The 70,578-nt window shown below is 40.0% G+C and overlaps 2 protein-coding genes across 6 annotated transcripts; one reads left to right on the top strand and one right to left on the bottom strand.

The window, feature by feature from the left end:
• Positions 1 to 1,666: 1,666 nt before the first annotated feature.
• On the bottom strand, positions 1,667 to 4,553 carry LOC139597913 (thymosin beta-12-like). Of its 2 annotated transcripts, none has more exons than XM_071443739.1 (3): positions 4,398 to 4,553; positions 3,408 to 3,515; positions 1,667 to 2,007 (listed from the first exon to the last, which is right to left on the bottom strand). In XM_071443739.1, exons 1-3 carry the CDS (start codon positions 4,516 to 4,518, stop codon positions 1,970 to 1,972), a joined length of 267 nt encoding a protein of 88 aa, XP_071299840.1. In that variant the 5' UTR covers positions 4,519 to 4,553; the 3' UTR covers positions 1,667 to 1,969. The 2 variants fall into 2 exon arrangements, with proteins under 2 accessions (XP_071299840.1, XP_071299841.1); XM_071443740.1 differs by lacking the exon at positions 4,398 to 4,553 and adding an exon at positions 4,141 to 4,391.
• Positions 4,554 to 14,643: 10,090 nt separating this feature from the next.
• Positions 14,644 to 59,033, top strand: FAM13B (family with sequence similarity 13 member B). 4 transcript variants are annotated; one of them, XM_071443267.1, is made up of 25 exons: positions 14,645 to 14,859; positions 25,107 to 25,273; positions 26,232 to 26,422; positions 26,875 to 27,087; positions 29,138 to 29,315; positions 29,943 to 30,087; positions 32,080 to 32,237; positions 38,009 to 38,050; positions 38,996 to 39,151; positions 40,976 to 41,111; positions 41,304 to 41,327; positions 43,565 to 43,632; positions 44,189 to 44,243; positions 44,626 to 44,773; positions 47,236 to 47,301; positions 48,349 to 48,559; positions 50,082 to 50,211; positions 50,667 to 50,748; positions 51,012 to 51,241; positions 51,571 to 51,654; positions 52,466 to 52,561; positions 54,778 to 54,861; positions 54,955 to 55,127; positions 55,547 to 55,648; positions 56,696 to 59,033. In XM_071443267.1, exons 3-25 carry the CDS (start codon positions 26,266 to 26,268, stop codon positions 56,817 to 56,819), a joined length of 2,862 nt encoding a protein of 953 aa, XP_071299368.1. In that variant the 5' UTR covers positions 14,645 to 14,859; positions 25,107 to 25,273; positions 26,232 to 26,265; the 3' UTR covers positions 56,820 to 59,033. The 4 variants fall into 4 exon arrangements, with proteins under 4 accessions (XP_071299370.1, XP_071299368.1, XP_071299367.1 ...); XM_071443266.1 differs by having other exon boundaries at positions 14,645 to 14,927; XM_071443269.1 differs by lacking the exon at positions 52,466 to 52,561 and having other exon boundaries at positions 14,644 to 14,927.
• The last annotated feature ends 11,545 nt before the right edge of the window (positions 59,034 to 70,578 follow it).

Here is a 70,578-nt window from a genome sequence, read left to right as displayed (position 1 = left end):
GGCTGTGTTTGTGCTGCAGTTATCACAAAGTTGACTGGATCTTTGCAAGTTAGAGAGATAAAAAAGCTCTGGAAAGGGTGGTGCAGCCCTTTTCTTCATTTGGAATGTTAATTTGAATATGTCTTCAGCCCAGCCATCAATTTGGCATGGAATTTGTAAGTGGGTACTGGTCTCTGGAACCTCTAATCTACTGCTGGGCAAGACTGAAGCAGGCCAGTGGCTTCCCCTCATGCCTGCTGCCAGGCTGGGGGGTTCAAAGCTCCTGGCACCCACAGTTTGTCCCTCAGGGTTCCCATGAAACACCTGGAGTGCCACAAGGGATGGGGGTGAAGTCTCCAGGCTGCAGCGAGGGCACTCAGGGGGGTTCCTGTGGATTGGTGCCATCTGGGGCTCTGGGATTCTGCAGGGTACAGGGCATGGAGAGGGGCTGTGCTCCAGCCAAGGGACCTGTGAGTGCTGGGGTGAGGATACAGGGCATGGAGAGGGGCTGTGCTCCAGCCAAGGGCCCTGAGAGTGCCTGGGGTGAGGATACAGGGCATGGAGAGGGGCTGTGCTCCAGCCAAGGGACCTGTGAGTGCTGGGGTGAGGATACAGGGCATGGAGAGGGGCTGTGCTCCAGCCAAGGGCCCTGTGAATGCCTGGGATAAGGATACAGGGCATGGAGAGGGGCTGTGCTCCTGCCAAGGGCCCGGTGAGTGCCTGGGGTGAGGATACAGGGCATGGAGAGGGGCTGTGCTCCTGCCAAGGGCCCTGAGAGTGCCTGGGGTGAGGATACAGGGCATGGAGAGGGGCTGTGCTCCTGCCAAGGGCCCTGAGAGTGCCTGGGGTGAGGATACAGGGCATGGAGAGGGGCTGGGCTCCAGCCAAGGGCCCTGAGAGTGCCTGGGATAAGGATACAGGGCATGGAGAGGGGCTGTGCTCCTGCCAAGGGCCCTGTGAGGATACAGGGCATGGAGAGGGGCTGTGCTCTAGCCAAGGGCCCTGTGAGGATACAGGGCATGGAGAGGGGCTGGGCTCCACCCAAGGGATCTGTGAGGATACAGGGCATGGAGAGGGGCTGTGCTCCAGCCAAGGGCCCTGAGAGTGCCTGGGGTGAGGATACAGGGCATGGAGAGGGGCTGTGCTCCAGCCAAGGGCCCTGAGAGTGCCTGGGGTGAGGATACAGGGCATGGAGAGGGGCTGTGCTCCAGCCAAGGGCCCTGAGAGTGCCTGGGGTGAGGATACAGGGCATGGAGAGGGGCTGTGCTCCAGCCAAGGGCCCTGAGAGTGCCTGGGGTGAGGATACAGGGCATGGAGAGGGGCTGTGCTCCAGCCAAGGGCCCTGAGAGTGCCTGGGGTGAGGATACAGGGCATGGAGAGGGGCTGTGCTCCTGCCAAGGGCCCTGTGAGTGCACAGGGCATGGAGAGGGGCTGTGCTCCTGCCAAGGGCCCTGTGAGGATTCAGGGCATGGAGAAGGGCTGTGCTCCAGCCAAGGGCCCTGTGAGTGCTGTGATAAGGATACAGGGCATGGAGAGGGGCTGTGCTCCAGCCAAGGGCCCTGAGATTTCTGGGGTGACCCTTCCCAACCTGCCCAAAGCCCCAAGCTGCTGAGGAAATGCAAACAAAGGGGGAAGGATGTTGGTAAGAGTTGCAGTGTAAACTTGATTTCTGCAAGGCTCAAAGACATTTGGTCAGAAGAAACTGTTTATTGTGAGGTTTAGGAAAACAATTTCTATGCAAATTGCTCTTTTTTTTTGCCAAGTAATGGGGTTGATACAGAACTTGGAATTAAAATTTTAAGAATACAAATACATAGTATCTTCTTCAACAAACATAAAACAAACTTCTCCAGGGAACATTAAATGAAAAAATGTTTCCTAAAATAAATGGGCAACAAATATGGGGTGGGAGGGACCAAATAAAACAACAACCCAACTCAGAAGCCAAAACCCCACTGAAGAAGCAGCAGTCACATCTTCAATTTTGTGCTCAGGCTGTACTTTCACTTTGCTTTTCCTGTTCAATAGCTGGCAGAAAAACAGGAAACAAAAACACCATCAGTAAACTTTACTGTTTATGAGCAATAAACTCTGCCTTCCTATAGAGACAGACTGAGGGAGTTTGGGGGTGTACAGTCTGAAGAAAAGAAGGCTCTGGGGAGACTTTAGAATCCCTTCTAGCACTAGAAGGAGCTGCAAAAGTGCTGGAGGGGGACTTTGGACAAGGGGCTGGGGTGACAGAAAAGCAGGGAATGGCTTCACACTGACAGAGGGCAGGGTTAGATTAGATGTGAGAAAGAAATTCTTCCCTGTGAGAGTGTTGAGGCCCTGGCTGCCCCATCCCTGTTCTAGGCCAGGTTGGAGGGCTTGGAGTGACCTCATCTAGTGGGAGATGTCCTTGCCCATGGCATGGGATTGAAAGAAGATGATCTTTAAAGTCCTTTTAACCCAAATCATTCTGTGATTCAATGATAATGGTTCTGCAGGATACCAATTTCTATGGTCATACTCAAAGCCAGAGAATTAAATCCATAATTGGTTGTTTTGACCACCCTGGAAATGACAACTCCTTCCCATACCTAGAAGGGAGCAGTTCATGGTGTGCAAAGCTCCTCTTGTATTTACAGCTTTAGCTTTGGCAAGGATAATAAACCAGGGGGAAAACCAGGGGAAAAACCAGGGGGAAAACCAGGTATTTAATGTTGAGCCTGTGCGTGTGCATTGCTGTGAGCACACACATCCACAGTGATTAGCAATTCTCTTCTGAAGGAAACTGCTCACAAAACCTGCTCCAAAAGCTCTTTTCATGTCTGAAGCTGCACATGAATGCCAGCCTCATCTGGCTGCCTGTGCACAGCGGGTATGGGAGAGGAGAGAACATGAGAACAGCTCAGGGGTGCTTTCCTGAGGGAGATTGCCTGCCAGATGAGGATGATGATGGGTTTGCTCGCTGCCTTATTCCCAGAGAAGGTGCCTGCAGGTCTCCTGCCCAGGGCTGACAGCAGGTACCAGTGGGAGGCAGCAGCTCATCTGCCTGATAACATTAAATGCAGAGCCCAGCAGCCTCTGGGGATGCTGCCTGGCCTGCCAGGGACGGGCAAAGGGTCCCCTGAGCCTCCAGGGGGATTGGTAACAAGGTAATTACAAACAGACTGATCCTGTTACCAGCACCCACTGGGAACACTGCTCTTGCTTTTAGCAGAAGCAAGAGCAATCCCATCAGAAAGGGTTTTCCAGACAAAATGCACTGCTAGTTATAATTACTGATATCCTTGGAAGCCCAGCATAGAGTCTTAGTATTATCCCCACTTAAAGTCAGGGATGAGTTTGAGCCTGTAATCCTGTGATTAGTATTCATTTTGCATATGAACTGCAATATGGATTATGTCCTTGCTACTCGTACTTCAAATAGCCTCATAAGCACTTACTTTCTTTAGTGGGCAGTGGATTTTTCTCTCTGGTTTCTGTCTTCTTCAGCTTGGTCTTGTCAAATGTTTCAATTTCTGCAAAATCTGGTTTGTCGGACATGATGGGTCCTGACAAAGAAAGGGAAAACACACCCATGGCTTCATTAGCTAGTGCTGTGATACCAGCCATCTGCAAAGCATTTTCTCCTCAAGAGAAAAAATATTAAAATACCATAAAAATGTTTATTCAAAAACCTCCACAAACCTAACACTCAATCTGGGACCTTTCCCTGAGGCTTGGCTCTTTCAGAGCAAAAGAAGAAACACAGAAATAGAATTTTCCCTAGATTTCTCAGATGCAATTTCTAAAAATCACGTTTTGCACATGGCAACAAGAATAATCAGTAATAAAAGAGACAATTATTAATTGCCAGTAATCCACAGTGCCCCCTGACATAAACCTGTATTTTAGAAATGCTGCTCACTGAAAATCTACAATAAACCCCAATCCAACAGGAACAAAGAGCTTCAATTATGATTTTCTTTTAATTAATAGGATTTGTCTTTCATTCTGAGCCCCCTGTACTGCGTACATCCATCCCCTGGGCTGCTGTGGACACTTGAACATAACAATAGAGGACCGGTTCCCCCAGCCCTTTGTTTGCTCTTGCTCCATATCCCAGTCACAGCTCAATGGCTTTGATTATACTCTATTATAATAAAGAGAATTCCACAAAGCACACCAGCATTTCACCTGTCAAAACTTCCCTAATCCAATTCCTCTTTTTATGAAGAAATTGAAGTTAAAATCCAGCCTGGGCATTATTCCCCTTATTTCAGTGGAGTTTCCCATCAAGGCAAGGCTTGGCCCGGAGATGGCTGATATAATTATATTTTTTCCTTCCTGCAGAAAATCAGATTTCATCTGCACTGAGACAACAGAGTAAATATTCACAAGGAAAAAAATTAAAAAAAAAAAAAAGAAAAGCTACTAAAACCACATGGCATTACCGTCTGGCTGCTCTCTCTTCAGCTGCTTGGTGGCCGTCTGAGGCAGTGTGAGTTGAAAAAGGTCAGGGTAATCCCTCCTCTCCTCTCCTCTCCTCTCCCTCCTCCCCCCTCCCAAACCCATCGCTATTAATATTGATTAGTTTAGTGCTGGGATTGCTCAGCGTTCAGGGAAAGGACAGATTGCTCCTGTAGAAAGTGCACGAGGGAGGGAAATGGGAAAACTGACATGGAAAATTGCCAAATTACATCTTGATTTTTCTTTTATTCTGTTCTCTTCATTTACCATGACAATCATATTGAAGTTTCCCTTCCCACCATTTCCCAGTGCTGAGGTTTGGGGTGAGGTTGAGGTTTGGGGGTTGCTGCTGCCAGATTGGTTTTTCAGGGGGGATTGTAGGTGCCTTCAGCAACACTCCTGGGGATCATCCCCCCCTGCCCAGGCTGGCAGAAGCACAAGCCTGGGGCTCTGAGGGTTCTCAGCACAGCCTTGGTGTGATTGCCATGACCAAGGGCCAAGTCTGAGATTAGCACAGCCCAGGCACCACAGTGACACCCAGGAATGTGTCCTAAAGGGATGTACAGTGAATTTCTGCTTGTGCCTGTTTTGGTGGCTGTTAATTCACTTGCTGGTGCCTCCCTCAGCCCACAGCTCTGGAAGCAGGGAGAGAAGGGCTGTGTACATCCTCCTGGATACTGGTGTGGTTTCCTCTTGTGTACCTTTTAGTGTCTCCACCTGAAATTCCTGTCTAGACTCCATGGCAGTCACAAGGGAGGCAATGAAGTTAGGATAAAATTGATTGTGCCCTAGGAGTAGCTGGTTTTCTCTACTGACTGTAGGGCAGCTTGAGCAGTGAGCTCAGAGGGACAGAGATGTCTCAGCTGACTGGGAGCCCTTGGAAGGTCTGTGGATCTTTCTGTTGGCACCACAGGCTTAAGTGGAGTGGGTTTGAGTCTGGCACGTGTGCATGGAGAAAATGGGTTTAATGTGCTTAAATGTGTCTTAAGGATCTCTTCTTACAATGTTTGTTTAAACTAAAACAATGAACAGGTTTGTGGTTGGACTTGATGTTAAAGGTTTTTCCCAGCCCAAGGGATTTGTGCAGGCTGGCTTGGTTATCTCTGCATCTGCACTGACCACACCAAATCACTCTGTGTGTGCACCACATTTAATGTCAGGACTCAGTTCCTTTGCTTCCATCCCACGTATCCAAGCAGTTGTCACAAACAGAAAGCTGTGTTCCTGACTGAAACCCCCAGGGAAGAAGCAGGAAGGCAGCCACTGGGTGAATATTTGGTGTAAGCTGTAGCTGAGATTTGGCACTGAAGAGTCTTTGTGTGTCTGTTTAAAGAGAGAGAGCACTAACCTCTTGTTTGGCTGAACACAAGATTTAGATCAGAAAAGAGTTTAAAACATAATCTGATTCATGAATGCAGGCAGCTAATGATTTTCAGCTTTTAATTAATATTTAATATTTGTCCATTTTTAAAAATAACCATTATAATTCTGATTATGAAGAGAGACTAAAAAGACAAAACCTCTTAAACTTCAATAGTAGCCCAAGTTCTCTCAGTGGTAGAGAGCAAACAAAGTGTTCAGAACAGCAAAGCAGAAGAACCTCACTTTTGGTTTTCTGTGTCCAGTCAGACTCTGCCCCCAGGATCCACAGCAGAGCTCAGGCTCTTCTAAACATGCTAAGACAGGGTGAGCATGCTTGTTTTCACCACCACTACCACTTTAATTGCCCAATATATTGTCCAACCTAATACTTAAACGGTTTGGGATACATTGTTTGGGTTTTTAGGCTAAAGATGACCAAGTTTTCAATTGATACTGGGTTGTGTTTGTGAGGAAGGTGCAACAGTGTTGAGAGAAATAACATAATGATGAGAACTTACAAGTTCTCACTCTGCTGAAATCAGGAGATACTCATCTCATAACAAACATCTTGACCATTGCATAAAGTGCCTGTCAAGTTTCTTCAGCTTGTAAATTCAGTGCTGTGGTCAAACACAGCTCGTGTGGGATTCAAACCTCATGTTTATATATTCAGTGCAGCACACACAGCTGGATGCAGTTTACATATGGAAAATTTGGAACTTGGCCTGAGGGCATTGCATACTTTGAGGTAGAGATGGGTAGGTAATATCATACTCAGATGCCTTTTCCTTTCACTAGTAATGGAAATATTTTTGGTATATGAGCAGCAAAGCTGTTCTTTGTCAGGTTTTTAATTGCAGGATTTCAGAGTCACTGTCTTCAGTAAGGGGAACATGGCATTTACCTGGCCTTGGGAAGGCTGTGGTTGCAATGAAAACCTCAACTTTCTTCGTGTTGCTCAGAGGCAGAAGAATGAAGTGTATTGAAATGTGAAAAACCAGGAAACCAGTGGAGCATGCAGACTGTAGAATCTTTACAGATGCTCTATACATAAAGCATATAAAGCTACACTACTATAGCTGCGCCTGAAAAGCTGCCTCATACAATGGAAACTCTATTTTATTTCAATTTGTTGCCAAAAGATGAAGGGCTGAGTCAAATCTGCCAGGAGTGACACTTCTGATACCAGTGAGTCACCTGCCATTGACAGCATTAAACCATGCCTGGCAGCACAAGGCACAGAGTCTGTCAGACACCCACAGAGCAGCAGGAAAAACAAACACTTGCTCCCAGGATTCGGTAATAGGTGAGAGGAAACATTTAGAGAGAGCTCAAGTGAAAAGTCTGAAAAGTGAACCTGGTAGGTTTGGATGCTGCTGCCACTTGCCCTTTTCCCTTGGCTGCTGTCACTTGGAAGCAGCATGCCCAGCCCATTCATATACACATATATATATATATATATATATATATATATGTATATACACACACATATATGGGCTGTAGCCTTCAGTGGGCTGGGGGATGCTGTGCTCATGTTTGGCACAAGAGGTGCTCTGGAAGTGCCAAGTTTCATAGAGATGAGGTGGGCAACTGCCAGAAGAAGGGGTTTCTTTCTCTTTAGTGGGAACCAAATGGTCTCAATTTCCACGGGGAGCTGAGGGGGGACAAAGCACCCTAAGGCGAGCAGGCGGGTGGAGGAACAGACGCTCGAGCAGATCAGTGTCTGTAGCTGAGCCAATAAGCTGACACAACTGATTTTATAATCACATTAGTGCTGTCTCGAAATAACACGCCCACTCAAATATAACAGTGATTTCATTTTCAAAATGCTGTGGTATTTTTGGTGCTAAAGGTAGGGGATCAATTTGTCAAGGCTGAAAGCTGGGCTGGAATCTGCACAGACCCTAATTCCTGTAGGTCCCTGTGAGCACTGAGCACCTTCCCGGCAGGTAGCAGGATTGGGTGTATTATGAGCTGTCCTTAGAAGGTTTCCCGTCCTCAGGGGAACAGGAAAAAAAAAAAAAGACTACAGCTTCACTGAAAGGGTTTTCTTAGTTCTCTTTGTGCCTTTTGTTCCGTCTTGCTGCCAAAAAAAATATCCCTGTTTGGGAACGGAGACAGGTTCCCAGGCTAAGAGACAATGAATCCTGGGGGTGTAAGGAAGGCACTGATCCCTCTTTGGCAGGCTCTCTGCTGTAATGCTGCACTGCCACTCAGTAAATACTCCACACTTGTCTTACACTGGACATTTTAGCATTACCTAAGGTGTTTCATTTTCCTTACCAAGACCATTGAACCTTGAGGGTAGGTGCATGCAGAAGATGAGGGGTGAGGAGAGGCAGTTGTAGATAGTCCTTCTCCTTGGGCTATTTTTACCAACCCCATGTTTTCCAAATAGCTCAGGAGTTCAGACAAGTCTATACCAGAAGCCTTGTTGCAGCACAGAGCAAAAGGAGAAAACATAAGCTAGTGGGAGTAGAAATTTCCTCTCTCTCTCTTTTCTTTTTTTTTTTTTTTTTTTAATCTTATAAAACTTGATATGGGGGTGAATTTTTTAAAGTTTAACCAGATGGAGATTCTTGCAACAGAGCTTTCTCAATAACTGACCCAAAAGCATGTCTTCCAGCACAAAGCACTTGGCTCTGGCCTGGCCCCTTCTAGCAAAATGTGTTGACCCTTGCATGAATTATTAAAGGGAAAATTAGAATTAATACAGAATGTCCATGCACAGGCTTCTCTCCCCAAAGCTGGGGTGGGGAACAAAGCATGTGATGTGTTAGTCACATTAGGTAGTGCTACAGAGCACATGACAGTTTGTGATGAATACTGGTCTAGAGAGACAAGTTTAGCATGATTTTGAGTCTTTAACAGTCTTTTTTTTTCTTCCATCCTTTCTGTCTCTGGACAGAAGCATGTCCTGCAAGCAGCAGTTTAGGGAAGAATTAAGACAGGGAAATCTTGGATGAGCATTGGGAGTGTGCTCAAACATGGCTTTTCTCAGTGTAGTTGGCAGCTCTGAAATGAAACAATCCACTCTTGAGATTCTCCCTGTCTTTGCTTCAGAGAGGAAAAACATTACCATTCAAATTGTGGCACCCACTGTGCAGCAAATAGATAACCAACATAATCCAGGAGAAGACAGATCAAAGATCATAAAATCCAGAGATCTACTAACTTTATGTTAACTTTAGATTTTCTTTTGTCCAGAGGAAAAAGGACAATAGGTGGGTCTGTTGTTACAATCCATGCTGTGCTGGGGTAGCTACAGAGGTGAGGAATTCTTCATTCCACTGGGCTGTGGATGTAATTTTGAGGGGCACCTCAGTAGAACTTCTCTTTGTGTTGCCAAATCATTCCCCTCTCAATAGCCTGGGATCCCTGGTAGTTTGAGTGGTTTTATGTTTGGGGAGAAGATAAACTCTGAAATTTTTCAGCGGCTTAAGGAAACAAGGCTGCTGAAGCAGAGGAACAGAAAAGGCAGCCAAGTTATCTTTTCTAGCTGATTACTCTGAGCAATTTACAGAATAAAAACTTGTATTTCTCCATTATCATTTCCAAAAATAATTTTCCAATTTTGTAAGCTTGTTATACAGTATAAGTCAAACACATAGGTATTACATGTTGTGTACAAGGTCAACAACTATGTTAGAAAATGGTAAGGAGTTCCACATCTGTTAACTTCTACATTTTCCATGAAAGCTGCAAGTATTTTACATTAAACACTGTGTTTCTCTTTTAAAATGTGAAAAAGAGAATAAAGAAAGATGATACTGTTTACCTCTCCTGGCATCTGAAGCGAACATCTCTTTCTTCAGAACCTGAGTGAACTAGAACGTTTTTAATGAGTACTTTCATGAATTTTTTTCTTGCAAACAAATGTGAAGTGCCAAAATCAGTTGGATTAAAGCTCTGTCTTCATCCCAGGGTTAACCTGAGTTCTGTCAAAGTAACTCCTCTGGAGTTAGTGTACCTTGAGTATGAGTGACCACACCATGAAATAACATGGGAGCAGCAGAGAGTGATTGTGTTGGCAGCTGACAAATTGTGGTAACGGGAACTGCAGCCTTTGCTCAACCCAAGGTAACCACAGCAGCCTGAGCACATATTCCACGTGAGTGCAAAGAATGGGAATTCAACACTGATGGGGACACACAAGCTTTAATTTGAGTTAACTTTATCCTTGGGGCATGAGTGTGTGTGTCCACAGCCCAAGCTGGTGAATGTAGGGAAAAGCAAACAGGAAGTAAAAAATGCAAGCGTGCAGTACCGCAATTTTCGCTTGCCTGGTGCATACATTGAGTGATTTTCCCCTTTGGATGAATACTAGCTTGCACAAAATTCAAATAACTCAGCTGTCTACAGATGGGGGGTGGGGAGGAGTGTGGGAAGGGGAACAGACGGAAGGAAATGGAACTGAGAAGACTGAATTAACCTTTCGATGTCTTGAATTTCAAGGAGGGAAGAACTATCTCTTGTTAAGTCTGCAACCATGCAATTAAAATATGAACAAGCCTTAAAAGACACATTTGACCCATATTCCTAGATTTCTACTTTAAAGACAGATCTTCTAAAACCGAGATTCAGATCCAAAAAGTGTTCAGAGGCAGGGAAAAAATCTCATGCTGTAAATGTTTATTTTAATCACAGAAGTCTAGTAGAAAAATGAGTAAAAATGTCTGACATTTACGCAGAACATGTGCCTTTGATACTGAATTCAGCTTTTAAAAAATCCTTACATATGTGTCTAGTAATGGCTGACAGTCTGAAATGATGAATGGTTTTCTCTCGGCTGGAGTTTGTGTTTCTATAAAACAGATCCTTTAACCTGTTTGCTTGAGCATTGTGAAGCCTCATTTTTTAATACAGGGCAAAGACTTAAAAATGATCTTTGCTTCTTAGGTGCCCTTTTGGACACCATGAGTTAGAACAACTGTATACTTGCTGATATGAGAGTTTCCATGGAGAGTTATGGATGTTCAGCAAGGCCAAGTGTCATGTGCTGGGCATCCTGAAACAAAATGTTTGTTAGAAAATGCTATAATGCTGGAAAAGAACAAAGTAAAGACTCAGCTTGGGGACATGTCTCTGTTTTTGGATGAAATACACAGGAAAGGAAAGCTCTTTGTAGAGCATCCAGCTGGAAAGGGTTTGCTAATTTTCCCTTGGTGTTGAAAGGACTCACATTTGTCAATATTTTTTGCAAGGTATCAATGGGATCCACTAAGGGCAAAAAATTGAGCACTTCCAAGTTCAGAATAATGTATCAAATAATTTGTAGGTGAAGAACTAAACCCAATGCAAACACCTTGCTGGCATACAGATAATCTCCAGGAAAAACTGTTTGTCATATAATACACAGGTATTACAACACAACATCTTGTTTTGCTACGTGTCAGATTCCCATTTCCTCCTTGTAAGATAATAACCCAATAGGAAGGTAAGGCATTGCATGGCAGGTTATCAACCTTCTAAGGATTCTATGGCTCTGCAAAGCTGCTTTCAGTTCTGGAGTATTTTGGCTCAGTTTGTACTAAGCCTTGTACAACCCTGAGCACAGTGATAAGGATATTTTTCTTTCAGTTTCTTCAATTTCTGACGAGGTGTAATGCAGGGCTCTTGCGGGAAGTAGACTTAATTGGAAGCTAAATTCTTCAGAGAATATTTATTCTAAAGCCATACTAGGTCATGATGGGAATGGGGATACATGAAGGAAACATGGCTCTAGTTCTGTGACACATACAGGCAATAATGATTTGTGCTTATGAATGGCTTTTCCTGAAAAGAGAGGAATTACACCAGTAATTATTTCAGATCTACTGAGTTACTTTGTAAGCACTTAGCAATCAGTCTCTGCAAGGATTTGTAAGAAAACACACTGAGCTGCAGAAATGGCTCCCCATTCACGGTGTGGCTCTGGACATGGATTTACTCATGAGACAGGGATGCCATGGCACGCTGGCTCTCAAGTCCTAGGGGCCAGATGCTGGCCAGTCACATCTGCCAAGCTCCTGTAATGGTGCAGCAGCTGGGCAATGGCTCCTTTGCTCCTCAGCAGCCTCACACTGGGGCTGTGTCACTGTACAGGGCAGAGCAGTGTCACACCTCCTGACTTGGGGTGACAGTGCACTGTCACATGGTGGGACTGCAGCCCTGCCCTGCAATCCCTGCTCTGAATGTGCCCTGGGTTTGGAGTGGGAAATGAGGCTGTGGGAGTTCCATGCCTGCACAGCACCAGAGAGGGAGGAATATGAAATGCTGCCTTCACACTTCAGGGGTGCTTGAGACAGTGTAAAATGCAGTGGGAACAGCTAATGGACATTGCTCTACGCGTGATCTGAGAGGCAGAAGCTTTCAACAATTGAATTTTGAGCATGTAACCATGTAGCGACTCATTAAGTTGTTGCCTCTCTTCTCTCTCTATTTACTATCTTAGAAAATGTGGCTAAAACACCAGACAGAGACTAAGATGGTGAAAAGTCTCAAGGGAAATTCTTACAAAGAACAGATTAGCTCACTGCATTTGTTCAGCTCAGAGATGAAGAGACAGAGGGGGGCTCTCACCACACCCTGCAGCTTCCCTTAAAGGCAGGGGGAGATGCTGATCCTCTCTTTGATGACCTGTCATAGAACCTGAGGAAATGGAATGAAGTTGGGTCAGGGAAAATTCAGGCTGGACATAAGGAAAAGGTTTTCACTGAGAGGGTGGTTGGCCACTGGAAAAGACTCCTCAGGGAATTGGTCACAGTGCCAAGTCTGCCAGAGTTCAAGGAGCATCTGGACAATGCTCTTGGTCACATGGTTTAGCTTCAGACAGTCCTGTGAAGAGCAGAGAGTTGGACTCTATCCTTATGGGCCCCTTCCAACTTGAGTTATTCTATGACCCTCTGATTCCTGGGTTGTCCTCAACCTTTCAAGTAGACAGCAAGAACACAAAGTGAGCAGAAAAGCCTAAAATGGCAGCCTGGGACTGCATATGTCTGCCCCCTGCAAAGAGGCTTGGAAGCCTTTGAAAGGAGGTAGGATAAGCTGGCATGAAATGGCGTATTCAGAGCCAGTTCAGAGGAGAGAAACCACTGCCTTGGACTGAAAAGCAGCAAACAGGTGCTGTGCAGTGCCTGCCTACCTGCCTGCCTCTGCTGCCTGTCTCCTCTCACCGCATGTGCTTTCTGTGTCAGGTTTCTTGCAGTTTTATTGCTGTCAGCCGGCCAATGGATCTGCTGAAGAGCCAGCTGGAGTCCGCTCTCCCCCATGTTTCATCAACAAAATTGCCAGCTTGTTCTGATTCAGTATCTTTATTGTTGTTGATGAGGCTAAATGAATCAGAAAGAACACGGCTATGTATACAAAATACAAATTCAGAAACCTCATCCTGATGCGAGGAAATTTTATTAGTGCTTCAAGTGGAGAAGTCTGCTGTGGAAACAGACAGAGAGAACACACAGACCATTTCCCCCGATCCTACACGTTTTATTGGGTTTGTGTGGTACCTCCTAATGACACCAAATCTTCCAGCAGGAAAACAGAGTTTTAGATCTGATTAGAGCCAGGTTAATTTACTGTGGGGTTGTGACTCTCCCTTCTCTGGATTCTAAATGCAAAACCTTTTAATGAGTCTTATAAATGTATCTCTAGATAAAATTCAGAATCCATGCTGGAAAACCTGAAAAAAGAATCCTCCCAGCTATTGAAAATACAGAGGTTTCAATTAATCCCATCCTGCCTGTATAATTTTTTTCCCCCTTTCATATACTCTTTGTCAGTTTTTCACGGGAGAAAAAAAAAAAAGCTTTTCCTGAGAGAATTGTTACTAACTAAATCTAAGTTTCCTTAAATGCCTTATTAAACCCACCACCTATGGCTGCTGGCACTGCATGACAGAAAAAGCTGTTGTAGTTTCAGCGTGGCATGTGGGAACCACAGACTGCCAGGCACTGGTTTTAACACTTCGGGTGTAAGCTTGCATCTCCTCTCTAACTTATGCTAACTCACTTTAAGGGTGCTAAATTTTGTGTTTCAAAATGCATTAGCTCTTTGTCAAAGGGCACTTCATTACTTCTGGCACGCTTGCATTTGGGAAACGTTTGGCAGTGATTGCTCTTGATGCTTCAGTTCAGAAGATTTACAGGAAATATTTTAATATGGTTATCAGAAAAGCAAAAGTGGAATATCAGAATCAATTATGCCAAAAAAGACTTCTGAGGTCGTTAAGTCCAACCTATGTCAACCAGGCCATGGCACTGAGTGCCTTATCCAGGTTTGTCTTAAACAGCTCCAGGATGTGATGGTGACACCACCACCTCCCTGGGCAGCCTGTTCCAATGTCTGATCACCCTTTCCGTGAAGAAATTTCTCCTCATGTCCAACCAAAGCCAGCAGGGTACGAGCCTGCATGGTGCCACTGCTGGCCATGGTCACTCTCTGGGCACCTTAGGATGAGAGGACAGTCTTAAACTGCACCAGAGGAGGTTTAGGTTGGACGGGAGGAGGAATTTCTTCACGGAAGGGGTGATCAGACATTGGAAGGGGCAGTCCAGGGAGGTGTTTAAGGAAACACCGGACGGGGCACTCAGTGCCGAGTGTGGTGGACGCGGTGATGCTCGGTCCAAGGTTGGGCTCCATGAGCTTAGAGGTCTTCCCCAAGCCGTTTGACTCTGTGACTCGGAGCCCGCACAGGCCGATGCGGGCGGGTGGCTGAGTTACCGTGACAGAACATGATGAAAACGTTAATTTTGGGGCGACCCCCGCTCGCCACCCGGGCCGGGCCGCCTGCGGCCACCGCCGCCTCAGGGCGCGGGTCCCGCCCGCCCTCAGTGCCCGCCCCGCCCCGCGGCACGTGACCCCCGGGGGGAGGCGGGCGGGGGGCGCGCGCTCTGCACCTGTCAGTCAGCGCGTCACTTCCGCCCGTCGCCGCCGCTGCCGTCGGGGACCCCCGCTCGCGGCTCGGAGCTCGGAGCGGCTGTGAGGGCACGGACGGCGTCGGCTCCGGCAGCGCGGCGGCCGCGGCACACGGCGCGGGCAGCGGCCGGCGGAGGAGGGCTGCGAGGAGAGCGGAGCGGCGAGGAGAGGCCCGCGCCGGCCCCCGGGGTAGGAAGAGGCGGAGGAACCTGCCGGTGGTGCTGAGGACGGCGGGGAGGGCGAGTCACCCGGCAACGGTGAGGGGCGCGGGGCGCATGCGCGGGGGTCCCCGCTCGGGCCGCTCGGTGTCACGTCAGGCTTCAGGAACCTTCTGGCACCGGCCCGAGCGGGGCGCGGGAACTTCCTCCTGCCCAGCCGCTGCAGCCGCGAGCTGTCAAGGGGCGGGAGCGTCCCCCAGGCTGGTGTCGGTGGGACCGTGCCGGCAGCGCTGACAGCCCGGCTCCTGCAGGAGTTGTGTGCCCAGGCTGCTCCCTCCTGGCACGGAGCGGCCGGGTGGCCCTGGCAGGGCGCGCTGACAGCCCCGGCCTCGCTCCCTGACAGCCCCGGCCTCGCTCCCTGACAGCCCGGTGGGTCCCCGAAGTTGGCACAAGGGCGGTCACTGAATCGCCTGGGTCACGAAGGCCGCGCTGGGTCGTGGGCTGAACGCGCCAGGCTGTGACCAAACGTATCTTCCGAGGGGTTTGCTGCTGTGGGTTTCCATTGTTCATGGAAGCTCCTTAGGGATTTGAATATTTCAGTGGAAATGTTTCTTGCTGTCGAAAAGTTGCTTTAATATGAGATGGCCCAGTGTCAGGGTGCTTCTTCAAGGTTTGGAAAAAAACAACAAAACCCGACAACAAAAAACCTCCCATCACATACTGCAATGCCAGCTTTTCATGCACAGCTCTCTTATTCTCAAGTTCCTTGGTCTGGCTGCATTTTAAGAAATTTGTACAAAATTTCTTACTGCTGCCAGGCTCAAGATGGGGAAAAGAGGTAACAGATGAAGAAAGTAAATACCACATTATAACTCTTGCCTGTTAAAAAAAAAGAAAGTGAATATATAAAAAACTACACAGTTGTTTATTTTTTTTTTTTGGCATGTGTTCCTGAATGTCCTCAGGGATGGAATTGTTAGTTTGTGAATTTAGAACAAATTGTTGAACTGGATTAGCGTTTAGGTTTGAAGTTTTAAACTGTCTTCCATACAGTTTAATCTGCAGTATAAAAAGAATAGAAAGCTGATTTGTTGGCCTATAGTATAAGCAGTTTAGCTATTTCGTTGGTTTTCTTTCTTTTTTTTACTGCTCATAACTAGTAAATTGCTGTATGTGGTCTTTGTTGCATAGACTTGAAGATGTTTAAGATCTCTTTTTAATCTTCTTTGTCTGTATTTTATACATTGTTTGGCTCCATAGGGATTCTTTCCTTGTCTCGACCATGTAACAATAAGAAATTAAATACCTCAATGTTTTGAAAGCATCAAACTGGAAATTTACAGTATTGTTTTAGAAAAATCAATCAAGTAGAGTGTCCCATGGTTACATTTAAGGAAGCTGACTCGGAGAGGCTCCTGGTAGCTTTTAATGCTTGCAGATTTTGACATGAACAACATGTCAAAATGTCCGAGTTTGGCAAATGATAGTTTTTATCTGCTCTGTGTTAGTTTGGGCACTTCGTTCTTGTGTTGCTTGGAACACTGGGGGATCTCCTTGCGCTCATTAAAAGACTTAATTTAACATTTGTCATGTGTGGCTCATACCCTGAGAGCCTGTGCAAGCAGTGAAGCATTGCTTTCTAATGGATATCATGGCATGTTTGCAAAAGCAGGTGAGGCTGGAGAAATATTCAGTGCGTTTGGAACAGACATCAGAAAGTTTTGAGTCCCTGCTTGCTGCGTGGGAAGGCTTTATGGGCTAGGATTTTTTCCTTTTCTAATACTCAGCCTTTTGATTTCTGCTCAAATGCTACAGCTGAGCAGTGATGTCCCTTTTCAGGGGGAAAGTAAGAAAAACCTGCCAAGTCTGAGGTGATTTTTCTTTTCGTTTGGATTTTTTATATTTTTGTGTGGTGGTTCTCTCTTTTCCCCATCCCCCACAAAAGAAGCTGTAGCTACATGGAAGAGGAAGTGATGTTGGTACAAGTTGTCCTTTAATTCTGTGCATAGCAGCAGGTTAACCTTACTGCCATATTAGCACACAAAAATCTAGTGGCCATTTAGGGGGGAGTGAATTAACTAGTGCAGGGCAATTCATCATTTCCATCTGTAAGGATGAAGGATGGCAAACTTTTTCAAGTCTTTTCCTTGCATTGCAGGCCTAGTTGTATATTTTTTGATCATTTCAGGTGTGAGGACTGTTATTTAAGAATGGAAAAGTAACATTTTACTCAAAACATATGAGGAGATACAGAACTGAAGGCATATTAAATCTTCTGTGAAGGGCTACAGAAGAGGGAGATTGTTACTTGTCATGCAGTTTGTAAAGTGATGGCTCTATCAGTTCTTCAGCAGAGGGGCTCTATGTCTCTTGTCAAAATTGGATTCAGGCAGAGAATACAAGAATTTTACATTGCTCCCTGGGAAGTTAGTATAATTGAGCAATTCAGTCTTGATGACTATTATTTTCTGTAAGGTGAGAGGTTTTACCTGCAAACATTTTGTTTGAGAATGACTAGCTGTCTGAAGGCTTGGTAAATTCAGATTTATCTTCACGGTTTGTACTGGCTTGATAGCCAGCTCTTGAGATTTGTGGGAGTTCTGTTGGTTCAAGTGATTTCTGTGGGTTATTGCACCCTAAAACATAATATATTGGTTACTGCATCTTCTACCAGGCTTTTTTTCTCTAGAGCTGGTTTGTTTTGAAGTCTTAAAAACATAGTTTAGAAGGTCAAAACCTGTTATGTTTGCAACATATGGGTGGAGTCATTCACTACAAGAAATGGGTAATATTTTGCAGGCCCATATTTTGATTAGTGAAAATAGTTCTATTGTGATATTAACAGTTCTACTCTTGTGGTCTTTCCCCTGTGAATGTGTGAAATCCTGTATGTTTGTCTTAAGAAAAAAAGAAAAATGTGCCATTTGAGCCTAAAATACAGATAGGGCTTTATGTTTGTGTTCAAACAGCTTGCAACAAAGACTCTGGTTGCAGAGGCTTTTTCCTATAGAGAGGTTTAAATGGTTTTTATTTTCTTTGCTGTTTGGACATTTCTAAGGACATTTGGGTGGGGCATCTGCTGGATCTGAGCCCTGGATCTGGTGGGAACCCTGCACTGATTGTCCAGGTTCCAGTGCCGCTGGCAGCTCTCCTCATGTGCCTCTTCTGTTCACTGTTCCCTGCAGTGTGTTAGGATTAAAATTTGTGCTCAGCTGTGTAGGATAATAATACATGGGCAAAACTGAAAAGGTGAGAGCTGGAATCTTATCAATGTGGTTCTTTCTTCCTTTATACCCTTTTTTTAAGTGTGTATGTTTGAAAGGTTTTCTCTCCTTTCTGCTGAACTTTACATTTAATGAAATCTTTTGTTGTCTTGGTACTCTAGAAATATAATCAGGTTAGTTAATTTTAGTCTGCAGTGTAACTCTTAACCTTGTGATTTCTTCAAATTTAGTCATAATCAAGTTTTGATGGGAGACCTCAGTACCAGACCCTCTTTTTTTTTTTTTCTTCTTCCTTCTTTCCTTCCCCATCTCTTGAAATCCAGAGAATCATTGCTGCAGCATTGAACTCTTCATTGAAATGTCTTTCCCCTGCACTGGGGTGCTGAGCCTGTCCTTTATTTTGGTGGCACGTGCTCAAGATTCTGACAGAGGCAGCGTTTGGGTAGCGAAGGGGCTGTGAACCATTTTGTGATCTGCTGAGTTCCAGTTTGTATTTCTGCTGACCTGTTTGGGAGGGGAGGAACAAACTGATGATAAATGTATGTAATAGGATAACTTATGTATAATGAATTAAGTGCATTATATATTTATAGTTTGCTTTTTTGGTGTCTCTGAGGTAGCTTGGCTTCTGTTCCAAAGTCTTTTTTAACAGCAGTGACAATTGTTCAACTGCTTTGGTTTTATAACGTGAAGCTCGCAAGTTGCATGGTTTTGCTGATAATTTCTTCCTGTCTGTTACTTTACTGTACTTTTATAATGCCATTGCACCGAGGTTCTGCATTATCTGATGCAGGGGCAGTGAGATTTGTGTGGCTGTGGAGTAGAGCTTTGCATTGGGGGGTGGCGAGTAGGATGAATATAATTAGCTGTTACACAAGATACAAAAGCCTTTTTATTTATTAACTACTGTTGTTAAGAGTGTGATGGGATCTGTGTGAGCAGGAAGTTTCTTTAGAATTCTGCACATGTGCATTGGCAGCAGCAGATGAGAGCAAATCTGGCAGTGTGTGGTGGTGGGTGTGAGGCACTGAGCAAACATCTACTTTTTCTGCTATCGCTGATGGTTTTATTTTCTTGCTACAATGTAGTTGGAGGATTATAAGTTGCTGTAATGCTGTTGAAAAGCCTTTGGATTTTATCTAGTAAGTGAATATAAAACATTATTTTTGCTTATCAAAACCAGCTAACATTTTGATGACCTCTCAGCTTGTTCTTTAAAAGTGTAGAATATTTTTGGGATGTTGCTTCAATCAGTCACTGTATTTGAGGTTTTTCTAATAGATAGGATCTGTCTCTCGTGAAGGTCCGTGAGCGATGAGCATTTTCAGAATATGCTCAGCTTCTGTCAACTGAAATTGTAGACCAAACTCTAATGATTGGAAAATAACTACTAATCAGTATTATAGTTTCTTGGCTTGTAAATAAATAAAAAAAACCCCACAAATTCCAAAATTATATTAGTTTTAGTTATATCTCTTCCAGAGGAGTTTTCATGAGGTGTTTTGTTCCTTTCTTGCCGACATAAAGGCTTAATTTAAATTGTTCTAATTTGTAAATTAGAAGGCTTGCTGCCACATTCCCAGGGAACAAAAATTGCATTAGAATTGCATTCCACTAAATCTTCTGTTGTATTTTTTGTGCTTCTACTTGCTGTGTCAGTAGAACCAGTATTTTGTCCGTTGAGTGCTTTTGGAGACTATCTCAGAAGTGCTGGTGGCAAACGATGGAGAATTTCTGCTTAGCAGCATTGAGGTTTAATGTGTGTGTGAATGCACATGTGAAGGCATCCACAGGCAAACTGCTCATTAATTGAAGAGCTGCTGTTCATGCTTCTGCTGACTCCTTTTTGATTGTGTGCAAAACTGCAGTGGGCTGGTTTCCTTCTGATTGCTCCTTAACCAGAAAGCAAACAGGGCAGTGAAGAGTTGGGAACCATAATGAGAAACAAAGGAAGCAGGAAAGTCACATCTGCTTGAGAAGAGATTTATTCTAACATGGATTCCTTCAAGACTACAAGTTAAATTTTGTAGTTATACCTAATTTCAAAACAGTATGCCTTAATGGGGATGGGGATTGTGTTCTTAAGACCAGCTTATTAAATTGAAAATAATAACTGAGCCAAATTTGCCAGTCTAGACTTGTGACTAAAATACTTCTTGATAGCTGATTTCGCTGAGCCAGAAAGAGGAAATCTTGCTTTAAGAGTCTATTTTAAGCTAATCTTGCTGGTTTTAAAACTTTTATTTTAAATAATTATTGTTTTGACTTTTCAAATGTATTAATGAGTACTTAAATGGGATTATTCTTTTTACATAGAGGATGTTCTGTGTCTGTTCAAGCACTGGCACATCTCTGCATGCATTTTACTGTTCTCTTGAGACAAATTTGTCCTTTTCTGTGTCTTGGGTTTGTGGTAGAGTTAGTGGGATTAATTTCCGTTTGTCTTTTGTATAAATTTACTGCAAGCCATGTCCCCTCCCCAGCCTGGCCATCTTTTCAATTTTGACTGGACTGTTTCAAACAAGCAAAATGCTCTGGTTTTACTTGTTAGCTGAGCAAAAGCTGAAAATCAGACGAGGAAAAAGCTCTTTTGTCCAAAAGCACTTCATCCATTGGGAATGCTCACAGTAATTTGAGTATATACAAATGGCATGAAAATCAGTCCATGCTAATTGTTACAAAATTCAGTTTCCTTTTAACTCAGCAGAACTTCAGAGTGAGATGGAGAGTGCTGCTTGCCGTTTTTGGAGACAGAGGGAAGCGTAGCTCAGCAGTGGCTCCGCAGTGAGCTGGGACTCGGGAGGCTCCCAGGGAAGGCTCCGTGCTCCTGCCCTCGCCTGGCAGCTGCCTCTGGGTGATGTCATGGGGACACGATTGCATGAGGAGAGCTCCTGGGATTCCAGCTTGGAATCTGGGGCTTCAGTTTTGGCCATCGTTTAGAAATTCTTCTTAGAAAATCTGTTTAGAATTTGATCATTTCCAACTTAGCCAAAAAATCAATTATTTATTTGGATTTAACAGTTATGTTTGCTGTAGGCATCCAGGGGGACATCACAGGTTTTGTCTAGCTGTAAGTCATATAAGTAAACATAATACATTATTTTTCTTCATCAAATATAGAGGAAGAAACCAAAAACTTTGAGACTCTAATGTTTTTGTGGAATTTTCTTTGTAAATCATTGTTGCAGCCAAGGAGCATTGATCTCTTTGCACTGGAGGATGTGTGTGTGATCTGTTAGGACCTGGTTTGCAGGCATGTGATGGTTCACAGGGTCACAGCTCTGTGGGCTGAAAAAGCCAAAAACTTGAGGTGTGTTTCCTGAGAAGCTGGGACAGGCCATTTTGTTGCTTTTTTCCCTATCTAAAAATCTTAATTTTTACTTTTATGTATTAAAAAAAAAATATTCACTGGTGATGTTTGCTAATGCCACGAAATAATATATTAAACCAGAGCAAAACAGCAGTCAGTGTTAGCTTTGGGTTTGTTTCAGAGACTTATGACTTTCCTGCTACATAAAATGAGCAAATAAAGGAATTGCTTAAATAGTTGAGACTTGTGGCAGACATTGGACACGCAGAATTAATGTTTTCATTCCTATGGCACAGTTTCAGTTTGCAGCCTTTCTTTGTTTATTTTTGCTTGTTGCTTCATTCCTTTGTTTTAAAGAAAGGTGCTGGATCCCTAAGGACTTTAATTTAAAATGATGCCCATACAATATTTGTACTTCAGTCATTAATGTAAAGCTGAACTCAATGTAAGTCTAAATTTCCGTGTGTATTCCTCAAATATTAACAGTTAGCCATGTATTCTGTGGGGTTTTTAGTGGCATTTCATGTGTGGGTGTAAATTCTTCTCCAGTTGCCAAGATAAGTGAATGCTATTATGATGGCAAAATGAAGCTCATGGTGCTGTTTTCCCAGCAGACTCGATGAAGAACTTGCCTTAATTAAAAAAAGCAACCCAAAATTTTTTCAATAACGCCAGAGAGCACTGAAATCCACAATACAAAACAAAACTCTGTTTTACCCTCATTTAAGATGCTTGGGCTCAACATGTTGCAAAGGACATAGTAAGTTGTTTTCAGTCTCTTGTAAAATTGTGGTGTAATATGTGGTTATAATAAGATGTATTTTTACTTTCCTGCATTTATGTTTTGTAGAACATGATTGTAGCTTAAGGATGTTTTTAAATGTTTGTAGTAACAAGGAGGGGAAGTAGATTGAAAAAAATGCAAGCAGAATGTTTATAATTAAACTCAAGCTAGGTAGTTTGCTTTTGTGTGGGTTTTTTTTTTAGTTGCTGGTTTTTTGTCTTTTTTTTGATACAACTTGTGAAGCATTTAGGTTCTGGAATTACGAGGGAGAAGCATGTGCTCAAAAGGATCAGGATAATATGGGCAAAAGAAGAAGGAGTTGACTCAATGGGTTAGCTCCTGTTTCCTCAGTTGTTTGACTGGGGCAAAAAAAAAATATTAAACAACTCCACAGCATTGCTTAGAATTTGTAAAAGACTCTGGAAATAATCCTGAAGGTTCCATGTCCTGTCCTAGTTCTCATGTGTGTCTGCAGTGACGTGCTGCACTTCCTGAGTCATGGGAGGGCAAGCAGGAAAGCTTCTGATCCATAGAAAAAGGGGAGATAAAATGCTTAATTATTAACAGTTTTTTACAATGTTGGAAATAGCAGGAAGTAAAACTTGCTGAAATAACTTGAATAACTTTCAGAGTTTCTAGCTCTTTCTAGATTTGGTACATGTCAGATTAATTGTATCACAGCCTGTGGAGATACCAAAGCCTGAACTAAAAGGGAAAAGACTGAAATGCTCTGAAAATAGATTGTTGTGTATAATGATATATTGAAATCTGTGTGTCTGAGAAGGTGAAAATGAGGCTTTCACTAATTTTTCTAGGTGATAATAAGCCATATAAAGCTTTCTTCAAAGTGTAAACCTGGCTTGTAAATCCGGTTTTGCTCTAACAATGAGACAGCCAGGCTGTTTCAGCTTCATTCTTCCCTTGCCAAGCCAGTTAAAATAGAAGTTTCTATTATTTTTCTTTTTTTCATGCCTCTTGAATGAAATTAATATTCAGACAGCCTGTTCATCTGCTGCACCTGGCAAAAGTGGCTGAGCTTTCATGTCACTGAACTGAGCACGAAGTTGCCTCTGCTGAGAAGGCTGGGCTGCAAGATTGTTCATTTGGTGCAGAATTATAAAGAAGTGGTTACTTCTGATTTGGTCATTTTATGAGGTGATGTTTGTTTTGAAGGTTTGCTTGTTGGTTGTAGTAAGTCAGCCTGAAGCATTGGGCAGGTCCATCAAAGGTTGTCTCCCAGCTGCCCTTAACCCCACAGCTGCCAGTGTGAGGCTTTCTGTTCATTGTGGGCAAGCTGACTTTGGTAGAGCTTGAGAAAATAGACTGTGTGCAACTTCATACTTTAAATTTTGCTTGATATGTTTGGATTGATTGAAATCTACTTACATGCAAAGATTATGTTGACTTTCACTTAAAATACCAGAACAATAAGAAAAATGGCTGTTCAAGTCCTCCATAAATTCGAAGGGGGTCATGAATTGCAACTGCTTCATGGTTGGAATCTGGTAGGAGAATTTGCAGTAACAGATTTGAATATGATATGGTGAAAAAAAAAAAAGTATTGACTAGAATATAACCCTTCATTTTCTGTTGTCAGCTCACCTGGAGTCCTGATCTCAGACCAGGATTCACTTGTGTGAGGCTTAAGAGATTTACAGCCTGTGTGTAATACAAGACAATTTAAACACTTCTAAGCCTGAAATATTTTTTCCTCTAGGCCTCAATGCAAGAAAATGCTGAGGAGGTGGAAGCAATCTTATGTAGAGATTATGACCAACTCCCTTAGCACATGGATGCAGTTTGGGGAGGGTTGAGAGCAGCAAAACTGCTCTATTCAAACTACTGAGAGTACTCTGGGCTCCTGTTGTGATAGGTAATGAATGGTCTGGCATTTTGGTACTGAAAGCTGAGGGCTTGGTTGTCAGGAATTTGCAAGTGAAGATAAAGTTTATTTGTCCTGATGTGGAACAGAAGCAGGAGCTGTGGGAGAACAAAGGGAGGGAAGGTACTTGTCTCCAGGCTGTCATATCAATCTCCAGTTATGAAACAAAAGGTTTCAGTGAATTTTTTTAAGCTGGGGAAAGCCTGTTTGTTATCTGGTTTTGGTGATGAGTGTTGTGGTTATGTGCATGTCACAAGCTTGTTTTGCCCAATCACAGTCACTTGAGTTTATTTAGAGCAGGCAGGGGGGAGATCAAGGGGCTGGTTTGAATCTTTGACTGATTCTGGGCATTACATTGGCTGCACTGTGCCATAAATTTTTAATACCACAGAAAATCAGAAAGATTTACTGTGGTTTGTAGGTATTTTGAGAGCTGACAACATGAAAAATGTCCAGATAATCTAGATTCTAAATAAAAGGTGGCAAAAATGTGGGTGGTTGTATGGAACTGACATGGGGGAAGTTGCTTCCTGTATCCAGAGCTGATGATCACTTGGACTTTGAACTGGCAGTTAGGACACGTAGTAACTTCCTAGAAAGGATGGTCAGTACCATCAAAAACTGGTTGACTGTAAAGGTTCCTCAGTTAGGACTTTGGTTTTGCTCTTGCTGTTTAAAGATGTTGTATTAGACCAGTGCCTGAGATCCTTCTAAAAATTTCATAGCCAGTAAATATTTTAGCATGGTAGGTACTTTAAAACACTCTGTGTAACCTACTTAACTCTCCTTGATTCTTTGGAAGAGGATTGAATGAGTCTGCAAATTATTTCATAATTGTTAAGACTTAGATGTCCAGTGCTAGGTTTCACTTCAGATTTGGTTAACTCATAAATGAAAAGAGGGTTTGCTGTTTTAGGGGCTCTCTCATAAGCTGTGCTAATGTGGTCTTTATGCTTTCTTGTTCAGAACAAGAAACTGATGATTTGACAAGAATTCCTCTAACGTGATGTTTGGATTCCTGACTGAGTTTAAAACTGTTGAAAACTTTATGATCTAATAATATTTTCCTTCTTTTCAGATTAACTGCTGAAGTACTGATCGAGTTCTGCTATTCTTCAATGAGGAACTACAGGCTGATCTTTTGCCATAATCTTAAACAACCATAAATGACAGAAGAATGCTTGGTCAGTGAGGGCAGCTGGCGCAGAAAGCGTTTTTCAAACTCGGCTGTTTAAGTACTCTGAGGTGGGTTCCTTAACTTATTTTGCTGGGGAAAAAAGAAAAGAAAAGCAAGTGTGAATTTCAGAATGTCTAATCTATTAGAATTTACCTCTTGGTAAACAGAGAATTTTAGTTTGGTTGCAGTGCTTTGACTAACAGCATATACTTGTTCTGTGTGCCAGCTTCTGTCAAAGTGACTGCTGGCATTTAAACAAGTATGTTTTCTTTTCTTTTTATTAGTTATTTTGAAAGGACAGTTTTTTCTTTCCTAGAAGAAATATTTTGGTTTTGACAGGATTACAGCCTGACTGACTTATACTGCCCTTTGTTACTGATCTAGATCCTTTATCAAGCAAAGACTTGCAAGTGAAGCTCGAGCTCCGGCATGATAGAATGGTATCCCTGAGCATCTAGAAACTAGCTTTAGGTGTTTTCTGTTCAGTAAAAAACATAATTTGATTCAGGTGTTGAAAGCTTTATTATATAGACCAGAAAAGGCCAAGTATATTTTAAAATTATTACAGCTCAGTTGAGTATCACAAAATACTTAATCATTTCATATAATTGAAACTTAGGGTTTTGGTTTGAATCCACTGGTTTCATTTCCTGTTGAGAGGCTTTTGTATTGAGTTCTGAAAGCTTGGCTACTAAATACTGTCAGAAAAAGTACTGAGGAATCTACCAAAATACCTTAGAACTTAATTAGAAATGTGGTAACTAGAATTTTCTGCATTTTCCTTGCTGCTATATATGTTCTTCTCAGTCCTCTGTTGAGGGTTGGACAGAACACCTCAGTGGTAGTCATTTATTGATTTGGCTGTGTTTGGAGTCATTACAGAGCTGTCCATTAAACCAGTGAATGGATGGAGACAGACTAGAGAGTATTTGCATTAGGTAATTAAAACACTTTGTGTTACAGATTAATGCTTTCAAAAACATACATTGAAGTGGGCCTTTTGGTTTTAATTTCTCCTATTGACAGAAAAGACAGCTTTGATTTTTGGCTGCAAAAAGATATGAGGAAGAGCTCCTCCCCTTCCTTGAGTAACTGCAACTCTGTTCTTGCTAACAAAATATTTGGAATTCCACTTGATGAGCTGCAGCAAGAAGGGCAACCAGACAATGAGGTTCCATTCATAGTCCGCCATGTCGTGGACTATATTGAGGAACATGGTATGTATCACCTTGCTGTACTTAAAATAATGTAATGCACTGTGATTGTTACAGAATGGATTGTGTGGGGGGTTTGAAGAGTACTTGTTTCTGAAGTTAATTATTCAGCTGGATGTGATTTTGTTGTATTGGGTTACTTCCTTTCTTTGCTCCTTCTGTTAGGTGTATCCATGTTTTCTAGCCAGCAGTAATGTAGTCAGCTCTGCAGGGCACCTCATAGGAAATGCTGTGGTTTAGGTACTGCTAACATTTCCCATGTTGTTTTATTGTTACTGGGCACATGAATGTATGTGTTGGGAAGAGAACTGCTGGAACTCATGCAAAACTGTTGTCCAGAAAATGTTTCAGTCAGTATGGGAATTGTGCATAGCTGATTATCAATATTTTTTCTGATATATTTGTCCTTACCTGAGCTAAAAGTTTATTTCTGCAAATATTTTTTTCTGACTCAGGGGGTCTGGAACAAGAAGGACTTTTCCAAGTCAATGGGAATGCTGAGACAGTGGAGTGGCTCCGGCAGCGATACGATAACGGAGAAGATGTGGACCTGGTTAAAGAAGCAGATGTACCCTCAGCTATTAGCCTTCTTAGATTTTTTCTTCAAGAACTTCCAGAGCCAGTTATTCCAGGCAGTTTGCACATACATTTGATGCAACTTTCTCAAGGTGATAACTCTTTTTGATTCAGTGTTTTTATTTGATGATTTTAAGAGTAAAACTGAGTTGAGATTTGTAGTGGCACTAAGGTGTCTTTGGTGCTCTGTGTAATAGTAATAGTGATTATACTGCTGTGCACTTGGGTTGCAATGTTATCTCTCAGGACTGGAAATGGGACTGAAGTATATTTACTTGGTGTGACAGCAGAATCCCCTTCTATGACTGTAAAACCTAGTGTGAAAATTGGTTTTTTCCTCTCATCTTTGGATAGGATCACTGTGGATAGGTTTACATTGGATTGTTTCTAGCATGCAAGTCCCCATTTAGTTCCCTTTTGTTAAATATATAAACTTCACTTAAACTTACAGCTTAATGTCTTTACTGACTTTTTTTAAAGTGTAAAAGTTATTTCAGAAAAATTTAAAGTTATCTGTAACAAGGAAATCAAACCACATAAACCCTGAAACAGTGCTTTCAGATGCTAAAATGAGACTTTTGATTTTCTGACTGGGTTTTGCCTGTCTGATAGACATCTCAATCAGTTTTCAGAATTACATCATCAGCTACATTTGAGGCAGAGGAATTGCTTAAAGACCTGCAGAAGGTGGTAGTAATTGTTGAGCCATGTGTTAGTTCTGCAGTTAGGTCAGGCTTAGTCCTCAGGATGCCTTCATTACACAGCAGGGTGTGGTCTGTGTGCATCGTTAGGAGCTCACTGCAGGCAGGTGGTTCCTCAAAGAGGTGATTTGGCTAATTGGGGTGTGAATGTGGCCATCCCAGAGCACGTGGCCCTGTGCCCCTGCTTTAGTGCCACAGGAGTTCAGTGAGGGGTAAGAACGTTCTGCCTTTGGGTCTCTGGTTGTTTACAACTTAGGTTTCAGGAGGGATTGGTTAGACAAAACATGGAGATGTGCATGTTCAGAGTGGACTGATTATCACCTTGCTGTGGTCCCTTTCTTAGAAAAGTCTACATTGTTAAAGTACTTTTCAAAGCCTTTTTTTTTCCTGTTCTGTTTCCAAAGTGTAATTTCTAGAGTAAGAACTGTCAATGAAGTGTTCATTTTAATGTGTTATGTGTTTGGACAGCCATTTTCTGTGCTTGGTTGCCTGTATTCAGCTGCTCTAGGTGTTGACTGTGTCTGAGCAAATGAAATCCTGCAGATCCTGCTTGGTGCTCCTGTACATGCTCAACAGGGAATTTACACACTCCTTGATTTGATATTAAGAACGAGGATGTCTCTGCCCTGTCATCTAGAGGGGCAGAGATGGTTCATCATCTTCAAACGTGCTTTTCCCTCTCTAACTGATCTTAGAAGAGTTTTCAAGTGTCTGAGAAAGAAAGAGAGGCCTCTTTGTATCAATTTTTCTCCCATTTTGCTTTCCTGAAGTTTCTTTTCCTATAGATGAAATTTCTCAGTTAGGTATAAACAGCTGTAAATCTTGGAACCTTGCTGCCTGTGAGGCTGATGAGGTAACAAATAAGATTTATGGGGACATATTTTGATGAAGAGTATAGTTAAATGGGGTGAGAATGAGGAGATTTTATGGTGACCCTTTCTCAGATCTGAAATTGAATCAGCAGGCTTCAAGCTAAACACATGTGAAGATGATTACATTGAGATAGCTTGGATTTATCAGTTCAGTATTAGAAAAGCAGGTAGAGTGGTGAGAATGGGATGCTTGTAAAGGAAGAGGTGTCAAAGCAGCTTGTTGCCAGAAGAATTTAAGTCGATGGCAGTTAACTCACTGTTGGAGCTGGTGCTGCCTCTAGAGCTCTTCTGTGGAGCAGTTGTTATGTAACAACGGTGAGACAAAAATACACAGAGCTTGCCCTCTGAAATCAGGAATTTGAGTGGGCATTAATTGGGGAAAACGTGCAGAAGAGAATGTGGTGGATAATAATGAACAAATACAAGAAAGTTTTCGCATTTTAGGTTGTGGTTTGATCAAATCAGTTGTCTTTTCAGAAGTAAGTAATTGTCAGAGGCAAAAAGCTGATCACTATCAAATAGGAAAAGATACCTTCTTTGTGACTAAAATATTTTTATTACTTTTTCAGATTATAATAATGAAGATGAATTTGGAAGAAAGTTGAGGTTCCTCTTGCAGCAGCTTCCACCTGTTAATTACAGTTTGTTAAAGTTTCTGTGTAAATTTTTAGCTAACGTAGCATCACATCATGAAGAAATTTGGTCAGCAAGTTCTTTAGCTGCAGTCTTTGGCCCGGATGTTTTTCAGTAAGTTAATTATAAATGTTAATTCACTGTTTCTGTGGGAATTTGAGTGTCTCTCTGTAATTCAGAGTCATTCCTGGTCCCTGAGCAACAGTAACAAAGTGCACAATATGTTTCAGGCAGGATCCTTTTCCGTTCCCACCCACTCTCTCACCCCAGTTTGGTTTTACAATTTTTGCTAAGATTTAAACAGCAGCTTGTCTCTGAGCTGTGGCATGAGAAACCACTGTTTTGATGGTTGCATTATTGTATTTATTCTGAGGTTCAAATATTTGAGTGATAATATGTAAGGCTACTATTTGTAGCACAAATATACAGTTCTGGGAAAAGGCTGGTAAAGTACCAGCTTATACTGCTGTTTCCTCTCCACAGGAAAATATTTGACTTTTAAATACTCCTCATGAAAATTTAGTTGACTGAAGAGTTGCTAATTCATGATTTTTAAATATAAAATAGTATAAAGCTTTATAAGGCAGTAGTGTGAAGGCATGCCTAAAGTTCTGTGTGTTCACAATGGGTAGGGGGTAATGGTGTGAAGTATAGCACTTAGTCATAGAAGACATTCAGGGGTGTTCTTTGGGGAAATGTTGCATTTAGATTTTTAAACTAAAACAGTGTTGAAATCTTCAGCATTTACACAGATGTGGAGGATCTGAAAGAGCAGGAACTAGTTAGCAGAATAATGGCAGGACTTCTGGAGAACTACTATGAGTTTTTTGAAAATGAAGAGGAAGATTTTTCATCTACTAATGATTTAAGCTCAATAACTGAGCAGGTAAGAATATTTTGAATGGCTATATGTTACCACTTAACTGTCTGTTATACACATTTATGTTTATGAAAGATTTATTGAAGTACATTTTTTTTAGTATGACTTAGAAGTCTGTTGCCAACTGACAAAACCAGGCATTTTCTTAGTGCTTATGAAATTCTTGATGTTATAGTAAGTGTAGCTGTACTATATTGAAAAATACATAGGAACTAAACCAACAGTGATATCCTGCCCAACACAGACACTGTTATAAACAGCTTTCTAATTACCAATTTAGGAATAAATAACTGGTTTTTGATCAAATGAAGAACAACTCTGTTGTTGGTCTTGATCCCAAGTGTTTCTAGGTGTGTCTTACTGGAACATGCAGGGTCTCACACTCCACTTGATGATCTTATCAGTGGGGCTTTCTTGTGCCAAAGTTTTTGAATGGTGTTTCTGATTCTAAGAGTTGAAAATGATGGATTTTCTGTAAAGAGGAAAAGGGGGAAAAATAAACAGTTGCTGAGGTAGGTAACAAAGAGTACTGAATTTTACAGGCTGTCTCACAAACCCCTCCTCTAGCAAGACAGGTAAGGCAAGTCCTGGGGCACTTGGCTGCTTCCTGTCCCCTGCAGTAGGTGCTGATCTGGTGTGCCAGGCTGGGCAGCAGGTTCTGGAGTGAGCAGTGTGTGCTGTGAGAGCTCCTGGAGCAAACACTGCAAAGCTCCCTGCAGGAACCTGGCACTGAGAGCTGCCCAGCCCTGCTGCATGCAGGGAGCTGCTGAGCAAAGCTGGAGGAGTCACTGGGCTGGGATCACTGCTCTGTAAACCAGAGGTGCTCTGTGCTCTCGTGCTTTGCAATTACTGCCTTGGCTGTGCCTCGTTACATGTTTCAGCAAAAAGCACAAAATCTGTTTAGTGTGTGGTTTTGTTTGTTTTTTCCCTTAGCTGGAGGGCTGGTGGGGTGTCCCTTTAATTTCGTGGTGTCTCCACCAGATGTCAACAGTGCACTTCTGTCAGGCCAGAGCGGTGGGACAGAAGGGCCGCGGTCCCTGCAGGGCACAGCAGCTGCCCCAGTGTGTGGGTGGCCCTGCCTTTGCTTCACTGGGAAAATCAGGGATAAATGCATTTGTTGCCTGGAATGTGGTGCCATGTAACACGCTACGCCCCTTTGAAAAACTAACAAATATCTTCTCTCTGTCTTCTGTGTAATTTTAAACTTCTGAAGTTTCAATTTTTCTTAATTTAGTGTTTTTGTTTTACACTGGTGACAGATACTATAAAGCACATTTTCTTGAGGCTGCTGCTTTAATTTTTGAGTTTCCAAGATTGGGAGATCAGTAATCAGTCACAGAGGCAGTTTGGGAGTCAAACAGAATCACTTTTTTCTCTTTACCTTTTCATGTTTTAGACATAGTTGCTTTTTAAAAAATAAAGTTTGCTGTCCTGAGTTACCACTTGGCTATATTGTTTTGCTTTTTAAATTGGCTATATTTTGCTGCTTTAGTAAAAACATCTGTGTTTGGAAACAAAGAAACAAAAATAGACGAGAGCACAGAAACTTTGTAAGTGTTCATTCAGAGCTTTGAAGTTTGGGTTCATAGACTTCTGTATTGCCTTCCCTAGGAAGGTTTGAAAATGCTCTGATACATGAATAAGGCTACCTGTGGAATAGAGGAGAATTACCAGTTTTAGACATAGGAGAAGAAAGGTTGTGTAGTTCATTATTTCAGTGTGGTTGGGATTTTATTGTTTCTTCATTCTGCTTGTGTTCATTTTTGGCATCAGAGGTGCTTCGTGCTTTTCAGTTTTTGTCCAGTGCTCAAGAGCAGCATTTTAATGGTGTAGAATTTACAGTTTTACATAAAAGCAAGTCTAGTATGCCTGTTTTTTCCTAAAATTGAAAGTTATTTCCTTCTTCATGTTGCTTTCATACCTTTCATGCTCTTTTAATTCCCTGGACCTCTTGAAAGGAACTTTTCAAGACCTTAACTTTGATTAAATGTTTTTTAGATCAATGATCTCTTGGAAGAAGAGGAAGATGTAAAGCTTGAGCAGTCAGAAGAACTTCCAGAAGACAGCACAGAGAAACCTGTGGAAAGGCCAGCTGTGGTGCATCTAGATATGACAGGGAGTCTCTCAGATTCCAGGAATGTTACAGCATCAACAAGGTAAATTGGTTCTGCCTTGGAGTTTGGATTTAAGGTTTGGATTGTAATTTATTCTGTCAGAGAGAGAAACTGCCAGACTTTTGAGATAAATGTTGGTGTCTGCAAAGTGAAGCTTTAGAAGTAGGTGCAGTTCTTATAATAGTAAAATGTGGGTTAAAATAACTGTTCCCAAATTCAGCAGAGGAATGCCTGTAGGATCAGATGAGATTAAGGATGGGGATTTATGCAGGGAAAGTTAAAAAGAGGATCTTTTAGTGAAACTGTAAAGTGGTATTTAAACAGTAAATTCTACAGTAGAAATAAGAAGAATCTGCATACTGGTAGATCCAAACCTGTTCTGTACCATCTTTCCAATGGGAAATCCTGGGACTGTTTCTTGTCAGGTGCTGCTGGAGCACTGTGGGCAGGTTTGGAAGTTGCAGAATGTGATGTAGGCAGGAATGTTGGAGGATGACCCAGCTTTAAGAGCAGTTCCCATAAAAGAATGTGTAAACATTAAATCATACTTTCATTTTATAGCTTATTGGTGCTTGCTTAATACACAGATTTATATTTTACTTGTTTGTAGTATGCAAGGTTTTATTGTTAAGTCTGCTTTATTTGTACTTAGAGTTTACATTCTACAGATGGTGAGTTTTACCTCTTCCCCTCTGCAGCATGTGTTTGGTATGGGCATTGCATGTAAGAACTTGTAGGGATGAGTGAGGAGGAATTTATAATAAAAATGAGACTAAAAGCAGAAGAAATGGAGGCAAAATCACCAGTAAGTTGCTGCCTAAGAATGGGTAGTTCCAAGAATGTGGAGTTTTGGTTGGAATGTGTTCAGCTGCTGGCTGCATGCTTTATTCTGCTTCATGGCAAGAAGCTGTAAAATACCAAATAATGATGGTATGATTATTCTGTTTTTAATAATTTTATATTTTAATAGTTAATTATCTTTATCAGTAATAAAGCTTCTTGTTTTTAGTTTGAACTAAATTTAAAAAAGTTGCAGTTTAACTATTCGCAGGTATTAGGTTGCTTCTGGAATGTGTAAACACAGCAGTAGTGACAAACTCAACATGTTTGAGAGTTTAAATTGGATAGCCTGGAGAGACAAACATTTTTACTAGATGTTTAAGGTTAATTAAAAATGAATAGGCATTAATTATGGTTGGCATTTTAAATAATTTGTTGGGAAGTAAAAGGAGGAATCCTTTAGAAGAAGGAGAATTTTGACTGTAAAACCAGAACAACTGCAGGAAACAGTTAAAAAGAAATTAAGTGAATGAGAAAGTGCTCTTTATTAGACTTTTAACCACTATAAATACTGTAAATATTTTCCCAAACCTGATGGGTTTTATGTACACATTTAGTGGCCTTTTTCTGGTTTTAGTTTCTCAATGTAAAAAAAAAAAATAATTAAGAAAGCAGATGTTAATTTGGATTTATTTGGATTATTTATCTTTGTCCAGATGTAGAGCCTGTGGCAGCTTATATAGTAAGGAGGAGAAGTAGATCTTAAACATGAGTCTTGTAGTTCTTTAAGCTGGGGTTTTGTTTCCTTTTTGCTGTTGTCAGATTTTGGGAAGCAAATATCTGTGTATTTTGGTGTCTCTATGAAGAGTACTAAAAGAGATTGTTTATCTTGATTTGTACAATGGGGCATCTGACCTTCCTCCTTGTTATTGGGACTATAGCTTGCTTCTCATTTTGCTCACTATCTTTTTTCTCCACTCATTCTGTTTGTTCTTGCTGAAACCTATGACCTTCCTGCACTGCATGGTGTTAATTTGACTTTGAGTTAGAGATCTTGTGAGAATGTGGATAATCATTAATGCACTTGGGTTTAGTGACTGCTTGAAAATGGTATTTCTCATAAACCTGGGGAGTGATCTTTGAGCCCATTACCCAGCAGGGAGCATTTGTTGCTCCCAGGTTGGTGTTGAGCACATAAAGGAAATTGGTTCTCCTTTACCAGAAGCCTTTTCCTCACGGCTCTTTCCCTTCTGCTGTCCTGACTTTTGGAGTAAAGAATTACTGACTCAGCATTGCAGCTGAATTTTAAGACATGCTGTTGAAATAAGTACTTTAGAATCTTTCTCTGTCATTATTCCCAATTTTTCATCCCTGAGCCTTGCCAAGCAATATTTGCTTTAATTGGGCAGTTCATCTCAAATGTTGTCAGTCAGAAGCCTAATATAAAATCTCTTTGGTTTTGGACTTTTCAAAATTATATGTGTAAAAATATGAGATGTGACAGGCAGTAAGTTACATAAACAGTTTACTTTGTTTCCACTAAATGCAGTGACAAGGGCAACATCCTCACTGCTTCTGGGATATTTTTGTTAACCCTTTTGTTATTTAATTAGCTCTGATCAGAGAGAAGTGATGATATTAACACCTGCCAAAGGAGATAAAATCCATGGTATAGCTGACCGAACAGCAGAGCTGCCTAACCTGCCAGAGAATACATTATTATTTTCATGTAGTCCTGTTTTTAGCATCCAAATACTTTTTCTTCCTTCCATCCTGGAAAACGTGTAAACAACACGTTAGGAGAGCTTTCAAGTGTTGATTGGGCAGCTTATTGTCAGGAGTGACCTCATGTTGCAGTCGATTTCTATTTAGACTGCAGGGTTTAGTGCAGCACTCCAGAGGTGCCGCTCGCAGGCAGCCCCCGGAGCACAGGCAGCAGCATGCACAGCCAGCAGCCCTCAGCACGCTTTGCTGCCTTCCAGATGAAGCATTTTTACCTGAAGTGCTCTTTTGGGATAGCAAGAATAATCAGAATGGCCTGCAAAGTTCTGCTGCACAGGTAAATATATGGAAAGAAAATAGAATTTTGGTATGATCGTAAGTAAGGCTTTAACTTTTAAAATTATGTGAGATTAAATGTGGTTTGGAGATACAAAATGAAATAATACCACAACTGATTATTTTAATGAGAAGTAAGAATCTGTGTACAGTCAGGAAATTACCAAGGAAAACTTGGACATGTTTTATCTCCAGTTAATGTATTTTTCTGCTCGAGATATGTTTTTACTGGGACCTTTTCTGGTTAGGGAGCTAATGCTGGAGGGGTTCTCAGGAGGGAGTTAGCATTATGAAACAAAGATGTTTACCTTTCTGTCTCTTGCTGTGTCATGCTGCGTTAGGGCTCTGTCTGGCATTATAAATTACAGCTTTTGAAAAGTATCCTTGAACTGTGGGAGGTGGGCTTAGAAGTTGTAATGGCTTTTCACTTAAGGTTGTCATATTTGTTTCAGAAAGTGCTTAATTGCTAAAGTGATTTGTTGAAGATGTAAGATATTCTTCATGTAGTAAGAGGATTCTTTAGGATTTGCAATACTGCTGATTTATGCACAGCTTTTGCTGAGTACCTCTAATGCTCCCAGAGGTATTGAGTGAAAGCACTGGAGAACCATCCTGTGCTGGGGGCTGAAGGTTACACACTAGGATGGAAAATTTTGTTCTGAACCGTGGCTGGAATCATCTGGATTCTTTGGAGATGAGTTTGATTCTCCCTGTTCTTGACACATTTCCTCATTGTCTCAAGTGGTAGAAGAAAAGGTTTTCAAGTCATCAGTTTCCTATAAATAGTGTTTGTACTTGTGCCCTTGACTGAGTTTCCCCTGCTCTCTTTTGCAATTAGGGTGTTGCAGTGTTCTGTGCTCTAATTGCCTCATTTTTTCTACCAATTTGTCCAAGGAGTGACTGTTTTAATAGTAATTCAGTTTTAATCTACACAATTGTGTATTTGTACCTTTAGAATACAGGCATACCTTTCATAATACAACTTTGTAGAACTTACTGAGATGGATACTTAAAACCACATGTGTTATATTTTCAAATATTACTGGGATTTTTTTCCAAGAACATGCTTCTTTTATCTTACTTTGTTCATGAAGCTAAACTGGTAGCTTCATATTTTCATTTTTTATTTCAAGTATTGCTAATACAAAGTATGTTTATCAGGAAACTGACTTTGTACAGGTCATAGGGCTATGCTGAACTTCTGTGCATGGAAATACAAATGACATGTAAATATCCTAAGCTGTAAACTCCCTGCTGCCATCTTTTTGTTGGTAAGAAAAATATAAAATGTCAGTGTGTCCCCCCTCAGTTATTTGATCTGCAGCTTTGAATCAGTGGCTACAAGATCTGGCTTCTATGTCAGGTGTTTTAATTTCCTGAAGCTGTGTCTGCTTTGAAATAGAAGTGGAGTGTTGCCTGTTCTGTCAATGCATTTGGAATAGATCAGCTTTGGCTTTTCACCAGGCAAACACACACACAAATCATAAGATGAACTTGATTTGTCAGCCAGTTTCCATTTTTGAAAAAGGGAAGAAAAGAAATTAAAAGCATCTGTGAGCACCTGCTTGTTCACTTTGTGTCATATGGGCTTTAAATGCTATGCACTCTGCTCTTGGCCCAGTACAAGGTGTCTGAGGCAAACTAGTATAGTTATTTTTAAAATAAATACTTTAACCACTTTATCACCTTATGTTTGAAAGCCCTTTATTGCTTGTGTTTCACCTACTTGGAGGAAGGAAAAATAAAGAGTCTGCTTGAGGTGATTTCTCTCTGGTGGTGGAACTACTAATAAACCTTCTAAGTTCCAACCAAGGTATTCTTTGCTGTGTTGAAACTATTCTTGGGTAAATAGAGGCTGCATTTTTTAGTGCAAGCAAGGCTCAGAGCAGTCAAAACTGATAGGACACCTCACAGAGGTAATCACTTGCTCAGTTCTCCATGGGAGTGGCAAGCTCCCTTGTATTTCAGGGTTTACCATATGCATTCATGAAAATAATATTTTTAATCAACTTTGGTAGCAGTGTTGTTGCATGGTAAAGAGTAGAATAAAATTTTCTTCAGCTTTTTGAGCTTAATTATCTGTAATAGAAAGAAAAAGCCTTTTTTACCTCCCTCCCTGCCTCCAACTTAAGCCGAAATTAATATTAATTTTTTTTCTGAGTGAGATGTGTGTGTTGTAATTCAGGGATGTTTATAGCAGATTTCTCATCTTTTATTCTTTGTCACTTTGTCTGAAGTTTTAAGAATTCTGTTTATAATAAGATTTTAATCATATTAATGAAAAATTGTAGAGGGACCACGCATGCACGAGTTAACTGGCTTGTGTTAGTTGTGTTTATTTCCACCCTCCCACCCCTCCTCGAGGGGCTTTCCAGGCTGAAGAGGCTTTGCCTGGAGATTTCCAGATGCTTTATGAAAATCAGGCTCCTGTCCCAAAATCTGCCTTCTACTTGGAATGTTGTAGCTGTGCTCAGAGAGTGTTGTAGATCTGTTGAGCATTGCAGAACAAAATTATGCAACAGTGGGAAGAACCTGTGGAGGAAAGCAGAGTAATTTGGAATTTGCTGTAGGCAGCAAGGTTAAAATCTGCATTCTTAAGCAAGGTGTCAGGAAATGTTTGACTACAAAATGATTAGTATTTCCCATGGGAAAGACCATACATCTGAGAGCTTGGAGCTTCATAACACAACAAATATTGGCTCTTGAGAGGCAGAAATCTGCATTGCTACTTCTACAACTTTCTGCCTCGTGATGCTGCTCCTTAAGATTTTGTTATTTAAATAATAAAGGACTGCAAATCAGGGTGTTCCTTTCATGTTTATTCTACTTCTGTTAGAAGTAGAATATTGCATCACATGCAGTATTTAAGTATATTTTAGTATCTTGAAGTCAACAGTTGCTTTCTGTTGACTTCAAGACTTCTATTTAGTGTGATAAGTTTTTGCATTATATTAATTTTTCTTTCTTTATTGCAGTGCTCATATCTCTCCCATAAGTATCTTGCCAGCCTCTGCAGAGTAAGTATAATGAAAATATAAAATGTTTGAATTGTGCTTGTACTAGAACATGCATAGAAGTTATGTATCCTTTCAAATGAATGCAGCAGGTTTGATTACAGTTATGAAGGAACATATTTTAGTGTGGTGGCATTTAACACTAATGCAGGAAATACCAAATGCCTGTCAGTGTTGTTGACTGCAGGAGCATGAGAGCAGAATGTGCTTGCATCCAGAGTCCAAAACTTTGGTTTTACACTTAGTTACATCTGAAATTTTTTACTTAATTTTATAATAGAATTCATATTGTAATTTTAGCACAAGTGATGCTGAATAGAGTTCAATGGAATTCTTTGTACATATGTGGAGGAAAAAATAAAAGCACCATTTCAGTTAAAATGGGATTAAATAGCTAAAGATTTTTACAGGCAGATTTTTAGAGCCCTCTTTTGTGTTGGGGATGAGCTGCCTGAGAGGTGCTCAGCAGAGCAGTCTGTTTTTAAAGAATACTGTTCTTTTTTCATGAAATTTTGGGTGTATCCTGTGTCCTTCATCAGGTGCTTGCTGATTGTTGCTGCTGTTTGTTGGCTTTTGCCTTTTAAGGTGACAGCCCTGCTCAGGAGAGGGTGCAGCCACGTGTGATGAAGTGGAGCCTGCTCCAGGGTTGATTCTGACCTGTTATACACACAGTATTTTATTGTCACATTCATATAGGAGGCTATTATAAATTTCTGTGTATAGTTGTTAAAAAATGGGTTAGTTATTTTAGTTATTATACTGTTGATAAACTTCCTAATACTTCATGTAAATCCGTCATTTCCACTGCTTTCTGGAAATACTACTCTCTTTTGCCTTGAAGTATTGCCATCAAATATTATTGTCATGTAAGGTTTATCTGTGCCTTTCTGTCTACATGATCAATGCAAAAGTTGATCTCTTAATAGGACTTTTCCATCCTTTTTTTAGCATTTTAGAAAGAACAATCAGAGCAGCTGTGGAACAGCATCTTTTCGACCTGCAGAGCAGCTTAGATAACGATCTGAAACACATACAGCAACAACGACTGGGCTGTAACAATGAAACAAAAAATCCCAGTGGGGATGAGGAAGGATCTAACAACCAGTAAGATTTTGTTGTGTCTGTAATGAATTCTGTAGGATTGTGTATCTTAACTCTTCCAAAAAAACCTACCCTAATCCCCCACCTTCACCCAAAAGTTACAACTTTGGCCCTTGACTTCAGTTTTATCTATTTTAAAGCAAATTGATTTCCATCAGGTGCCAGTAATCAATAGCTCCTGAAGCAAATATTTTAAATTGATCTTGTAGCTGAAAATGCTGTAAAGTGTAGTATCTACTTTACTGCTGAATTCTGTGCAAAAACATCTTAAAGCTATTGTAGATTCTGTTTCAGAACCCTGTCTTTCCATGTCAATGTAGCTACTTTATTGCTCTGGCTGCCAGTGGCAATGAAACAGCCAAAAATTGATAGAATGACCACTGTGGGTCTATTTGCATACAGTTCCAACCTTATTTGATCAGATTTTATTTTTTCTTGTAAATCAGGACAGATTCTGAGTGTAGTGATTGCCATGGCAGCATTTGGAAGCTGGTACATTTTGGTACTTCATTAAAAATAAGCAGTGGTGATTAATAACCAGATTTCAAGAATGTGTTGTTAAGATTTCAGTACCTAAATTTCTTTGTTGCTCAGAGCTGGAATACATGAACAAAACCTGAAATACATGAAGTGTTCAGTGACTCAGATGCTCTTTTCTAAATTGTTCAATCTTTAGTGGTTTTAGAAGACAGGAATAAATTTTGCAGTGGATCATAAAAGTAATAATCATTGCTGGTAATGATCAATTAAATCTGAGTTTTAGTGCTAAAGATTCAATGTCTTTGAAGTAATTTGTAAGTGGGTAATTGCCTCACAGCCCTGGAGCAGCTGAATTCCTTCAGTCCCAGTGTAAGTGCTGTAAAGGTTGGCTGATCTCAGAGGGGGAGGCTCCAAGTGCCATCAGTGCTGGTTTGAAACCAGTATCCTCCTCTGGCACAGGCACTGCTGCAAATGCTTCTGATCATCATTCCACTGTGGATTAACTGTGAGAGAGGATACATGATATTGTTCTTCAAGGGGGTGTCTGGGATCTTTAAAGCAGCAGACTGTGCACAAGGCAAATACACAGTTAAATTAAGAACTGAAAAAAGCAGTGATCCAGTGCCAATTTCTTAGTGCTAATTTAATGACTGGAATTAAGAAAAAGGAGTTAAAATGTTAATTTTCAACCCATCCTGTTTATTTTCTGTATATCTGATAGAGAAGGAGCTTTCTTGATGTTGTCTGGAATTCTTTTTGAGTGAGAACAAGGAAGGCAAAGAAGTCAAAGGCTTGTGATGAATGACAGAGTCATGTGGTGGCACATAAAGAATTTATGTGAATACAAATATGGTGTCAATTAGTTTTAATCTGGCTGTAATGTTACATGCCTTAAGTTGAAGTCTCAGCAGATTAAATGTTAGAAATAATGGGATTTCTCACTGGAGGGGAACCCAGTGACAGTAGCTATAAAGTAACTGGCTTCAGTACTGAGAGCAGTGTAGCCACAGCAGTGTCATTGAGTCCTGTAGTTCCAGGATGTCATTGCTTCAGGCTATTGTGTTTTAATTCCTTAGGTTACTATACTAAGTGTGGGGTGTATGCCTGGCTCTTCAGACAAGAAGCAAATAAATACATTTTAATATGTCTATCATGTCTGGATGTATAAAACATCATACTAATAATTAATTTTGCCTACAGGTCAGAATAATTCTGTTCAAAAAGAAACCCAAGCAAAAAACATCCTGATGTTTGATAATGTTTAAGGGAGGGGAAAAATGTTTATTTTTTTTTTTCTTTTAAAGGTGTAACAACAGGTTTCTAAAGTCTTTCTGTTTGTATCTTTAGGAATGATGTTATTGAAGATAATGACACTGGTAGCAGTGAAAACACAGGAGACTGCTCTGAAGTATTGGTTTGCACTGATTTAGACAGTGAAGCTATGAAACATGATACTGTAACTGAGGAAGAAGAAAGCATTCAGGTGAGAGGGAGAATCTCCTGTATATCAAATCACAAGTTGCTGCAGCTTTAGTGCTCTAGAGATCCAAGTTTTCCTAAGAGCTCTGATGTAGCATTACAGGGTGCTCTTGCTCTGTGTTGTCTTCCTGTTGTGCCATGTGCACTGAGAAATCTCTGGGTATTTTGACTGATATTTTTCTATTCTTTTTCACAGATACCAGCCCTTCCTTCTGCTGAGGTAAGTTGGTGTATGCAACTGGCACTGGTTGGAACAGCCTCTGTGTTAGTAAAGGCTTCCTGAGGAGCAGAAGCTGTGGAGCTGAGATTGCAGCACAGCCCAGAGTGCCCTTGCATGGATCAGGAAAGGGTAGCAGTTGCTTTGAGACCTTGCAGCCTGTTGGGAAGGTTTGGTTTTGTCATTAGCTAATGACAACCTTTCCTCTCTATTTCCAGTTGCTTCTGTGGTAGGCAGAGATGTCCTGTTCTTTTCAGCACATCTTTATCTCTTCCCTAGTTGATGCAATCAAGGAATTCTGTGAAATATGTGCTGACAAAAATGAAATCAAAGATAACAGTTAAAGTGCAAGAGAAGAGAGTAGTCTGCCACTCTGCATCAGGCACATGCAGGTGTCAGATAAGACCTTCCAATGAAAAAAACCAAATCTATAGTTCCTTATTTATTTGGTAACACTTTTGTTGTTACAAATCTAAATGATGAATTATGTGGGTGGAGAGGTTTGTCACACATGTGTAGAGGAGTTTCTGCTGTGCTTTTCAGCTTCTTGCCTGTGAGTCCATAAATCTTCCTGAGAGTTTCCTGAAAGATAAACAAATAAGCAAACCTATTGTTAGTAGACTTAAATTAACTAGAAGAATTTAATAGATCTTTGAACTTGCAAAGATGGGAATGGATGCCTTAGCACAGTGAAACTGAGCTGTCTGGAATCTGTATTTTTATTAAAACAAAATGTTTCTGTAGTGCTTTTCACTATTGTGATGTGTTCTGCTCTTGGGCTTTTTGTTTGCTTTTGGGGATCCCAATGACTCTCTTGAGTCACCTAGCAAGCCAAATTTTTGAGTTGTTCCCACAAACTAGCATATTGTTTTGGAATCCCATTCTGTAAATTAAATTTCACAGAATGTATTCATTGTCCTTGTTCTTTCCTTTAGTGCCAAAACTTGGTCTAAAAAATAGTTAGATTGTTATCCTATAGCACAAATGCATAAAACATGGTATTGGATATAAAGGGGAATATGATGCTTGTGAGTGCACAATAAAAATATTTTCTTGTCACACCTGGTGGCATTCTTGGCCTTTTTTTGCTTTTTGATAGACTTCTGTCCATTTCTGGCAGTAGTAAGGTGAGATTTTGTTGTGGAGTTTTGTTTTTTTCAATGTTAGATTTTCCATCTTTTTAATTCACTGTTTCAAATTGGAGAGTTGTACTATTTGGGGAGAGGTTAAAGAGAAATGTGGTGATTCTCCTGTGTGGAAGGAGTTTGAGAGGAGTGTCTGGGGTTGTAGGAAAAGAAAGCTCTGCATGTGAGTTCTCCTTTGGGCCCAAAATGGAAATAGAAGCAGCTGTTTCCACAACTCGAGTAAGTGTGAGTGTGCAAGACTTGTACAGTTCATCTCCAGGGTGGAAATTATCTGCTGGAGTATGACAAATGCACTGTAATTAAAAATTGTTTCCCCAGATTGGAATTTGACTTGAGGACTGAAATAATATCAGCAGAAGAATGATGTTTTTTCTGACAGGAGTGTCAGTTGCTGTCAGCAGCGTAAAACTGGCAACTGTTGGTGTGTTTGAAGTCTCCTGGTAACTTGGTGTTATCTTCAGGCACTGTCAAGATCATTTTGTTAGAATTCCTGAAGTCTAAAACCAAGTGACATATTTTATATTTCAAATTTCTTTTATTCCCCCAAATAAGACACTTTTATGAAGAAATCAAGTACTGGGCTTTGGCATAAATACTTCTAGTGAACAAAGTGGTGACATGGGTTCATCTGAACTTGTTTTGTGAGATGGTGTCATGGAACTGACAGCACTTTTTCATCCCCTTCCAATTCTTTCTGCTTTATTTAGTAACAGGGATTAGTAGCTCCTTTAAAAAGTTTGTCAGACTTGTTTCATTTCATATATGTTGGATACAACAAAAACTTACAAGTTTTTGAGACTAGGATGTACAAACTGCCATGATTTTAGTCACCCCAAACTTCATGTCATGAGTGACAATTTTAGGGACAACTTCTATTGAAGAACAAAGTCAGTATCTGAGTTCTGGTGATTAAAACACCTGGTCACTGGCCTTAACTGAGATGTAAAAATGTCACATGGTTAAAAAGTGTGGTTTCCATCCCCACACAGAAAGTTTTAGTTCTTGAGGGTGTTTGGTGGTCAGACATGGTTATAGAAATGTTTTCTGTTGAGAGAGCCATTCCTGAATCTTTCTAAACATACTTTTTCCTAACAGACTGCAGACATATTATTGAAACCGTGTGATGAAGATGAAGATGTTGATGAAGAAAATAATAGTGAAAGGTTTGTGGCTTTCTGTACTCATACAAACCTATATGATTAACCTACAGCTTTTTTTTTGTGAACAGCCCTATGCTCTGGGCAAGAGAAACAGAAGAATAAAACTTTATTTTCTAAAAAATATTTTGACCTATTTTATTGCTCTTAATGATTGAAGAATTAATGTTAGCAGCAGTGACTACCCAGAAAGCTTTGTTAATTTGCAGCTTTAGTTCAGCACTGATTGAAATTTCAGGTTTTGTTCAGTTTTAAAATGTTGACTCTCTATTTGAGAATAAAGGTCTGAGCTGTTTTTATTTTCAGCTTTGGTCAAGTCTAGTTGTTGTTTACATGCCATGACTTGAAATTCAATGTGAAGGTCAGAAAGTGGAAAAAAAGTAATATAACTTTTATCCCTCAGAGCTTTAATTATTGCCTGAAGTAAATGCATTGTCTATCTGCTTAAACTGCATGGGATTTGTAAAAAATAAAAAAATAAGGGGAGTTTATAGTCTTTCCTGTCCGTTTAAATGATTAATGTCCATTTAAAATGATAATGAGGTGTGTGTCTTCTTTTTAGGGAAAATAGTATATTGCTTGATGGCAATGATAGAAAATCTTCAGAGGCATTTCTGGTAAGAAAGATTTTGTTTATGTATCTACAGATACACAGCATCTTATAAGAAATACAAATGTGAAGTAACACAATAAATTTAGTTTTTAACTTCTTATAGTGGTTGGTGCTGCAGGGCTTGCAGGACCTCTGTTAGAGAGCTCATCATGTCACTTCACAGAAACTTAGGGCAGCACAAGTTCATGCTTATGCATCTCATGTAGGAAATGTTTTGGAATGTGATTAATTGATTGCTCTTTGGGGTGTGTGTGTCTCTATTCTTAACTCCTCAACATGGGAAAGATTTCTTTTTTCTTTAAAATTTCTAGAAGTGCTGGAACTGATTAAGTACCTGATTTCCAGATGCTAGGTAATAATAAAATTGTTCTGTTTTTTAAAAACAGGATTCAAGTAGCAAGACTTGTGATCTGAATGCAAACCCTGATTCAGAGGTGCTGGGGGATGGCAGCGTTCATGTTCCTGAGGAAGCTCCAGCTGTCCAAGTACCACATCTGGATCTGAAGAATGTGTCTGATGGTGACAAATGGGAAGGTAATTCTCACTCTTTAGCTCACACTATAGTTAGGGAGAAGTGATGAATAAAACTATTTACAAAGTAAAAGCAGGAGGCAACAACACGTTCCTGTACACATGGTAAGATCAACCAAGTCATGACATAGGTCTCATCTTGTTTCAGAACCATCTGCAACTTAATTAAGGACCTTAAAAATATAAGGAAAACTAAAGAAAGAAAGCAAAGAAGTCCAAGTTTCATTCTAGCTGGCATGTTTTGTTTTGTTTTTGTTTTTTATTGACCCTGAGTCTCTCATCCAAGTCTTTAAAAACACTTTGTCAAATTATATAATTTAGTTAAAATTATCATTGTGTCTTGTTTGTCTTTGTTTTATTAAGTGTAAACTATTGAATTGACTGAATTTGACTGAAAATCACTAACCTGCCAAACACAGCAGTTCATACTTCAGTTTTTCAGAAAAAATCTGTCAGTTGTTTTGGTTTCCATGTCATTGGAGAACTTGAAGCAACTCTGAATTTTCAAATAAAGGCTGAAGTTGCAGATGGATGTTTTTCTGTGCCCCTTCTCCTTCCATGGTTTGCATTTTAGGAGAAGAAAAATACTTGTAACAGTTTTCTCTCAGACAGGATTCCCTATGTTTGTGACCATATTCTTCACTGCCTTCCAGATTTAGCAATCCCCTGAGCTTGTGACTTGACTGAATTTTATTGCTCAAATGTCTGGTAAAACTGTTTGTTTTACTTAAAACAACCATAAGTCCTTTGTAACCAGAGCAAAACACTCTTGTCAATACCTTCTTTTCAAAATACTTCTCTTTTTATGTCTTCCTTATATTATGTTTCCTCTGCCTGGCGTTGGAGTCATCACACCTTAAAAAATGCAAGTGATCTAAGCTGCTAAACCACAGTGAGCTGTCACTGCCAGTGCAATGGCCACAGGCCACTCAGTTCTGGTTTGGAAAACCTGCAGTACAACTTGATAGATGTGTGCAGGTTAACTGTGCAGGGACAGGGTTTTAACTTTCAGCAGGCTCTGCTCTATAACAGGGACAGCTGTTCCTTGAGATGCCTTTAAGTGTCACAGTGAAACCTTAGCAAGACACTGGGAGCAAGGAATCACTGCACTTAACTTGTGGTTGCAGTGTTGGAAGGATTCAAATGAGGGAAGTAAAGCTGGAATGTGTGTTCTGTACCAGTGCAGCTTTGAGCTGTCAGCACATACAGCTTTGTCCTGAAGCTCAAGTGGTGAGAACTGATTGTTGGTTTGTCACTGCTGTTGACTGTCTTGCAAATTAATTGACTTCATCAGCCCACACTTCTCTTTTAACCCTTTTGCAGATAATGAGTTTTGCAACTTGTGATTGGCTTCATTTGTTTTGTACAATATTTGCTGGCTGGTGCTCTTGAGCCCTAGCAAGCTGCACATTCAGGGTATGTCATGGCACAGAGAAGTCAAACTGCAGGTGTCCAAAGACACTGAGTCCAGGTTTCCATTCTTGTTGCCCAAGTTAAGAACAAAAGCTAAAACAGAAAAATCCTGTTTATGTTTTCAGTGTTTTATTTAGTTTGATTGCTTACTTGCACATTACATTTTGTTGCATCCTCTGTTTGTGTTAAGATGACTTAATATGTATTCTCAGAAGGTTTGTGGCATCCATTTTCATTATTTCCTTAAATCTGCTCATGAAGTTGCTTTTGGTTTTACTTCCCCAAATAGCTTTATGACTCTTGTTTTGAAAATAGAGCGGTGTATCTCTTTATAAATTTATATTATAACTTCTTGGTATTAAATCATGTTCTTTGCAAGAGGTCTTAATCTCATTGTGAAGTGTTTGAACATTGACTGTACTTCAGTCCTGTTTAGGATGGTTATTAGGAACTCAGCCTTCCAAGGCACTGCAAGTCCTTGTGGCATTCCATTGAAGTAGAGTGACTTTGTTAAGAAACCTGTACTAGTCCAAATTCAGTTACAAGGTTTGGGTTATTAAAGCAAATCTAGTAGAAAACTAAAGGCCTGTATGCAACAGAGTTCTTGAAAAGCAACATCAAATGCTTGCTGGCCCAAGGTGAAAATGCAGAATGGTTGATTTATATTTCTGAGTATTTCTTCTGCATTTACTCTGCTTTTTGGAAATCACCACCATCTCTATTATTTACAAGCTCTGATCAAAAACATTAGAGCTTGCCTTTGTTCATGTGAGGATGCACGAGTCTCTTATTAAACTGCAATAAGTCTTTACTATTCCTCTACCAGTTCTTTGTAAACCTTTCCAGTAAAAAGTTCAAATTGGCTGAGGACTGAGCATCCTTACCTGCCATGGGAATTGCTTGGAAGCTGAGAGTGCTCAGGGCCTGGTCCAAAAAGATGGGATGTTTTTCCCTGGTACTGTATCTTCCTGCTTTACATGTTATGTATAGTTTGTTCTGACTGTGCTGTGTGTTCACTTTAGTATTTTTGCCATTCTTTTTCATTTTATTAGCGCCATGCCCTATCACTTTCCCCCTCATTGATTTCAAAACAATGCATCTGCAGAGAGAAGGGGAGGGTAAGTATGGTTCGCCATACGTTCAGTTATCTGCCTTTTGATAGTTGATGGTTTGCTTTCTAACTAACCCTTCACCTGCTGTCCCTTATATCTTGGGAATATTCTGATCTGCAGCTTTTTTGTTGATTCAAAAAGGTCCCCTTCTTGTATCTTGTACTGTGCAAACAGGCAAGATCACAGATGACAAACAACAAAAAATTCCCAATCATACTTAGTAAATGTGCAGTGGAAAGCAGGTACAAGGGTTATTTTTTTTTTTTGAAGATTACTTTGTGGGTTTTATTGTTGTTCTGCACACTTTGAACCCAGTTTTCAAATTTCTGATTTGAACTAGGAAAAAGAACAGGCAACTGAAAGGAAAAGGGGGGTGGGATTTTAAATTGAAGTAATTGAAAGGCTGTATCAGCTTTTTTTTTTTAGACAGCAAGAAAACCATGTCAATTATAAGAAATGTTAGCAAGGAGCTTTTCATAGGGATTTGAAGGAATTGATTGTTTTGGAATCTCCCTCCTAAAAAATCACCTTCCACAAATTAAGAAATCTCTTTTTCTTAGTGTTGTAAAGGTAGATTTTATCATAAAACCCAAAAACACTCCTTGAAAACGACTTAAGCAAATGGGCATTGTCCCTAAACCTTCTTCAAAACCAAGAGGACCAACTTTCAAAGTACATGCATACAGTATGAAAATTAATTTCCACAGCAAAATACTGGAATGGACAATAAACATATTCTTCTTATTTAATATTTCTGATACATAAATAAGGCTCTGTTACACTGTTGAACTGCTCAGAAATGCATACTCCCAAGATACACTTTGAAAAAGGGATCCTAGTGTGCATACTTCATTTCAGTACCTTTTTCTTTCAGTTATATGACAGAATTTGTAGCTTTCTGATGCATTTCACTGTTTTTATTCACTTTGTGTATGACACCACATCCTCTAGAGCATACAAGACTAAGCATTGGGTTCACATTTTTGTTTCGACTCTTGTTGATAGTTCTGGTAACAGACAAGTACCATTTTGTGTCTTTTTTTTATCTTCTAGATCCATTTCCTGCTTTCAAGTCTTGGCAGGAGGACAGTGAATCTGGAGAAGCTCAGCTGTCCCCACAGGCTGGGAGGATGACTAACCATCCATTGGAAGAGGACTGTCATCCCATTCTGTCACATCGGAGTTTGGATTTTGGGCAAAGCCAGCGTTTCTTACATGATCCAGAAACGCTGGACTCTTCATCCAAAGCACTTTCTTTTGTTAGGTGTGTATTTTAATGCAGTCTGGGGGGCAGGATGTGTTAAGCCAGGATGAAAATACATCTGCTTGAGATTGCCACGGGTTTTCATGATCTGAATGAACTGAAGACCAAGGTCAAACATTGTGTGACCATTTGGCTGCTCTGCCTGCCCAGGAACTGCTGCAGTGATTTAGAGCAGAGGTTCAGCTGGGGTGGGATCGTGGCTCTCCAAGTGGCCTTTGACAGATGCTGAGGGAAAGAGGATAAAAATAGGACAAGATTGCAGAGCTTTCCCTGGCATTTGGTCACGGCTTCGGACAAATGGCACTTCCTGGGCTGAAAGTAGTATTTATATCCTTTGTTTACCAGGCTTTGCTAGACTCTGGTCTGATTTTATGTAAGCTCTGGCTTTTTTTCCTTGTATTTTTTTAACCTGGTTTATTAAAGTAGAGTTGTATTTTTTTAACCTAGTTTATTAGAGTTGTCACTAAACAAGCTGAAGGTTATTTGTATTTGTGAACTGGGCAGTGTGACTGTCCAAAACTGTAAATAACTTCTGACTTGTACTGTCTGCTCCTGTTACTGGGAAAGGGAAGTTGAGAAGAATTTTCATGCTTGTTAAGGAAGAAATAGTCTCATAAAAATGTGAAAGCCTGAGACAGGAGATTGGAAAAAGTTTAGAGTTTCTAGTTGTCTGTCTGGCAGGTTTATTGATGCAAAAAGATCCTTGTGCAAGTTTTGTCCAATTAACCACAGAAGATATTTAACAAGTACTGTTAAAAATGATGTAGAAGACTGACCTGCAGAAAAGTGCTGATGATAATAGCTGTTCTCCTCATTCTGAAACTAATAAGGATCTGCTCTAGTAGATTATTAGATTAGTATTGCTAACATCTTGAACTACATAGATTTCACTGCCTGTGTTGAGGGATGTTTCAGGCACTTTGTATAATAAGTGTTCTGGAAAATTCTCATGTCAGTCTTGAAACAAAAAATGCTTTGCAAGAGCAGTAAATGTCAAGGAGCTGTGTGAAAGATGATATAAAACCACATACTTTAGGAGTCTGTCAGTAAAATCTAAAGAAATTTATTAGTAAGCCTAACAAATTATGTAGATACTTTTTGGCTTAATTATCTCTTAACTTGCCTGAGACAGTTGAGTGAAGCTGTTTAATTACCAAGGATTGTTCAGTGGTATTTTCTAGCCTGGGCTTTTATCTGTGCCCAGTCCTTGAAGAACAGCTGAGTATATAGTAACTTGGGTAAAGAGCCCAGGCACCAGAAAGTTGGCAATTAATGGTCCATTACACTTGAATTTCAAATACAGTTTTTCTGTTGTAGATATTACTCATGTTAGGGAGACAAAACTAACATCACATCTTGAAGGCAGCAGCTCAAAGCAGTTTGAGTAAATAGCTCTGAAAACTTGAAATTAATGGATTATGAACTGGAGAAAAAATGAAATTATTAATCTCTGACTTCAATATACATCTTGTTTGTGCTCATTTAATTATCTAAATGACATTTTTAAAATGTTTTTAAACAGAACACGAAGAGCATCCTTTAGCTCAAAAGATGACAAAAGGGAAGATAAGACACCTTATCAGCTTGTCAAGAAATTACAGAAAAAAATAAAGCAATTTGAGGAACAGTTTGAAAAAGACAAAAACAGTAAGGTAGGTTAGCACTTCTGTCTTTACTCAGGATAAAGGACTGCATGGGGGTGCTGAGTGACTCTTGTAGTTCATTACTGAATAATTGTGTTCACAAATGAGAATTTTGTTACACACTGCAAAAGGGAGCTGAGCAACAGCAATATTAGAAAATGTGCCAGAATGCCAGAGCCAAAGGAGGAGAGAGTGACAGTTCTGCTGAGAGACTGAGGCCATTTCAGATGTGTGGAAAAGCAGAAGTGTCTTACCACTCTCTGGTTCAGCTGCTGAAGTTGTTTCAGTTTTATTTTCAGAAGTGTTGTCCTTATGTTGGCACTGAGATCTGAACTGATACTGAGTGGCATTCCTGTAACTGTTCACATTCACCATCACAAATCTTACCAAATCTTGAAAGAAGTATTTATAAACAAGATTTAGTGTGTTTGTTTTAATATGTAGTTTATTTGTATTTTTTTCAGCCCTCCTATAGTGATATTGCAGCCAATCCAAAAGTTTTAAAATGGATGACTGAACTTACCAAATTGAGAAAGCAAATAAAAGGTAAGAAATTGTAGCAATTTCTTCTTCTCTTGCAACACAAATTATCTTCATGGCTGAGATGGCTAAGTCCTTCAGTAAACTTCCACAGCTCACAAAAATGTTTCATTTCTACATTCTGCATTATTCAAAAATGAAATTATTCTTATGGCTTTAGTTCTTTAGGAGGGAAACTTTCCATATGCAAATTGCTATGTTCCTGTACTTGCAGTTAAATAAACTGTGTTATTTTAAACCTTTGGACTGAGCAGTTTTTCTCTTTTCAGATGCAAAGCAGAGGAGCTCAGAGGGAGAATTCATACCTCAAACACGTCCACGAAGTAACACTCTTCCAAAAAGCTTTGGTTCCTCTCTTGACCAAGAGGATGAAGAAAATGAAGATGAGATGAGGGTTGTGCAGAAAGAGAAGAAGCCCACTAAGGAGGCTACACTAGAACTCATTTTGAAAAGATTAAAGGAAAAACGAGTTGAGAGATGTTTGCCAGAAGATATAAAGGTAAGCATGAGGTCATGGATAGGCTCTTTCTGAGACAATAAGGGGGAAATAGAGCACTTGAGGTACCACTTTATCAACATCATGATGCCTCTGGCTTGCAGCCCTTTGCCAGGCCATCATATTTCAGACTCAGTGGGGAAATTATCAACATGAACCACATTCTCCTTGCTCTGTATTAAAATATTTACAAGTTTGTGCTGACAATATGGAACAGCTTTAACTGGAGGAAGGTGGGTTTTACGATGTTAACTAACCTAAGTTTGGCTTAGACATCTGGATAGTGAATAAAAGTGACTTGTGTTTGATGAAATGCTAATTATTCTTGATAGAAAATGACAAAGGACCATTTGGTGGAAGAGAAAACATCTCTCCAGAAGAGCCTCCTGTATTATGAAAGCCAACATGGACGGCCGGTAATGCTTGGCTTTATTTCAAACTCTGCCATTAATGTGTGCATGGACAGCAGTAACTCTTGAGCAATAATAAGACCAGAACTCAGTGCTGGTGTGGGGGGTTCTTCTTTTTCCTTCTCCAAAATATAAAGGTATCTATTGGCCTCCATGTTGCCAACTGAGGAACTTGCTGATTGACTTCTAAAAAAGAAAAAAAGTATGTATTAAAAGTATGTATTAATAGGCCCCCTTTTCAGAAATCAGAAGGTGATTGGAGTGTGCAAAGTGATGGGTGTCATTTGGTGCCTTATATGTCTGTGAGGCAAAGAGATGTCTGAAAAATAAACAAGATTATTGAATTTCCTCAGAAAAGACCAGAAATGTTATTCTGGATTTCACAGAAACAGAAATGAAAGGGCAGTTCCCACCCCCTTCTCTACAGTTTCATCTTTTTCTTTTTTCCCTTTCATTTCTGTAGAACCATCATCATTGCCAGGCACACATCTTTTCCCTCACTTCTTGGTCCCTTTTTTGCCTCTTTTCCATGGATATTTAAATAGAGGGTTTGCCTGTGCTGAGGCTCCCCTAATTTTTAGGAACCATTTAAATCTTTTCCCTGAAAAGTACACAATATTAAAGTGAGAAAGAATGAAAAAGCACCCAGTTATTCCCTTTTATCTGCACAAACCCCCTTTCATGCCCACAGTGTAAGGTAGTTTTATATTCCCAGCTGGAATGCTGGTGGCCTGGCAGGAGAAGCACACGGCTTTGTGTTTGCTTGTCTGGGATGGAGTGACCGGTATCATTAATTCTCTGGTTTCTCTGCCTCTAGGTTACTAGAGAAGAAAGACATATTGTGAAGCCACTTTATGACAGATACAGACTTGTAAAACAAATGTTAACTAGAGCAAGCATTACTCCTATTCTTGTGAGTAAAACAAATGCTATTTCTGTTTATTTTCCCCACTTTTGGACTGTGAGGCTGCCTTTAGAAGAGCTAGTAACACTGTTCTGTGGAACATCTTTCTTGTGGAAGATACAAGATATTGTTGTCATTGTACTTTTGAGGCATTTGATTGATTTACTGCTGAGAACACAGCAGTTCCAAGCTGTCTGTGACCTTGATGGCTCTTGGGAATTAAATTATTCTCTCTGGAAGTAAGTGAGCTGTGCTAACTTGCTGTGGCTGAGATGTTCCCAAGTGCCTGTGCTAGGTATGGATCCCAAGGACATGCTGTACTTTCAGTCCTCCCCAGAATAGTAACACCAGTTGCAGTGCAGGTTGCTGTCAGCAGAGGCTTGAGTGACAGGATTGCCATCAGAACCATTTCATTCCTTCATGCTTCCCCAGAGAGAGACATGTTACCAGCACCTGCAGCATCTGTACAACATCCCTGCTTTTTCATTGTGTTTTCACTTCATTTCCTTCTGAATTTTCTATCCTCTCTCTGTGGTCTTCTAAGAGATGAGGAAGAAAAGTTTCCATACTGTGCAAGGAAATTGATGTAACCTTGTTTATAGTACCTGTAAAACAGCTGGGGAATGACAGCCAGCTGGTTTTGTTCTGCATGAGCCATAATCCAAGCCTTGCATACTGACCCAGACTTGCAAAATACCTGTTTGGATGTTGGCTGCTGACCCTTTTGGAAGGAAGGGGCTGCAGAGCTGACATGAGATAATCTCTTTGCATACAGACAGTTCTTCCCAGACACAGGTAGCTGGGCTTACTCAGCAGGAGCTTAATCTGCTGTTTACATTGTCACTGACAGTTCTGAGCTCTCCCCTCTAAGCTGGAGTACACTGAGATAAAGGGACCAGGTCAAGATTCTGCCTTTCTTGCACGTACATTGTTTTTGGTGGCTCCTTTTAAAGAAAAACATAATTTGGATCACAGTCAGGTTTAGGGGCTTTTTTATCAGAATCCCTTTCTGAACTCCATGAGCACAGGCTGCTCTTAGGCACCAGTGTGTTTCTCTGTGACTGGTGAGTCACAGCTTTCTGGTAGTGCCCTTGACTGATTGAACTCTGTGCCATCTCTCCCCTCAGAAATCTGACAGTTCAGCTGAGATGGGTTTTACATTCTGGGCAGCCTTATTACTGTACCATAGCCATTCTGGTTTCTGGCTGTGAATTAAGGGAAGGGTGATAGCTCACCAGAAGGATTTTAAATTCAGGAGAGATGTTTGTAACATGTTTCCTAACCTGTGCTGTAGGCAGCACCTGTAAAATTTTTTTCACAGGTCTTTGCTTTTGAAACCTATAAGAAATATGAGGAGCTTTCTCATATTGCCAAGGATTGTTCAGTTGTAACTTCTAAGTAGTCTATATTCAGTGCCAGCTATTTCAAGAATTGATTTTTAGGTTTGTGTGACAATTAATTCCATGAGATCTCTTATGTATCCTGGTACACCAAGGACATGCACTGAAGCCTGTATGGAAATGTCCAGAAAAGCAGGAGACTATTTACCTTTCATGAACTGCAGTTTTTGACAGGTCATTGTCTGTGTGGCTTTTGTGTTTCACATTTTCCTGTCCAGAGACCATCTGTTGGAGCTGCTTCTGCTGTCTGGGGATAAGGGATGAGCAGGACATTATGGCAGGTGTGCAGCAGGCACCTGGGCAGGGACACCTGCTTTAGGCTGCTGGAGTTTAAAGGATTTTGACTCTGAGGTGGTAACACATAGCTCTGATTTCACACTTCCACCTGCAGGGCTTCAGAGTGCTCTGGAAAAGGAGCCAGGCATCCATTATTCCCAATGGATGCCTGGCAGGAGATAACCAGCTCTGGCCTCTGTAACTGTGCTTTGGTTTGGGAGGATCAAGAATAAATACAAAATTCAGAGCTATCATTGCACTTTATGAATCTTCTACAAAACATGGAGAGAGCAAATGCTTTTTATTTCAGGTCTGAAAATGAATATTGTAAAATAAATTATAAGCTACAACAATTATTTCTGTGTCAAGGATACCTTGGGTACCTGAGCTTTTTGGGTTGTATGGTTATTTTATTTGTGCTCTGTGAGTATGTTCACTGTCTTTTATTCACCTCAGAGAGGAAATATTGGGTGACTTCAGTGTAATTCTGATTTCAAACAGCACTTGATGTCTTACTGTACATTTTGAAACAAATTTCCATTTTTTCAGGGATCACCATCAACCAAGAGGCGGGGGCAGATGTTACAGCCCATTATTGAAGGTGAAACTGCCCATTTTTTTGAAGAAATTAAGGTAGGTGCAGTGCCTTTAAAAAATACTCCCAGCACTTGTAATAGGGAACTGAAATACATCATATTTATTTTGAATTTCTGTTTTCACTTTCAGGAGGAAGAGGAGGAAAGTGATGGTTTGGCTACAGATCTGAATGAAATCTTAAAAACTGCTGCCCAAACACAGCCTGTTCTAAGCCCAGTTGAAAACTCTGAGTCTGATATTGAAGATGGTCAAGAGAAACTCACCCGGGACCTGAGGCTCTCCAGCACCCGAGCTGCTTCTATGTATGGATGATTAAGTGGATAATTTAATTATAGTAGTTGTAATTATTGTAGTTAGAGTCATGATAACTGAATCTCTGATGTTGGGTGAAAGGGAGTGACATGTTCAGCACTTCTCAGGAAGTGTTTGGATTGAATGAGTGTTCTTTGCTCTGACATGTCTGACTAAGATCTTTTTGTACTCAGTGAATTATTTAGTATCTTCTAAACCTTCTTCAGCCTTACTTGAGCTGTGTAGACAGTAGAAAATTTATACCCCTTTATTAACTGCTAGTTTGTTCTCAATATTTCACTTTCAAACTGACAGTATGTTCCTTATGAACCAGACAAATAAATTATTAGTGCAGCTAGCTCAGCTGTTTCTGAGGAATTGAAATTCTATTGTAAGGCCAACTTATTTTTCTTTCACTTGAAATTTTTAGGCCTGAACTGTTGGAGCAACTGTGGAAAGCCAGAGCTGAGAAGAAGAAGCTACGTAAGACATTACGAGAGTTTGAAGAGGAGTTTTATCAGCAGAATGGAAGGTTTGTTTAGCACAAAACCAGATGCTGGGCTGCAGCCTCATGATGTAGCCAAGTGCATTTTCTAACTTTGAATGTTGTCAGTTGGAATCTGATCTGTTTTGATCTGCTGTGAATAATCTCCTGAGGGAGATAACTTTGTGTATTTTTAACAGTTCCATTTTAAAAAAATAGCATTTAAAAATACCTACTAGAAAGTATGATTTTTTTATTTTAAAAGCCCCATATTATCCCTGTTCTTTAGCATAGGGCAGGTAAATTTGCCCATTTGCCCCTTGTTGCAGTAGGTTGGTTCTGGCAGTGGATATTTGCTTTACCAGTAGAGGTTTTTATAATTATTATTCTCCATATAGTTTAGTTCTTTTAGGTTTCTTATTTGAATTTGTGTTGTCATGAATTGGATTGCATTGCTGCCCATCGTATTTTTGAGATGTCTCATGTCATGAACAAAACTAACAACACTCCTAACAAGTCACTTCCTTGACTGGCAAATGTTCTCACTTGACTTTGCCTTCTCCTGTATTTCTCCTGGTCACACAAATTCCAGTAACGTGGCTTCATTGCGCACTTACTGAATTTGGAACAAAACTCCTTTTGACTTCCATGGCAAATAATGAGGTTAATCATATTAATAGATTATTTATTATAGTCCAGTAAGAATAATGCTCTGCTGCTAATTTGTGGGTCAATCTACTTACAGTAAAAAATGTAGATTGACTTAAATGTGTCTTTTTCTGTAGTGTATACACAGGATCTGAAATGAAACTCTTCATATCCTGTTAGTAAAATTCCCAGGAGAATTTAGGGCAGTGGTTATTACCCAGTGCTGCAGCAGTTGTACAGAATAAATTCTGCTGGGTTTTCAGTTCAGTTTTTTAGGTGATGGCGGTTTTAGCTACAATAAACTAAAATATGCCTGTTATTGGTGAACAAGCTGCCAATAATAATAATTTTCATCTGCCCTAAAATAACTTCTTGTAGCTGCTTCTGTGTTTGGCTTGCTGCAGGATGGATGATTTAGTTGAAATTTTTATGTTTTTCTTTTTACAGGAATGTACAGAAAGAAGATCGGGTCCCAATGCTGGATGAGTACAGGGAGTACAAGAAAATCAAAGCCAAACTGAGGCTGTTAGAAGTCCTTATCAGCAAACAAGATTCTTCAAAATCAATTTAAATTATATTCCTCCAACCTGTTGAGTAACATGCTGTTTCCATGTACTACCCCTGTACTTATTGGGTGCTTGTGTTCATGTGTCATGCACTGTTGAAAGAATCCAGTTTGTGCACTTTACTGTGGTGCCACTAGGACATGTTTGAAGGGTAAGTAGGTCTTGTCTAGAGAGCAAATAAGGTTTCTGAGTTTGAGACTGCTCTATCCAACTTTAGCAAACACAGTTTCCATCGAAGTTTTGTATTCCAGATGCATCCATCCTGTTCCAAAACAACCATAGCTTTTTTTTATCTTTAGCATTCAAGAACTTTGAGACTTTTGTTATTACTAACCTTTTGCATTGTTGAAGAAATTATTAATATTGTAATGCTACACCGAACTATTCCTCTTGCCTAAAAAATCAGCAAATTAAGGGTACAGCTCTTAATTCTTGGAACACTTAAACAGACTGTAATTCCTTTCAAAGGACTGCTGTGGAACAACTTTGATTTTTTGGTATTCTAAATTGCACCTGTACACAGTAATAATTAACGTCTATGGATTTTGCTCATTAGCGGTCACGTTTCCTCCTTGATAAAGATGACAGTGGACAAACCAGAAAGTGACCTTTTCTTAGTGGCTTTTAAACCTTGGAAAACTGAAAAGTTCAATCACATGCTGCCTACAGGACTCATGTCATTGTTGTTCATTTTGATCCCTTTTTGGGTTGTTGTTTATCAGCCAGTGGTGACGTAGTGTTTGGGCTGAATTGGATACGGCGTCTCCGCTTTCAGAAGATTTGAGGAGCACAGTGAACACTGTGGTGGTTGGGAAATCTGGTGGTGCTCAGACTTGTGTGGCTCCACAGAAAGGAGCTGGCTTAGGACAGTTACAATCCCACTGTACCTGAAAGGAGTATGGTGTCAAGGGCTAAAATCAGTGTAGTTAACATGCACCACAGGGAGAACCGTCGGTTTGGAGTGGAAAGATTACTGCTGTTTATCACGGTTTTGTTTTACAGTTGGAGAATAAAAATACATTATCTAATCCTTACGATGTAAGCAAAACAGTTTATGGGCCTTGCATGATTTAGCTTCAGAGTTGAATCTAAATAATGTTTTGAGTATCACATCTGCTGTGCTGAATGATGATTTAGGGACTAGCTTTGCTCTGCAGCAGCCATCCGCAGCTGTTTCTGATCTGGCAAAATCAAAATGTTAATTTCAGCTGGTGCTTTCTCAGTTTTTTTTTTTTTTATTTCAGTGTATCAGTTTGATTGTGGCCATGTTTTGCATGCACCTACTCTCACTGCATGTTTTTATGACTGGCTAATGTCAACATAGCAATGATTCACTCTGCTTTATGAAAGACCAAAAATGAACTTTCTCACAATGTAAGAAATGGCTCGCACATAACTCAGAGACTTGCTGTTCTGTCATGAAGCATATGAAATAGGTTGCAAGTAGGATTTTTAGTGCTCAGATTTCATTTGTGTACTGTAGAATACTTCTTGGTTTGTTTTACTCTGCTTGTAGGCATGTATTTTTGGAATTCAGAAAAAAAAGCACTAAAACTATTGAGCACTGGTGGTATGCCTTTTTTTTCTTTTCTTTTTTTTTTAACTGCAAAGTGATCTGGGACCTTAGAGAATTATGAGGTTAAAGTAGTCTTTGAGACCATTTACCAATTTTATTCAGTTCCATTGTGCAATGTACACTTCAGTTCCTTTTCTATCAGTCTGCAGACACGGGTGTATCCAAACATTGAAACTAATGTGTACTGTATAGTGTTGTACATGAATGTTTGTGTTTTATATACCACATGCAAAATGTCAATATGCACTATTTAAATGTTTTAAATAATATATTCCTCCTTTATAATGCTTAAATCTATATGATTCCAATATTTTTATAAGTGAGTGAGTGATCAGACTGGTTCCAATTCAGAATTAACAGCTGCTTTGTGTTTGTTATGCAGTGTTTGGCTGTTTATTCAGTATAGTAGATAAGCATGGCAACAGTTATGCTGAGTGTGTTTTGTGCCATCCTTGTTGAGCAATAAATAAATGGTAGAACTAGGCATTTTGTGATATAACAGTTTTACTTTGGTAAAAGCAAAAGCTATATATCTATATGGATATATAGATATGGAATATATATAACTAAACCAGATATAATTGCATTGCTATGTCTGGTGCTCATTGTATAGACTTTTATAATAAAAGTACCTTAACCTTTATTGTCTTGTATTTTTGTTTCTCATCATGCTTTCTCCTCCACTGCCATCCCTTATAAAGGAGTGCTGAATCCTTTGCTGCTCCTCTTTGTAGCTGCAGGGTGTTGTGAGGAGGGTCCGAATTCCACCATGTGCCCTGGTGGTGGCTCGGGTGAAACTGCATCCCCTGGAGCCGCGTCCTGCCCGTGCAGGGGAGGGGCCCCAGCGCTCCCGGGCTGATCGCTGGGATCGTGGTGCCGGCCGGGCTTCAGCTCCTGCTGGGGGTGACAGGGAGCGCCCCGGGACACGGCTCCTTCCTGCCCCAGCAGCAGCAGCAGGGTGCAGGAGCCACCACTGGGACGCTTCATTCACTGCTCTCAGCCAAGCACATCGGATGTGTCTCTCTGTATCCATGAGGATCTCTCAGCCTGGAATCAGTACTGCAGCACTTACTGCTGTTTGTGGCCAGGAAATGCTGCTCTTGTGTGTGGTGTTTGTGAGGGTCCCCAGGATGAGGTGAGAGATGAGAATCTACTCCATGTTCTTAGAAGGCTGATTTATTATATTATGATATTATATTATAAAAAATTATATACTAAAATTATACTAAAGAAAGACAAAGGATACATCAGAAGGCTAGAAAAGAATGAATAATAAAAACCTGTGACTCCTCAGAGAGTCACTCACAGCTGGCTTTGATTGGTCATTAAGTAAAAACAATTCACATGGAACCAATCAAAGATGCACCTGTTGGTAAACAACCTCCAGAGCACATTCCAAAGCAGCAAACACAGGAGAAGAGAATCAGATAATTATTATTTACATTTTTCTCTGAGGCTTCTCAGCTTCCCAGGAGAAGAAATCCTGGCAAAGGGATTTTTCAGAAAATATCATGGTAACGCTTGCACTCTGCTGTGTCTACACACCAGAGGATGCTTTTCCTCTCAACCAAACAGCCTTCCATAGTATGTTGTGAGCTCACAGAAAGTGGTCAAGGTCTTTCAAGCTGACTCTTGTGTTCTGTGAAAATCCACCTCTTTGGCCTAAGGCATGGCAGGGGCTGAAGAACTCCTTAAGGTGGAGACTCTGCACTGCAGGTAAGTGGGAACAAAAAACCAGCAAGTTGAGGGAGCAGGGGAGGGAGAGGAGTTGGAAGGCAGCCTTGGGCACCTTCTTTGGGTTGGGACAGAGTAACCTTCCCTCTGATCACATGGCCTTTCTCTGAAAACGGGAAAGAAATTCTTAGGACATTGGCCTGAAGAATGAACAAGGTTCCTACTGATCTGTTCTACAATCCCCATTTTCCCTTAAATCATTATTTATTCAATGAAGCTTGCTGTGAGCAGGATGCTAATAAGGAAAAAAAATTCCCTCAAAGATGGTTTAGTGGGAACTGCTGCAAATGGATGTGCAATGAACTAAGATATTAATGAGGAAAATAACTGTGTTGAACGCTATTAGTTAAAATTGAGGAGAAGCATGTTTCTGAGGGTGCAAAAAGCTCAGTTATATTAGGAAAATCTATTACTGGACTACCAGTTCTGAGACAATGCAAGTCCAGAGCTTTCTGAGCTTTCCCTCTCGGAACAGATTTCCCTGAGCTGTTGTGTCACTGCAGGGCACAGGGCTTGCAGGGAAAAGCCAAGCAGGTGTGGAGAGGGTGTCCTGTGCCCCAGGGGACTGGGGTGAGGTTGAGGAAAGCTTGAAAGGTCTTTTGGGAAATTCTGGGAGAGGAAATGTGTCCAAAGGTTTTGAGGCTCTGTAGGAGAGGGCTGCCAGGAGGAGGAGAGGTTGGAGATGTCACAGGTGCCACACACCTGCTTTTCTGCTGTCAGGCTATGGAGTAATCTGGGTAAACAAACCAGCAGTAACCTCTGTGTTCTGGGACAAGTGTCCTGGGCTGCTGTCTGGCAACAAGATCCCTTTGGTCAGCTTGAGTGCCTGAAGACTCACTATGTGTGTAAGATCACCAGATGCTTGCAGAAGGGATCCTGCCTTCCTGGTCAATATTTTCTTTTTAATGTCCTAGTCCTGCAGTTACTTAGTTACATTTGACTCTCATCTTTTATGTGTTTCAGGACTGTGTAGAAAAAAGTTAGGAAGCCACAAGTTGGAAGCTGCTAGGCTTAAACATTATTTTTTTAAAATGCAATAATCTGGAATTTTAAAAAAAAATTCTGTGATTCTTTGTGAATCATTTTTTTATTTGGTAGCAGCTACTCTTATTCTCTGAATGTTTGGAGTTATTAATACTTAAAGTACTCTCTGCTGGCACATAAAAGATTTTTCATGAGACAGTGGGACTGCTTTGTCTGTTACATTGCATGTAGCATAAGGAAGCCAAGCAATTAAAAATTTGGAGGCCTTTTGCAAAAGTCTCAGTGGATGCTCCTTGTACTGACAATCAGGGCATGTTTGGGGCAAGACTATCTTGAAAAAGTTTGTTGAACTCTCCTTAATATCAAATGCAAAGGATTTGCACTCCCATGTGGGGAGTAATGTCATATTGCAGTTAAAAATTTAAACCCACAGCCCCAAAGCTGAAAAGGGAGAATTGGAAATTACATAATCTGAAAAAAGTTTCAATAGGACCATTAACAGACTGAGGCTGCTATACCAGGTGGGAAGGGAATTCCCTGGAGACAAAGGGCATTTTTGTATCTCTAGGAGTTTTCTACTTATCTCACAATGCATGTTTCCAAACTCTGTTATTCTGACAGGAAAACCTCATTCTAAATGGACAGAATGACTTGGAGGAAAATTTGAGGAGGAGGCTTCCCTACTTAGGGGACCATCTGGTTCACAGTTGGAAGCTTCCTGCTCTACTCTCTTTTGTCTTTAGCTGCAGTGACTGTTCTAAATGTGTCCCAACACTGTACATCTGATGGCTACTGTAAACTAGACAGAATATAGATGTGTGAAACTTCTCTCAGAATTTTGATTTTTTGATCAAAATATTTATTTTTAAAGTAATATTTAAGAGAGTACATTAGATGGCATTAATTTAATGATTCTGCATTCTGGATTATTTAGCTGCGTCATACCGCACTGAGGTATTCCTGTGGATTATTTTCTCCTCTCTACATTCAAGAGATTTGCTTCAACAGACTCTTCAAGTCACAAAAGTAGCATCCTTACCCCTGTGAGCAGTCTTACTAAAGCTGCCAGCTGATTACTTACTGCTGAATATAATGGATAAAATAAAATCCAGAAAGTACTTGTGAAAAACATTCCAATTGCTTCTGTGGAGCTCTTCACCATCTCTTAAATAGCCTTTAAATGGCTCCAAAAGCTGTGTGCTTTAAAAAGAGAAAAATCAAAACTAAAAATTAAATAAAAATAAAATTAAAAAAATAAAAGAAATGCTTTAAAAATAGAAAAATTAAAACTAAAAATTAAATAAAAATGAAATTACAAAATAACAAAAAAGGCTTTAAAAAGAGAAAAATCAAAACTAAAAATAAAATAAAAAATAAAAAATAAAATAAATGCCTTAAAAATAAAAAAATCAAAACTAAGAATTTAATAAAAATAAAATTAAAAAAATAAAAATAAATGCTTTAAAAATAAAAAAATTTAAACTAACAATTAAAGATAAAAATAAAATTAAAAAATAAAAAGCTTTACAAATAGAAAAATTAAAAATATAAATTAAATAAAAATTAAATAAAATATAAAATAAATGCTTTAAAAAGAGAAAAATCAAAACTAAAAATTAAATAAAAAGTAAAATTAAAAAATAAAATAAATAGAAAAATTAAAAATAAAAATTAAAGATAAAGAAATTAAAAAAATAAAAAGCTTTAAAAATAGAAAAAATAAAAATAAAAATTAAAAAAATTACATTAAAAAAATAAATGCTTTAAAAAGGGAAAAATAAAACTAAAAATTAAATAAAAATTAAAATAAAAAATAAAATAAATAGAAAAATTAAAAATAAAAATTAAAGATAAAAAAATTAAAAAAATAAAAAGCTTTAAAAATAGAAAAATTAAAAATAAAAATTAAAAAAATTACATTAAAAAATAAAATAAATGCTTTAAAAAGAGAAAAATCAAAACTAAAAATTAAATAAAAAGTAAAATTAAAAAATAAAATAAATAGAAAAATTAAAAATAAAAATTAAAGATAAAGAAATTAAAAAAATAAAAAGCTTTAAAAATAGAAAAAATAAAAATAAAAATTAAAAAAATTACATTAAAAAATAAAATAAATGCTTTAAAAAGAGAAAAATCAAAACTAAAAATTAAATAAAAAGTAAAATTAAAAAATAAAATAAATAGAAAAATTAAAAATAAAAATTAAAGATAAAGAAATTAAAAAAATAAAAAGCTTTAAAAATAGAAAAATTAAAAATATAAATTAAAAAAATTACATTAAAAAAATAAAATAAATGCTTTAAAAAGAGAAAAATCAAAACTAAAAATTAAATAAAAAATAAAATAAAAAAAAGCTTGAAAAATAGAAAAATTAAAACCAAAAATTAAATAAAAAATAAAATAAAAACAATTAAAAAAGCTTGAAAAATAGAAAAATTAAAAATAAAAATTAAATTAAAATAAAATTAAAAAATAAAATTAATTAAAAACTAATGAAAAACAAAATAAAATCCGTAAAGTGCCATAAAGTGCCGTTAAAGTTCCATATAAGGTAGTGTCGTAAAGCGCGACAGTCGCGATTTACGGCAGTTTTGCGACAGTCGCGCTTTACGGCACCTTTTACGACAGTCGCGCTTTACGGCAGTTTTGTGACAGTCGCGCTTTACGGCACCTTTTACGACAGTCGCGCTTTACGGCACCTTTTACGACAGTTTTGCTTTACGGCACCTTTTACGACAGTCGCGCTTTACGGCACCTTTCACGACAGTCGCGCTTTACGGCACCTGTTACGACAGTCGCGCTTTACGGTACCTTTTACGACAGTCGCGCTTTACGGCAGTTTTGCGACAGTCGCGCTTTACGGCACCTTTTACGACAGTCGCGCTTTACGGTACCTTTTACGACAGTCGCGCTTTACGGCAGTTTTACGACAGTCGCGCTTTACGGCACCTTTTACGACAGTCGCGCTTTACGGCAGTTTTGCGACAGTCGCGCTTTACGGCACCTTTTACGACAGTTTTGCTTTACGGCACCTTTTACGACAGTTTTGCTTTACGGCAGTTTTACGACAGTCGCGCTTTACGGCACCTTTTACGACAGTCGCGCTTTACGGCAGTTTTGCGACAGTCGCGATTTACGGCACCTTTTACGACAGTCGCGCTTTACGGCACCTTTTACGACAGTCGCGCTTTACGGCAGTTTTGCGACAGTTTTGCTTTACGGCACCTTTTACGACAGTTTTGCTTTACGGCACCTTTTACGACAGTCGCGCTTTACGGCAGTTTTGCGACAGTCGCGCTTTACGGCACCTTTTACGACAGTCGCGCTTTACGGCAGTTTTGCGACAGTCGCGATTTACGGCACCTTTTACGACAGTCGCGATTTACGGCACCTTTTACGACAGTCGCGCTTTACGGCAGGTTTGCGACAGTCGCGCTTTACGGCACCTTTTACGACAGTCGCGATTTACGGCACCTTTTACGACAGTCGCGCTTTACGGCAGGTTTGCGACAGTCGCGCTTTACGGCACCTTTTACGACAGTCGCGCTTTACGGCAGTTTTGCGACAGTCGCGCTTTACGGCGCCTTTTACGACAGTCGCGCTTTACGGCAGTTTTGCGACAGTCGCGCTTTACGGCACCTTTTACGACAGTTTTGCTTTACGGCAGTTTTACGACAGTCGCGCTTTACGGCACCTTTTACGACAGTCGCGCTTTACGGCAGTTTTGCGACAGTCGCGCTTTACGGCACCTTTCACGACAGTCGCGCTTTACGGCACCTTTTACGACAGTTTTGCTTTACGGCACCTTTTACGACAGTTTTGCTTTACGGCAGTTTTACGACAGTCGCGCTTTACGGCACCTTTTACGACAGTCGCGCTTTACGGCAGTTTTGCGACAGTCGCGATTTACGGCACCTTTTACGACAGTCGCGCTTTACGGCACCTTTTACGACAGTCGCGCTTTACGGCAGTTTTGCGACAGTCGCGATTTACGGCGCCTTTTACGACAGTCGCGCTTTACGGCAGTTTTGCGACAGTCGCGCTTTACGGCACCTTTTACGACAGTCGCGCTTTACGGCAGTTTTGCGACAGTCGCGCTTTACGGCAGTTTTGCGACAGTCGCGCTTTACGGCGCTACCCTTTATGGCACTTTTACGGTTTTTATTTTGTTTTTCATTATTTTTTCTTGCCTGCTGCAATTGTATGAATTTAAAATTTTTTAAAAGTGCTGTGTGTAATGACAAGTGAAGTATGACCAGTGAGTGAGGGGGGTCCATCACAGCCTAGCCTTTTTTTCCCAGCATAACAGATGCAAACCTTTATTTGTGTGGTCAACAAATAGAACTGTTTGGCTCTCTCATGCTCTCACTCTCTCTGTTTAAATAAAATTGGATTGTGGCCAAGAGAATCAATAGTTTAAATACTTTTATTAAAAGTAACATGGAAGTTGAAAAGCAGCTTTATAACAGGTCAGACACGTTGAGAGTTGTGCTTGGTGCTCAGTCACTCCCATGGTGGTATCCTAGAGCAGGTACAGCAGGACAAGAATGATGTCTGCAGAGGGACAGCTTCAGAACTTTAGAAACCCTACAGTTCTGAGGATATTACAGTTGGCATTGAATTCTTCTAAGGCAGAAATCCCAAACTTACTGGGGAGCTGAACAGAACGGGTAATTTAGTTTTAGTCACCAGATGTGGATATGATGAAAATGAGAAAACAGTCAAGTGTTTGCTGGCAGCTGCCAGCCCTGGTTTGAGGACTTTAGAAGACTTCTGTCTTGTGTTCTATTTTTGTTGCACCATCTGAACAGCTGTAAGTGATGGATTTCTGTTTTGAGTTACAAAATCATCAATCCCAGTTCACAATTAGGGGTTTAGACACCAGGTACCCTCTAGATTTGCTCAAGTATTGTTCAGAAGAGGGGACTGAACCTGAAACTCACTCCCCTTCCTTCTTGAACAGTTACTGCCCTTACATCTTCCATAATGGCTTCTCTGTGGATCACTTGCTGCAGTTGCACTAGACTTTAATAAATTCAATTTAAAAAAAAAAAGCAGAATCATTGTAAATATTTCTCAGGGTGAGTTTACTGAGTAAAAGTGAATTCTTAGTTCAGTTTCTATATTTGAAGAGGGGAAATCAGTTTTAGCGAACCCAAAACTTGGTAGAGGGGCATTGTTTTATTTTTTAGAATGTCTATACAAGCAGTAAATTAAAAAACCCTCATACTGAGAGAACACAATTTCAATTTTTATGTGAAAAGCTGCTTTGCTTTGTTTTTTGAGTTTTTTTGGTTTTTATTTGTTTGGATTTTGGTGTGGTTTTTTTTTTTTTTTTGTTTTGGTGGTTATGTTCTGATGAGTTTTACAGCTTGTCAGAAGGAGGGAGAGAATTAATGCCAGGGATGCATTTTCCACTGAGCTCCATAAATGTGCTGACCATGAGGATGCTCATCTTGTGTAGGTTCAGCTCAGCACCACAGGAACACCATCTCTAACAACCTTTAGAATGAAACCTTCATGTTTCTTCATGTTTGCTGGTGGCTGAAATTCAACCAGTTGTTCAGGCAATTCATTCAGGTACAGCCAGGCTGGTAAATGGTAAGCTTGGAAGACTGGCTGCCTGTGAAGTGAAACAATAATAAACTTCAGATTATTACAGTTTAATCTTTTTTTTTCCCTCCATTCATTGCTTCTGGCCTACATTTGGCTGGTAGGATATGAGAAAGTGTCAAATTTTTTTTATGTATCCCTAATTGTATGCTGATCATATTAACATCACAATAAGTGCAAAAGGGGGTTTTGGGTTATGATTTAAAAAAAATTATCTGAATGGAAATTCTGCCTGAAACTACTGGAATATCATCTAAGAGCACAAAGGTTGAATGAAAATTTTCATGAATTTGTGGTTTGGTTAAAATGGGATGAAATAGGACTGTTTTATCTGATATTAAAGTTGTGCAAGGCAAAAATGCGTTTTAAAATAACTTGCAAAAATAATGTTAAGAAAGCACAAGAAGTACATCATAAATTCAGTGCAAAATGTTCCTGCTAACTTGACTGTTGACTGAAGAGGAATGGATCTCTACCAAAGCAATTTGTTAGAATGGTTCCTGGAAAAGCAAAATTAGATCATTTATGATCAAATAAACATCTCTGATAACAGATGAACAGTATTAACATAGAATTATAGAGTAATATAATTAACTGTATTTTTTTTCTGTTTGTAAGTGGCCTGTAGCCATTTGTAAGTCAAATTTGTTTGGGGTTTTTCTGCAGTTAATATGTTAAGTGCACAATTTAGCTGATGCAGTAAAATGGACAAGCTGTTCTGTCTCACTGTGTGTATTTCAATGGGGCTAGAGGCAATTCAGGGATCTGTTCTCAACTAATTTCCAGAATTCAGTGGCAGCTCTTGAAAAGTGACTTAGCAGTCCAGTCTCATTCCTACAGATCATCATTACAGTCCCTCTTAAATCCTCCTCTGATGGAGCTGAGAATGGAAGCTGCAGCTGAATAATTACGAAGTCATTGTAAAAATACCTAGGAGAGGTGTGTATATATATGTGAAGTAGGTTTTAAAAAGTAAAATCTTGTTAGAGCCCATCAAGAAAGCTGAAATAATTTGCATGTTTTTCCAGTAGAATGTGTCACATAACTTCTAAGCATAACTTCTAAAAGTGTATTTATGCTGGCTTGCAATTAAACTTGAAACGTTGATGTAGCTGCAGCCTGTGCTACATGCAAACCATAAAACAACCTTGGTGTGTGTTGTTCAAGGGGTAGTTTAGAAAACTGTTAGTTGAGCATCAGCATATTGCTGCAAGCTCCATGAGATGTGGACTGCTCCCAGAACAGGTCAGAACAGTAAATCTGAGGATGCTTCAGAAATACAGAGACGGCAGCAGCCTCTGGGCATCAGGAGTTACCATACCCAGGGTTGGTGTTTCTGGTCTAACACTTGTAAGGGCCTTTTAGATTTCCCTCTCTTTCAGTACTTCAGGATCAGGATTTTCTTTTCCATACACCTTTTCACTCAGGAAATTGCCACATGAGCAATAAAACTGATTTTTTTGTGTGTGTGCACATATACAAATAGACCAGTGAAGGAAAGCAGGCTCCATGTCTTACATCTGTATCTATATCTGTGCCTAGATATCTTATGGCAGTGGGCAATTTCAAGGCATTTCAGCGTTAAACTGCAACTTCAGCTCCCAATTAAGTAAAGATTCTTCCCACCTGAATTTCTTACCTTCTGTTGAGTTGTACCTTTGATCTGTGGTTTCATTGAGCTTCAGGAAGGAAAGGATCTCCCTGAGTCAGCAGTTGCAATTTTTTCCTAATGAGGGCAGTGTGTCATTTACCCTTTTATACTTGGAGAGCACTTTGTTTCTCTGAACCTTGACTTCATGCTGGCTTTCCTGGAGGAGCTGAGCCATGCCTCATTCTCTGTTATTCACTGCAGTGAGGCCTTCTTATTTCCTTTTGACATAAACAAAAGTAAATTTTATTTGTGCATAAGTACCAGGCCAGGCAAAGTCTTCCTGGACCTGTGTGGGAATTTGGAGGCACAAATGACTCTGCCATACAATGGATAATAATGCTTTTTTAGCAGCAATGATTAATGCTTCTTGAAAGTGATTTAACATGTCTTGAAACTTTGTATGGATATCAAAGTTGTATCCAGATTATGAAAGAACAAATAAAATGATACACAGCATTAAGTAGTAAGATGATAGTATTTGTTTTGGCTCATTCAAGTACTGTTAAGGATCTCCAGATAGTTTTTGAAAACATGCTCATTTGCTGAATCCTCTGAGGGAGCAAAGCTTGAAAGAAACCAAGCCATTTGAAGTGTGTCAGGCACACATGACTGATATCTGTCCGCCAAAATTATTTGGCTTCATTTGACTTTCTGAAATACGGCTTCTGCAGCAGTGTCTTACATAAGAGATGATTAATAGGATGAGGAAAACAAGGAGCTGAATAAAAAATCAAAAATAATTTCCTTCCCTTGAGTTATTAGAGGGTTAAAAAATTCTGAGACATCCTACAACTGTTAGAAACCATTTCAAAGAAAGCTTTTGCCCTGAAAACAGCTCCATGAAAAGTAAGCATAAAAAGACATTGCCATTTTAGCAGCATCTTTTGAACAATAAGTCTCTCTTCTTGTACATTAAAACCTCATCACTTTCCCTTATAGTCTGGGAATTCTCTGTCTTTGAGGTAAGGCTGAATCTGTGCTTTTTTGATCTATTTCATGTTTAAGGATATTAACATATATTCAGGATAATGAAAACCATTTCAAATGCACAGAGCATCTTTGTTGTCATGAAAGGCTGATGTTGGCTTCCTGCTGAGGTCTGCAAAACCAGAGCTCTTGAATTTACCAGAGCTCAGAGATGTGCTTCTGGACTTACATTGGGTTAGGAAGATTCTTCCTTGCCATGTTGGCCTGCAGTGATTTTTGGGGTTTTTTTGTTTTTTGGAGGGATGAGGTTTACTTGGACATAATGCTTAGTGATTTTCTTTTGCTACACAGGGACTCAAAATGTGATTCTGTGATATAAATTGTCAGGTTCTGAGGTCAAGGTCCTGTGCCACCTACATATGAATTAATTATTTGTCAGCTGCTGGAGTTTGTATTTTTTTTCTCTTTGTCCTGTTAGAGTTACATAAGGAGTTTTGTGTTTAAATCTCTGAATATAACTTCATTTACAGACTGCTGAAAAAAATCCATGGTATACCATAGTGATGAAATCCCTTTTTTGGACTCTGGTAATTGATATACCTGGAAGTCTTCTTATATGATAAGGACCTCTTGTTTCAGTAAAGTTTCAATAGAATTACCACCTACTTCTGATCTTTCCAAGCTTTAAATCTTTTTATTAATTTTTAGAACCAAGTGGATTATACTCTCTCTTTCTTTCTTTGTGGAAAGACTAAAACTTTTTTCTTAATCAAGTCATCTCTGACTGTGAATACAAAGCTTTCTTCCAAGTCTTCTGGCACACCAAAACATTCACTTTTTTTAAGGACAGCAGATGTCATCTCCAAGAAACGGCATTTTATAAAAAATGTTACTTTCAATCAAAGTGTATTTTTATAGAAAATTTTCAGCTAGTCTAACAATGCATCACCTCATGCATGTCAGTGATTACAGTTTGGATTTGAGGGGAAACAGCTTACCCAAACTTTGAGGCAGCTTATTATATCCTTGCCATGTTTCCTGAGGACAGAATACATTTGACAACTGTTTGTCATTAATTTAATCAAAAATTCCTTCCTAGGAAATTACCAGGGTAAAAACACTGACAAAAGCAACTAAGGCAAAAGTCTATTAGCTTTGTTTCTTCAGGGAAACATTTCATAGACAGAAATTATGCTCTCAAGAGTGAGGAAAAACCATTATGTGAGGAATTTCATTATTACTGAAAAGAACATAAGAGGTGTGTGCATGACTGAGAAGG

Source organism: Agelaius tricolor, unplaced genomic scaffold (genome assembly GCF_023055355.1).
Source record: "Agelaius tricolor isolate 1412-34295 unplaced genomic scaffold, bAgeTri1.0.p SCAF_18, whole genome shotgun sequence".
NCBI classification, from domain to species: domain Eukaryota; kingdom Metazoa; phylum Chordata; class Aves; order Passeriformes; family Icteridae; genus Agelaius; species Agelaius tricolor.
The sequence above is the reverse complement of the archived record's forward strand: the minus strand, read 5'-3'. Positions and strand labels throughout refer to the sequence as shown.

What these genes read in the sequence shown, in the direction of transcription:
- LOC139597913 (XM_071443739.1), bottom strand. Translation starts at nt 4,518, where the DNA reads ATGGGTTTGGGAGGGGGGAGGAGGGAGAGGAGAGGAGAGGAGAGGAGG. An exon ending in GAAGAGAGAGCAGCCAGACG is followed by an intron (nt 3,516 to 4,397) that starts GTAATGCCATGT and finishes TTTCTTTGTCAG; the next exon opens with GACCCATCATGTCCGACAAA. An exon ending in TCCACTGCCCACTAAAGAAA is followed by an intron (nt 2,008 to 3,407) that starts GTAAGTGCTTAT and finishes TTTTTCTGCCAG; the next exon opens with CTATTGAACAGGAAAAGCAA.
- FAM13B (XM_071443267.1), top strand. Translation starts at nt 26,266, where the DNA reads ATGAGGAAGAGCTCCTCCCCTTCCTTGAGTAACTGCAACTCTGTTCTT. An exon ending in ATTGAGAAAGCAAATAAAAG is followed by an intron (nt 50,749 to 51,011) that starts GTAAGAAATTGT and finishes TTCTCTTTTCAG; the next exon opens with ATGCAAAGCAGAGGAGCTCA. An exon ending in TTTTATCAGCAGAATGGAAG is followed by an intron (nt 55,649 to 56,695) that starts GTTTGTTTAGCA and finishes TTCTTTTTACAG; the next exon opens with GAATGTACAGAAAGAAGATC.